At 37.7% G+C, this 72,089-nt stretch overlaps 4 protein-coding genes across 5 annotated transcripts in view; all 4 read right to left on the reverse strand.

Annotated features, from left to right (window-relative positions):
* Nucleotides 1-730: 730 nt before the first annotated feature.
* LOC139973716 (protein phosphatase 1 regulatory subunit 42-like) lies at nt 731-9,534 on the reverse strand. 2 transcript variants are annotated; one of them, XM_071980561.1, is made up of 8 exons: nt 9,394-9,534; nt 7,683-7,880; nt 7,222-7,388; nt 6,217-6,355; nt 5,240-5,474; nt 4,048-4,200; nt 3,500-3,713; nt 731-2,438 (listed from the first exon to the last, which is right to left on the reverse strand). In XM_071980561.1, the coding sequence occupies exons 2-8, from the start codon at nt 7,812-7,814 to the stop codon at nt 2,327-2,329; spliced, it is 1,152 nt and encodes a 383-aa protein (XP_071836662.1). In that variant the 5' UTR covers nt 7,815-7,880; nt 9,394-9,534; the 3' UTR covers nt 731-2,326. The 2 variants fall into 2 exon arrangements, with proteins under 2 accessions (XP_071836662.1, XP_071836661.1); XM_071980560.1 differs by having other exon boundaries at nt 7,683-7,905.
* Nucleotides 9,535-15,847: 6,313 nt separating this feature from the next.
* Nucleotides 15,848-45,639, reverse strand: LOC139973667 (zonadhesin-like). Its single transcript, XM_071980492.1, has 23 exons — nt 45,559-45,639; nt 38,031-38,061; nt 37,003-37,175; nt 36,364-36,628; nt 35,296-35,507; nt 34,635-34,844; nt 33,850-34,059; nt 30,035-30,244; nt 29,490-29,699; nt 28,698-28,907; nt 28,149-28,358; nt 27,606-27,815; nt 26,815-27,024; nt 26,266-26,475; nt 25,723-25,932; nt 24,932-25,141; nt 24,383-24,592; nt 23,840-24,049; nt 22,501-22,710; nt 21,958-22,167; nt 18,640-18,951; nt 18,113-18,374; nt 15,848-16,516 (listed from the first exon to the last, which is right to left on the reverse strand). The coding sequence occupies exons 1-23, from the start codon at nt 45,622-45,624 to the stop codon at nt 16,158-16,160; spliced, it is 4,830 nt and encodes a 1,609-aa protein (XP_071836593.1). The 5' UTR covers nt 45,625-45,639; the 3' UTR covers nt 15,848-16,157.
* A 10,873-nt stretch (nt 45,640-56,512) lies between these two features.
* LOC139973690 (ficolin-2-like) lies at nt 56,513-59,967 on the reverse strand. The gene is made up of 4 exons (XM_071980530.1): nt 59,819-59,967; nt 58,927-59,232; nt 58,414-58,675; nt 56,513-57,111 (listed from the first exon to the last, which is right to left on the reverse strand). Exons 2-4 carry the CDS (start codon nt 58,951-58,953, stop codon nt 56,939-56,941), a joined length of 462 nt encoding a protein of 153 aa, XP_071836631.1. The 5' UTR covers nt 58,954-59,232; nt 59,819-59,967; the 3' UTR covers nt 56,513-56,938.
* A 10,817-nt stretch (nt 59,968-70,784) lies between these two features.
* LOC139972965 (uncharacterized) overlaps nt 70,785-72,089 on the reverse strand; it is a 9,667-nt gene continuing 8,362 nt past the window's right edge. Inside the window, exon 10 of the mRNA XM_071979282.1 lies at nt 70,785-71,414. Coding sequence (XP_071835383.1) covers nt 71,080-71,414 — 335 coding nt within the window. The 3' untranslated portion in view covers nt 70,785-71,079. The remainder of the gene's footprint in view (nt 71,415-72,089) is intronic.

Consider the following 72,089-nt stretch of genomic DNA (forward strand, 5'->3'; position numbering starts at 1 on the left):
TGAACCCAACCAACTGAACCCAACCACCATCTGATTCTACCCACCAACTGACCCCACCCACACTGATCCTACCCACTCCACGCATCAACTGATCCTACAACCCCACTGATCCTACCCACCCACTGATCCTACCTGCAGTTTCAGAAATATGGTTTTCACAATACTCCTCTTGATATGTGTTATAATCTCAAGATGTCAAGCTTAGCTGAAGTTTAAGTGAAGTTAACAGGATTTGACTGTTCAATATCAACTTATCCTATGTATATATATATTTCATATTAATTGCAGAGCCAGCAGAGGTCAAATACTTGTTTAAATGGTGTGGGCAAAGGGGCCCCTCCCCCCCCCCCCCCCTCTATCATCACCAGTCCATGGAGTTTTGGCATTCAATTGGGAAAGATTTAGACTCTTCCCAGCACAGTCTTGGATTCAATGCATGAAAATGTATTAGCACTAATAATCTAAATATGCCTCAGTGTAAAGGTTCAATTTTGTTTTGCATGAGGGACCCCAAGATCCCTTATACAGATAGACCCCTCATTCTTAATTCCTGGATCCAACTCTAGCCCAGTCTGAAAGATTCATGCCACAACAGAAATTGTCGGGGAGGATTTAGAACTTCAGCATATTTGAAATGAAGGCTTACGATGTTTCCTTCAGATTTAACAGTCAACCATTGACAATTAAGAGAAATAAACCAGAGGTCTTTCATCCATTACAATAAACTTTGTTCAAATCCAGGTTTGAAAGTCAGAGTGACGTACAAAACAAAGGTTTCAGCAATAATTGACTAATCAGATCTTTTCTTTATTATTTCAATCAGTATCTATTGTTCAACATTTCAATACAAAGCCAGAAAGATTATCATTTTCTGGGCAAGACTCCAAAAATTTACAATCATTTCACACAAAAAAATGACCCTAAGAGATAATCTTTTCTGTAAAAATTCTTAAAAATTGTGCATACTAAGATTGTGAAAATTTATAAATAAACTCATAATTTATTCAATCTTTTGTTCTTTCATAACAACATTTCCCTTGCCAAAACCTCATTACTATTATTAACAACCAGAACATCTCATTCACATTATGGTAAAATATATAAAAACAGAACTGCTTGTATCTCTCAGTGAAATAAGTGTATTATCTTATAACAAGCAGGTCCTTTAATTTAAATCTTCAAGTAGGTCATTTCACTCAAAGCAGCAGTGATAGACAATGAAACCAAAAGCAATATCAAGCTCAAATATCTCTATTCATTGTCCTATTTAATTGTCCTAATTAATTGTCCTATTTAATTAGCTGTCTGTCTGTCCATCTGTCTTTTAAATGTGTCTTTAATCAGCTTTTATTTCAGTAAGCCCCTGAAGAAGATCCTGCTAGGATTAAAACATCACGCTCTCTAAATGATTTCCTTCATGTATAGCCTTACTAAGTATTTCTAATATCTCAGACATGCTCACATCTTGAAGAGCATCTGAAGAGCATGCTACAATCGAAATGTCAGGCTCTCTAACTTTGATAGAATACCTTACCAATTGAGCAGTTTACGGCTACCCTAACTCAATAAAGTCATCTCACTGACACATAGAAATTAGTAGCTAACTTAAGACTTCTTCTGTATGTCCGTTAGTTTTATGATGTAACTCAATAAAGTCACCTCACTGACATATAGAAATTAGTAGCTAATTTAAATCCGATAGTGTTATGATTTAATTGAAGTGACAACTTGGCAACAAACCAGCTTCAAAGAGTAGTGATTAAGTAATCTGTACAAAGAATGAGCGGTGTAGCACCTACCTACACCATAACACCACTGCAACTTCACCTGAATGAACTGCACAGGTATGTACTGTTGTTAATGACAGCTTTACTTCTCATAAATTGAACAATTTAAACCTCACATCTGTGCCAAGAGCCACTCAATGAGGGTAACAGACCTGTGCACCACACTAGAGGAGTGTAAACCACAGAGGTAAACCATGGAGGTAAATGTTTTCTGAATAACCCAGTTAGACTGGTTCTATATCTGCTTTTAACAAATGAACGCTGATACATTTAATCCAACCAACCATTTCATCAAAAAAACAGGAATGCCATGAATTTTCAAATCCCTTCAAATTGGGAAAGATGTCCAAGCAGTACTGCCCTGTTGTTAAAAAAAACTAAGCCTAACGCATAGCAACCATGGCAATGGTATCAGGAATGCCAACACAAATATTTCTTCAAATTTTTCCCATCAATGCTCAAATTCTTGGACTGACTTCAAACCTGAGATGAACCCCTGGCTTGATACAGAGTTGTATGCAGCATGGATTTCGATGGCCTCAGGAAGCAGGAATTATATGATTGACCATATCCGCATCTGGCTCTCTGCTAGGTAAATTGATCGGCGAATTGTCCATAATGGTTGAATGTTGAGGTGGCCTCGCTTGAGATCTGTGGATGATCAGATTCAATGTATTGATGACAATAAGCTTTTGTTATTATATTACGATATCGACAAAAATATATCGACTTAAGTTTCTGCCCCGAATATCTGATGCCGAAGTAGCCAGATAATACCTCGAGATTTTAACTGACAATCACAAACACAAAACGAGACAGTTTTTAAAACTCAACTCAGAGTGAATATGAGACCATGAATCGCACTGTTTTCTCACAACAACATACAAATTGGTAATTTTAGTTGGCTGACTTCTCAGTTTTGGTCGTACCAGTTTGGATGTGTTTCATGAACCAAAATCACATAGGTTTTACACAGGGTCCACTCATTGCAACTGGATTTGGCCTAGTCCAAAATGGATGTGGGTTGTTGTGCCTTATATTGCCTCATATTGTTTGTTGGAGAGAAAAAAAGTACAATATAAATATATGTTATATATATATTATCTCATAACTGAACAACCCCAATATCAGCATGCAACTTTTCATGTAATAAGTACTGCCTCTGGTAAATAATTTTGCCTTTTCATTAAATGAAAAAAAAAATGGTCTGATATAACTTGTGCCAACATCACAAGTTATCAAGCAGATATTTCTATAAAAGTTCTGCATCAGAACACATTCTCACCTGGCTCCTTTTACCACCTCACTTGCCTTTTATTACACATGTCCATACTGGACCAACTGTTATCAAATTGACCCTCTACTGCCCCTCCCCCATGCCCACTCCCCTCCCACACCTCCACTTCAAGGAATTTGATTAATGTTTCTGCATTAGTCAGATATCTTAGTGTAGTAACAGTGAGGAACCAGTTATCACAGACATGCAATCCAGGTTAAAAGTGCTATTAATGTTAGATCTAAATTTGCTAAATCATTACAAGTTGAGCTAAGGTGACTAGTCTGCCATAACTGGTTATTCAGTCTCATCGGTTATTCAGTCTCATCATGGGCCCATAGCATAGCACTGCATAGCATTGAATAGGATAGCATAACAATGCATGGCATAGCATTGAATAGGATCCTACATAGGAACAAGAGAATGAATGACGTACTTGGGCGGTCTGTCTAGATCTGTGTAGCTTCTCCTTGTCACTGCTAGAGGATTCTCTTTGGGTCTGTTTGCAGATGGCGGCAGGCTGGCAGATTTGGCTAGAATGGCATCAAATTTTGACCTCTGACCCACCATAGCTGGCATAACATATATGGAGTTTGGGTTGCGGTTCCACCTGGAACCATTCGGGGGATGGACGGGTGGTAATTCTTTACCTGCAATCACGATAATTAAAAAAATAATCAATTGTATAAAGTCAAACTCTATAGCAAAATGGACTAAGCTGCTAGGGCCAGAATTAATGAATCAAGGGTATTTTTTAAATGTGTAATTTGAATGCTCTGCTTCTTGCCATTATTGGAGAGAGAGAGACCTGATGTTTGTGAAAGATGTATGATGCTAGCTACGCAAAGGGACTGAATGAAATAGTGTACATATTCCAGCATATACAGCCTTATGTACAGTTATTAAAAGGTTAGGTCGGTTAGGACTGTAGGGAGATTACAAGGACAACTATGTCTTATGCAATACTAGCAGATTTCAACCTACCATTTTGGTTACCTCTGTCTTCCACATAAATGTCACTAACTCTATGTCTTTCCACGTCTTCCAACTTTTGTCTCTTCTTGGCTTCCTTGGCTTCTTTCCAGCTCAATAAAAATTTCTTTTCTGTGTCGTTGATCTCTTTCCCGTCTAATACCGCTGGAAAATCAAGATAGAGAACAGGGATAAACCACACCTAACAGATACATCTTAGCAAGCTACCCCCCCTTCCCCCCCCAAGGGGTTCAGTTTGTTTGATGATGATAATACATGTGGATGATCAGGGCGAGAGAGATTATGGACACCGCCAAGGCCGACACATTTGGTCTAAACAACACTATACCATTTCACTATTTTATTCTTGCCTTACCTATAAGCATTCATGACAAGTAATACTCTGTCTCTATATTTTCCCTCTGTTACTAATCTCTTTTCTTCTCTGTAAATGACTGTCTCTGTAATTGCCCATTGTTATCATTTCATTCATTCGTTCATTCCTTACCTAAGCAATGATTCATGACAATGACTCTGTAATTGCCCATTGTTTTCATTTTATTCTTTAGTTCTTTCCTTACCTAAGCTTTCTTTCATAACAATGACTGTCTCTATAATTGCCCATTGTTACCATTTCATTCTTTTGTTCTTTCCTTACCTAAACATTCATTCAATACAATGGTTGTCTCTGTAATTGCCCATTGTTATCATTTCATTCTTTTGTTCTTTCCTTATCAAGCAGTCATTCAAGACAATGACTGTCTCTGTAATTGCCTATTGTTATCATTTCGATCTTTTGTTCTTTCCTTACCTAAGCATTCATTCATTCATTCATTACAATGGTTGTCTCTGTAATTTCCCATTGTTACCATTTCATTCTTTTGTTCTTTCCTTACCTAAAGCTTTATTTCATGACAATGACTGTCTCTGTCATTGCCCATTGTTATCATTTCATTCTTTTGTTCTTTCCTTATCAAGCAGTCTTTCATGAAAGTGACTATCTCTGTAATTGCCCATTGTTTGCATTTTATTCTTTTGTTCTTTCCTTACCTAAGTGTTCATTCATTACAATGGTTGTCTCTGTCATTGCCCATTGTTATCATTTCATTCTTTTGTTCTTTCCTTACCTAAGCATTCATTCAAGACAATGACTGTCTCTGTCATTGCCCATTGTTATCATTTCATTCTTTTGTTCTTTCCTTACCTAAGCATTCATTCAAGACAATTATTCTGTCTCTATACTTGGCTTTATGACATATTGGATTGCCTGTTAGCTCCAACCGCCACAAATTCCTCCAGGACTTGATGACTGCTGCCACACCTTTCATGTCTTTCAACTTGTTGTCTGATGCCAAGAACTGCATGATATCTCGCAAGATACGTAGCTCATTGATGTCATCGAGACAGTTCCCTGACACATTCAGCACCTGAAGACATGTCTGGAAAACAAAAGTGAATATTAAAAGTGAGACAACTAATTGATCAAACAAGAAGTATCCATTTAGGCAGTTCTAAAGTTAACATTTGATTCATGGGTTAATTCAGCGTTCAAATTTTGTATACCAGTTTAGAGGGTTTATGAACTTTGTGCTACATAAAATACCAACGGCTGCATACCACAGTCAGTCTGTGAGAGGTTTCAATCTGTCCTACAGAGAAAATTCTCCCACAAACTTTCACTAATGTGGTAGGTGGCTAGAATTCAAGACAGGCATTATAATTAACAAACTTGGGTGTATAAGTATAAGACAAAAATTATAACTGGTACAGTATACAGTAAGGTCCTGAATGCAACTACATAGCTACGGATACCAGCAAGTATAGATGGACCATGATGTTTGCTTTATCTCAGTAAGAGTACAAAACCAACCATGTGCATGAGTATGACTAGAAATACAGAGAAATGTATTCAGGTACAAGCACGGAATCGAGTACCACAAGACTGATAAATCAACAATAAAAATATTATGCAGTGGTAAGGTTGTATACACGATACTCCTTCAAGATTATAATTGAGAAAAGTGTGATCACTATAAACTTGTCGTTGCACATTTAGGGAGGAGCTACGTAGGTCATCAAAATATCTTCTTTGTTTCATGCAGAGAAATTGATGGACGATATAGCAGTTTGAACAAACCATGCATAAGGGATATTCACCAACCGACAGGAGGACATACTCACTGACAATGAAGCTAACGTTCTAGGGTCAAACAGGAGTCGTTCACCAACCGGAAGCTTCTGGTTGTCCACATGTAACTCTTTTAAAGAATCCAACTTATCTAATCCCTCTATAACACTGATTTCATTTCCACCTAAATACCTGCATGAGAAAACAAGGTAAGATTCAAGAGTTAACATCTAGTGCCCTAGTTGTTAGTCACAGGTATAAAGAGAACCCTTGAGTTCACTAAATTCCCCAAAATACTCGATATACAAAAGTAAAAGAACAAAATGTCTACAAATTATGTTTAGAAAGTCACACCCCCTATCCGCAACCCTCCATCCCTGTCAAAATGTAGGATGTGTATGATCCATTTTACAGAAAAGCATAAATGAAACCAAGTTTTAACTTCATATTTACATGGATTTGTTTTGACGCTCATGGCACAGTGAAACCACAGAGAAAGGGTAGAGCAGTTAACAGACAAAGAATAAGATAACGAAAGGAAAAAGTCAATTAGCAATCATTGAGGACTTTCTAGAAACAGATCTGTCTTCAGAGTTGATTTCAAGGACACAAGAGAAGGGAGGGAGCTTGATGGTTCAGATAATTTGTTTCAATGATGTGGGGCAGCAGAAGCAAAACAGTGGGTTTCCCCAGGATCTGTTTACTAGACTTTATCGTGAGAAGACATTTATTTCAAGGGCGCAATCCACGATGTGCATCATAAGGCTGCGATAGCTCTGATAAAGGTATTGGTGATAAACTGGCTTATGAATGGTAGACATATAATAAAGCAAGTATCTTAAAAATGATTCCGAGTGAGACTAGTAGCCAGTGTAATCTGGCAGGCCATATAGAAGCAATTACTCCTGTTCAAGTGGGAAGTTAGGAAAGCATACATACAGGTCGTTCTGTAACCACCCACAAAAACACAGTTTTGTCACAGGGACTAATTATGTATTCTTCGGAGCAAGAAATCTTGACAAAGTGAAAGAGATGCCAAAACTAGCTGCCGTACTTACAACTTTGATAACTTGCGAAGTTGGTTCAGGTTTTCAATCCTGACAATGTTATTATTCTGTAGGTACAAGTGTGTTAAATTAGCTGCAAAGCCAAGATTCTGTATCCTTGAGATGTGGTTGTCATAGAGATAGAGCACCGAGAGGTTGCGACACTGTGAAAGATCATCCTGAAATAAAATGTACATGACACCACGGTACTGAGTAAATGCATGTCACTGCAGAAACAAACATAATGAAATGTAATATACAGTAGGTCCAAAGACATCATAACGCGAAATATGAATTTACTAAGCTAATGATCTCAAAAGAAACCAAACTGGTCACAACTGTAAATGATACCTGATTCATATCAAATAAATATTATTTACTACTTTAGTTCTCCCCTGCTGCCCCATTCCTTCTCCCTCCTTGAACACCCATCATTTGACCAAAAAAAGTTGGCAAAGAACATATGTACTTACAATTTGGTCAATATTTTTCTCAGAGAAGTAGAGATGAGTAAGTTTCTTCAGGTATAGAGCTAGACTCTCATCCTTCTGTTTTCTTGTCTTGATGGAAGCCCTAGCTATCAAGTCTGTATTCAGTTTAACCATTATGTAGTCATGCTTATGCCACAGGTCATGTAGGGATACAGCCACCAGAAATCAAGATTTCAATTGCTTCAGGGTAAAACAGAACCATTAGCTGATGAGAAAAATATTTTTATATACGAGTAGGTGATGAGGAATGAAGCTGTATACTTCTCGCACCCAACCTGTAACCACTCCTCCTACGTACACCGGCAATACCAAGGCAATACAATTGCAGCCAGGGGTATCAATAAGGATTGACAATTATGATGGAGAGGGGGGGGGGGCATTTTTATCTGTCAAATATCTGTTTACCACACAAAATCTCCTGAATTTCCCATAACCACCACTCCTACAGTAGCTCAAATGTCATGCTCATGCCAACGTAATTACGTAATTACAAACAATTGAATAATCAAGTGATCTGTTTTTACTCTCCTGATCCGATGAAACTACTGAAATGTTCATGCCAATGTAAAACATTTCAAATGCTGATATTAACTGTCAAAATTTTAAGAAGTTAGGCCTAGGCTAGGCCCATTGTAACTTTAATAGCAGAACTTTAGGTTACAGCCTAGTCCTTACAATAAATTTAAACTCCAGCACAAACTTCAATGCTTGCATAGTATACCTAATGTCGGTTGAATAGTGTGTGATTAGACTGATTGAGCTGGGCTCTACTTTCCGCCATGGCAGATAGCTTGAAACCTATGGCGGATAGGTACATTTTAGGAATTTATTTTACACAGGAATGTTTTAGTGAAAGTTTCTGAGATTCGTGTGGAAGGATATAGGTACACCGTCTTCAAATGTGACGGTGTGCTGGATAGACTGAATTGTATTTAAGACAAAATAGGGAATAGACACACAGTCTTTAATGTACTTGTTGATTGAATAGTTTCAATTGTAAGTTCGTAAGAGTCGATACGCTGTCTTCAAATATATAATAATTGGTTGAATAAATCAAATTAATTAAGGTTGATTGTTTATTAAAAGGACTGATTCTAATTGTCAATTTAAATGACCTATTTTGTTGATTTTGCGGGCCTAGGTAGTGTGAAGAGAAGCAATATACAGTGCATATAGCCTAGGCCTACAAAAGTGCTTTACCGCAATCGGGGTAACACGGCGGAATGGCACTTTTTCTATGGCGGAAATAGCACATTTTCTATGGCGGAATGTACCGATGGTGGAATGACACGGCCCCCAGCTAGCCTATAGGCCTACACTCTGTCCTTGCCTGGTCAGGAACAGACCAGGAGATACTACTGTACAGTCACTACGAGTTGATTGCGTTATCTTTTATAAGCGTAAGGAGCGCTTGCAGCCTAACATTAAAATGCTTTCTGCAGCCTAACTTAACAGTTAAGCATTAATAGTATTTAGACTAACGTTACCATTTCTATTACTAGTATTCTTAGCCTAGGCCTATTTTCGGCACAACTTACTGTACAGTGTAGTGTAGGTCTCACGTAACGTAGGCTACTGTAAATGTTTGCAGATCAAATTAAAAAAAAAAGCATTACTCTTTTAAACAACTCAACCGTTTCTACGAGTAAAATCGAAGTTTAACACACATTAAGTTAAAAATTCAGTAGCTTACTATCATCTCATAGTGACAATAATTGGTCCTGGCTTGACAAGTGGGCAGGTCAGCACTTTGCTTAGGCTGCGTCTATGCCGGTCGTTGCTAAGGAAGCAATAGTAAAAGATTTAGTGCTAGTGCACGAAGAGCATACGTTATTCCTAGCTTACAAACTGTACTGAAAATGGTCACCACTCACCTATCTATCGTGATATCTTGCCGTGACATAGGGCAACAATTTTTAATCCAAGTTGTAAGTTAGGAATAATAGATGCCCTTCGTGTACTAATATAATTATTTAATATTCCTTAGGAACGACCGTGTCGAACGCCATTTTAACATTTATACAATAATTCGAGATATCTACAATTAAATTGTAGATATCTGCAATTAATTTCAAATATCTCGAATTAAATTGAAGAAATCTCTAATCATTCCAGATATCTCCAGTTCAACATGAGATATCAGAAATGCATGTATTTTCGATATCTTGAATTTTATTTAAGATATCTCATATTGATTTTAAGATATTAAGACTAATAAAAGTTATTAAAATGGAACATTATTTAAAATTTCTCGAATTGAATTCGAGATATCAGAAATTGAATTCAAGATATCAAAAATTGAATTAGAGATATAAAAAAAAAAATCGAATTTGAGATATCCAAAATAGAATTCAAGATATCAAGAATTCGAATTTGAGATATTGTTAATGAAGTCTGCAAGTAAGGAGAAGAAAGCTGCTTATGTCCTATGGATAGCTTAAGGGGATTACAAAGCTGGGATTACTTAGACATGTAAAGACTTGCTAATAGGATTAAAGGATAGAGCTAGAGATGAGGAGAGAAAAGTAGGGAAGGGTTTACAAATTACAACAGTTGGGCTGTGGCTTTTGTGAGGTGAAGAGTTAAGGTAATAACAAGAGACAAGGAAAGGGAGAAGCCTAGGTTGTGTGAGACGATAGCGGTGATAGTGTTGGAAGGTAGCAGAGTTTGTTGACGAAGATGTTTTGTGATTGTGAAAGGGAGCAGTGGCATTTTGTAGAGTCCGATAATAAAAGAAGAAAAGCATCGAATAACATTGTCCTTAACTTATTAAACCAAACTACGTAATTACATGGTGGCAACGGTTTAAAAGAAGAAATGCCTCGGTGTTTGCCCACTACCATTGTGTTAAATCCGCTACCAGCTAAAAGTCAATGGGATTCAAAGGATATAACTTTAGCTAATGTGTTAGTCATGCAGACGATTTGTTAATTTAACAGAAAATAGGTAACAACACATGAAACTTGGGCGAAACGGATGGATGGTAATCGTTTCAGAAAACATCTGAAGAAGCAAGATCCCGAAGGTATGTAACGACATCATACAACCGCATAGTGGTGGAGCTGATTGTACGGTGGAGATCATACAACGCCCAATTACGGAAGCAGAGTTGTCCATTTAAAAAACACGCTGTTACATAAAAATTCATTAATCAAGGTGGAGGAAGTCATTGTTTGGTGGAAGAGAAGAAGAAACAAAAATATAGAATACAGACAGCAACCAAATATGACAGCTGAGGCACTTTTATGGATTTTTTTTTAAGGAGTTCTTCTTGGACACTTTCTCGCTGAAACTGCGGTGGAGATCGCATACAGGCCGTAGCCAGGAATTTGCCAAGGGAGGGGCGAAACTGTAGATTTGGCATTGCAAACTATCTAAGCGTAGCGCCACCATGAGTGGCGCGAAGCGTACAAAAAATTTTGGCTGAAAATGCCTCCCAGATCGCTGGAAATGGCACTTCCCAGGCCTTGTAAGTTACATCTTAGCATTTTCTCTTTTGAAAATACTAGCGATATCATAAAAACATTAAAAAAAAATATATGCTCAAGGGGGGGGGGGGTGGCGGCTGCCCCCTTCGCCCCCCCCCCCTTGGCTACGCGCCTGATCGCATATACATTAAGGTTGTAAACCGATATTTATTAATAATTGCTATTTCATATTCTCCATTTAAGGGTGCATCATGTATAATTTAGTGTCAGAGAAAAGTGAAGTGAAAATGAACACGACAGATAAAAGGGAGGACCAAACTTCTTCACCAGGGATACCTGAAGGTCTTCCAAAAGAAATGCGGATAAACTACTTACTAGATATGCGTAAGGTAGAAGCACAAATTGAAATAGAAAAATGTAAACAAAATCATGAAATAGAAAACAAAAGTCCGAACAAGACCATGAACTGAACAAGGCTAAAGTAGAGGCAGATACAGAAGTAAAACTAAAGCAACTTCAGATAGAGAACGAAACTGCCAAAGTTCAAGTGAACCCAACGTATAAGTGGCAAGTGGTGAAAGTGTAAATTTGATGAAGGTGCCTCGTCTGCATGAGAAGGAAAATGCTGATGTATATCTTAGAGGTTTTGAAATGTTAGCAGAAACAAACAAGTGGGATAAATCACAGTGGGCAATAATTTTTGGTTATTTGGTTTTCATACATTATGCTATGATGTGAAAGAAATTTAAAGCAACATGATATGCTAATTTTTCAAATATCTTGGAAAAGACTTGCAATACAGGAATTAGCCTATAGTTATCTTTCACCTTTTTCTGTTACTTTATTTTGTAGTCAGGAAAAGCACTTGTAATTTTAAGATCATTAGGCACATTATACCACTATTAAAACACCTGTTCACAAGATGGCTGAATGGACGAACAATAATGTTATTAAATGCTTTAACAACTTTACAATGAATATTATAATTGTCCTTGACTACCATTTTGAAGATCTTTGATACATTCCATAATATCGTCATCATCGGTGGAATACAAAAACATACAGTGATCATGTATACACCAGCTCTTCTTAATTTTGGAGCGACTACTTCATCCTTGAAGAGGGAAATAACGTTCATACAAGAAGATACAAATGAATGCGTTTTAAGTAGAATTAAAATCATTTACTATTAGAACATCAGTCCAAACCACCTGTGAAAGATCCTGATGAAATGAAGTTATAGCACTTTGCGTCAATTTACGGTGTAAGTTTGTAGACCTATTCCTTCTAGATGTATAAGAAGAAGAGGCGTCAATCATAGAAGGGGGAGGGGGGACAGGGTGACACGTCCCCACCTCTAAAGGGTGGGGACAGGTTTGGTAACTGATTCGCGTAGGCGCTGGAGTATCATTCAGACTCATAATGACTCGTGTATCCCACAAAGGGAGCTGAAACATTGTGCTACATGAGATTAGTATGTTATTATTTTTTTTATTCTCAACTGCTCGACCACCAGATGCTCGACCAGATCCCTCCCTCCCTCCCTCCCTCCCTCCCTCCCTCCCTCCCTCCCTCCCTCCCTCCCTCCCTCCCTCCCTCCCTCCCTCCCTCCCTCCCTCCCTCCCTCCCTCCCTCCCTCCCTCCCTCCCTCCCTCCCTCCCTCCCTCCCTCCCTCCCTCCCTCCCTCCCTCCCTCCCTCCCTCCCTCCCTCCCTCCCTCCCTCCCTCCCTCCCTCCCTCCCTCCCTCCCTCCCTCCCTCCCTCCCTCCCTCCCTCCCTCCCTCCCTCCCTCCCTCCCTCCCTCCCTCCCTCCCTCCCTCCCTCCCTCCCTCCCTCCCTCCCTCCCTCCCTCCCTCCCTCCCTCCCTCCCTCCCTCCCTCCCTCCCTCCCTCCCTCCCTCCCTCCCTCCCTCCCTCCCTCCCTCCCTCCCTCCCTCCCTCCCTCCCTCCCTCCCTCCCTCCCTCCCTCCCTCCCTCCCTCCCTCCCTCCCTCCCTCCCTCCCTCCCTCCCTCCCTCCCTCCCTCCCTCCCTCCCTCCCTCCCTCCCTCCCTCCCTCCCTCCCTCCCTCCCTCCCTCCCTCCCTCCCTCCCTCCCTCCCTCCCTCCCTCCCTCCCTCCCTCCCTCCCTCCCTCCCTCCCTCCCTCCCTCCCTCCCTCCCTCCCTCCCTCCCTCCCTCCCTCCCTCCTATTGGTGTAAAATATTGACACCTCTTATAACGGCCACTATAAAACTTGGTTGAAGGAAATGAAAAAATAGCAGATATTTCCGAAACCGAACACTACACACATAGGCGTAGGAGGCGCGGCGGCAGTGGCGGAGCTAGGGATATTGGTCAGGAGGGGCGAGAATGGTCTGTAGGGGCGCTTTCGACACTATCTAAGCGGAGCGCCACCACTGGTTGGCGCGTAGCGTACAGAAAATTTTTGAGTAAAGATGCTCCCTAGATCGCCGGAAATGACCCTTTCCGGGCCTGGCTAATTTGCAGATAAACGAAGAATAAGGTGTCATCGCCAAATTACACCAACAAAATGTGACAAATCTCAATAAGTAGATGAGAGCGCAATAAAAAAGTCAATAATCTAGAATAAGTAAAAAGTGGTAAAGAGCTGAAAAAGGCGCCAGCAGTCCATTTGAGTCCGTCAGGGGGGGGGGCATCCGCCCGCCCGCCCTCTGACCGTATGGACGCTCCGCCACTGCGCGGCGGGGGTGCAGCCCCTAATTCGCCATTACTAATGTAAAAGAGAGTTTTGACATAATTGGACCTCCATGCTTTTTCTACATCTACATGAGACATGTCGTTGTTTACATTAGCATCCCGCGGTATACTGCGCAATTTTAACGGACCGTACGGTACACGATGGCATGCGATGTAGTAACCGATGCTTGCTTATATGATATTGACTTTAACACGTTGAACGCGAGCTTTGCGCGCGAAAATTTTTGGTTATTTTTTCAGGCAAGTCGGACAGTTTTGAGGCTTTTCATCCTGGAACGCCATTTTCATGCTCACTGATATGATGTGATATCTGCTGTTTGCGTTACAAATTCCAACAGGCGCGTAGCGAGGAATTTGCCAAGGTAGGGGCGAAGCCTGTAGGCAAATTATCTAAGCGTAGCGCCACCATAGGTTGGCGCGAAGCGTACAAGCAAATTTTGGCCGAAAATGTCTCCCAGGTAGCTGGAAATGACACTTCCCAGGCCTTGTAAGTTGCATCTAAGCACTTTCTATTTTGAAATTACTTAGCGATATCATTTAAAAAAAAATGCTGAATGGGGGGGGGGGCGGGCGGTCGCCCCCATCCCAAAATGCGTCATGTTCCCCGACGACACGGTCGAGTTCGAGACCAGCCACAGTTGGTTTCATAGCACAATTCTACACACGCGTTATGATAGACCATATATAGTATATATATAGATCATTAGTGAGAGGGAAATGGAAACGTCAAAAAATGGAGTTGTCGGTGTAAAGGGTAGGGTGAGTCACACTTTTACGAAATCATTGATCCGTCACTGGCTACCCTTTAGCGCTGTAATGATGTTACTGTTCCTCTTTCTCTTCCCGGTGTCTTCGCGTTTTTCTTTTACTCCCTCCTTTCTCCTTTCTCCTTTTTCTCTCTTTCTTCTTTTTCTTTTCCCTTCCTTCCTCTCCTCCTCCTCTTTTTTCCCCTCTTTTTTCCTTTTTTCTTCTCTTTTTTTTCTCTCCTCTTTTTCTTACCCGGGGGGCGCGCGCCCCCAACGCCCCCCCTAGATACGCACCTGTATGTTTAGACAACGAAATAAGTTTGCCTTTTTAGCGTTCCATAAAACATTCTTGCTACCCTCTCGCCAACCGATGGTGGCGCTCAGATAGTGTCATGATGGTCCCTTTTAGGAATGGCCCACCCACTAAAGATTTCTTTCAAAGGCCCTGGTATAACCTCACCTCAAAGCATCACTGTGTAACATTTGGACGATACATGTTTCTCGATGTTCCGCAACTGTGTATGGAACGCTAAAAGTGAAAAGTTCAAGAATGTTTCCGTTTGGGTTTAAGTTTCAATTAACCATGATACGGCTCTAAGTCACACCCGGATGTTAAATAGCCAAGTCTTCCTTAATTTAAGTCCAATCACTTGTCAGATGTTGACTTTTGTTAAAATTTATCTATGACTGACATATAAATCCAGGGACCAAACAGAAGCAAACTTGAAGATTTATAGTTGTGAGTGCCACCCCCCCCCCCCATTCGCGCCCGCCGAAGCTTCATACTACACCCATTTAACTTTGACTATCTAACTCGAAATCATTTGTGATTCATAATTATTAATTTTCCACAAACAAATTAAACATCTCCGAAATTTAGCGATAGTACCTGTGTTTTCAACATTTCGTTATTTTAAGTTGACTATGTACATGAGATTAACAACACCACGTGCAACCACATAATACTTTGTCATTAGTTGACATGGCTGGTATTAGAAGATTTATTTAGGGATATTGTAATCTATATATATTTATAAATGTTACCCTATGTTTTGTGAGTAGTTCGACGGCAACCCTGATAATGACTTCATATAAACATATAAGTATATGAAATGTGTATGTATATGTCCTAGAACCAAGAATCGTTAAGAATCCACTTGCAATTATCCATTTCCAACCAACTAATAATACTTGGGGGTTGGGGGGAGGGTGAGGGTTGACTACGAGGGATGCAACAAATTAAGGAAAAATGCACAAGTTTACTATGTTTTATTTTTTTATTCTTTTGTGAGACTCATGCAATAATCAATTTTCAAACTATCAAACAACAGTATGCTGGTTAATATTAATAATTTGACATCAATTTCAATAAATATCTCCTCATTCCCTTTGAAAATGAATTATTTAGTCGAATCGTCCCGTTTGTAATTTGTGTTGCATTATACTTCTTCTTTCTTGTCTATGGCACGTCTAGCTGTCCGATGCTCGAAGATTTGTGTCGATCTTTTCTTATTTTTCCTTTTGTAAAACCTGCTCTTTTGTGCAATGTTATTTATACAGTGTTTTGTCTACACAGGCCGTATTTTCATATCTGTGTATTGAAGGTTGCATCCATAACTGTTCAAACTAGAACTATACCAGAACATGTGCGTTCCTCGAGTAGAGCCGTCATAGTCTCCGTTGAGGTGAGAATAAGCGCAATAAGCGCAGTTGTCGCTGCCATCGGGAAAATAATTGCAATAGTAACTATAACCGGGACAATAAGACCGACACTGAGAAGCAGAATAATAACGTCTACAGTCATAATAATCGTAGAACCACCAGGCTCCTCTGTGTTCCACAGCACAGTTGTAGCTGCTCCATCCATCGTTGTCCCGGTCTTTTGTACTGAACGGTTTATTGTTGCTACCAGACAAACGATCATAACCTGCGACAAACAAGAAAGAGTAAATAAATCGGTCATTTTATATACTTTAAACGAATCCAATATCGGATGTAAAATAGAGGGCAGTGCGTTTTTGTCCTACCAACATGAAAACGTCAGTTCCGCGAATGTTTTGTTTTTTTGTGTTCAATATTTACGATACATAAGGTGGTATTTTGTCTTTGCAAGGGAGTTTTTATATACTTTTGTTGTTGTTCCGTTTGAAATACAGCACCACAATAGGAGTAGAATACAGATGGGGAAACCACTTTAACCAAATACTAGGTTTGGGTTACTAGAGTCGCTAATATCGCTCTTTATTTATATTTATTCATCCGCAAGTATTTACAATACTATTCATTCATTTCATTATTTGATTGTTATTTCTAAGTTCACAACTGATTAGTTTCCTACTCTGTCAAAACTGTAGTTATAAAGTTCTTGTTTGTTGAATAATATAACCCTGTTCTACTGCGTACTGGGTATTCAGTGTGTTATTGTCATCGATTGTTCAATTATTTACCCTAGATATATAACACTTTGTAATTGGTGTATCTTTCAACCTGAGCTCACACGTTGGACTGTAAACGTAGATTGAAATTACACTATACACAAATCATAAAATCAATACTTTTAAATGAAGAATAGAACCGACATTGTATAAACGGAATTTACTATTAATGTAGTAGCTAATATTTTAGGTTTCGACAAAGTAACCAAAATTCGATGTATTACATTTATGAAAATCTTGAATGATATTGATTATCGTCTTTTTATTATTTAGTTCTTATCGACATGTACTTCTAGTCTCGTACGTATAACTTCTTTGAACAGACTGATTGATTGATTAAAATTTATCGAATCTATACAGACGAATATTTCAAATAAATCATTTTTGATTCCTCTATTTCAATGTTCTATGCATGATAAACCCTAAATGACTTTTCACATAACATGATTAAATTTAAATAGCGCCTCAAAGTTTTCACATATGAGAATCATCGAAATATACTTACCACTTAAAGTCACACTATACAGTAACGAGAAGGCACACGTGACATGCTTCCAGTTACTACTAATATGATATTAACCCCTTTGTAAGTTGGAAGTGATGCGAGTTTGGTAGACAACAGCGAGCGGCAAGGCAACAGACATTTACGATAATTTTCAGAATACTCGTTTAGGTTGGGGTGATAGTGATGTTGAGATTTACTTTCTCTGTGTCAGAAATACATGGACACTGGCTATTATAATATCTACTGCCAAAGTTTTATATATTGTTAGGTGCTTGTTACGTGCAAACACGGCCAAGAGACTTGTGTTTCCAATGAAAAGCGGATCTTATCGTCTGCTTCTTATGTCTGTACACATTGTATACAGTCCTGAAACCTACGTGCGTTCCAGTTGTACTTCAAACGCTTGAAAGAAAATAGCAATGTTTGGAATTGAAAATTGCTGTGAACCTTGAACTTAAATATCATTTAGCCAGGAATGCGGTAGCTATGAGATCAGGACATTAGTTGTTAGTTGCTTCTCCTAATTCACGTAATCGGTCCAGATTTATGTTTGCGTCAGTGATTAGAACCATCTATTACTCACCTGTATTTCCGCTGTGTGATCCAACTGATAGTCGATACTTGTTTGCTTGGTTATTAATCCTAAAAGTCGAATAGACGGCGTATTTTGATGATGAGCCGGAGTCCCTTAGATCAATACGAAGCTGGTAAGTTTTCTGGTTGGTCAGAGAGTAGATATATTTATTACCTAGCCAGTGGTCATCATTTTTATTACCGAAACCGTCCTTGTAGTCCCTCCAACCACGATAAAAGTCAACGGAGGCACTCGATCGTCGTTGGAAAACCTATGAAATAAAAAAGAAAAGTGAATCCAGCTGTATAATCTAGTTATCCGTAAGAGCATAACATTCAACGCCGTTAGATAGTTAACAAAGATATGGATACTGTGAAAGTGAGATAATTTGCAATAGTGTTTTGTTTCTTGATTTTGGTTCTTCCTTAAATGGTCAAGTGCATCTCAAAGAGATCTGCAGTGCATCATTTTGAGGAATTTAAAGTATAATGTGAGAAAGTTCAGAATTTAAGTCCTTAATTGTTTGCGAAGCTCACCGTCCATCCTCCTCCGTTACTTTCCATCTCACAGTAAACCTGAATACCGCGTGGCCAACCATCAGGGTAAATGGTGTAAACTCCATCACTGCGTGTACCGGAAATATAAAGCTCTTGGCAATCTTTTGGGACCACCTCGCGGGTGCACGTCACTCCGTCCCCTTCGTAGTTTGTATTGCAGTAACATTTACGGACACTCCTCCTCGTAGCACAGGTTGCGTGACTACTACACTGGTAACTTTCATCTACAAGTCGGCTGTTCCTACAAGTTGATTTTCGTGTACATCTTGAATTGATGTAAAAGTGGCCCTCCTGTTTTAAGATATTCAGCAAAAAGAAAAACAACAACTAATAAATGAATTATGCATTTGCGGTTGTCATATTGAAATGTACCGGATTTCAACAATAAGTGGCCACGTGATTCCCGACTAAACGAAATACATCCCTCGACTGAAAGGTTTTACTGTATTGGCGACAAAAAACTGGGTCTATAGCCCCTTCACAACCACGATGCGCACGCTACTCGGTTATCTGTAAATGCAATGTAATTATCGACAAGTATAAATAGTAAAGGTTTGCTTCTAATTATATGGACAATGATTTAAAAAAAACCATTACAAAATGACCTAAAAGAACCGTACTGACCCCTAATACACTTCCTTTGTCGGCAACGAAGCAGTTGTGGGTGCACGTCACTCCGTCCCCTTGGTAGTTTTGATTACAGTAGCATTTACGGACACCGTTCCTCTCAGCACAGGTTGCGTGACCACTACACTGGTAACTCGCCTCTATAATCTGGTTATTTTGGCAAGTTGATCTTCGTGTACATCCTGAATTGATGTAAAAATCGCCAACCTGATTTAAGATATTCATCAAGTAAGAAACAACAAATAAACAAATAATAAATTTGCGGTTGTCACAGTGAAATGTATATGATTTCAACGGTGGGTGGCCAATGATAAATCCCCTCGAATGATCTAGGTATGGATATGAACCTTTTCGAAAAATATATGAGGTCTTTCAAGCCAACTCCGATGAATGGACGTAGGAATCCGCCTTAAAAATTGTAGCCACAACTATTGCATTCAACCACTTATCACGACTATATATTAGCCATACAAATGAATCTAACCGCAAGACTGTGAAAAAAGTATCCATGAATTTTTGTGTCAGGCTTATAAGTGCATGCACATCCGTAGGAGTGGTCTCGTGATTCCCGAATCAACGTAATATATCCATCGACTGACAGTTTTGAGAGGACTGTCGACAAAAACAAATGGGTCAATGGCCCTGCCCAACCACGATGCGAACGCCACTCAGATATCTGTACTGTAATGTGATTATCGACAAGTATAATAAGTAAAGGTTTCCTTCTAATTATATGTACAAGATTAAGAACAAAGCATTATAAAAATGACCTGAAGGACCGTACTGACCCCTAATACACTTCCTATGTCAGCAACGAAGCAGTTGTGGCGGCACGTAACTCCGTCCCCTTGGTAGTTTTGATTACAGTAGCATTTACGGACACCGCTCCTCTCAGTACAGGTTGCGTGACTACTACACTGGTAACTTTCATGTTCAAGCCGGCTGTTCCTACAAGTTGATTTTCGTGTACATCTTGAATTGATGTAAAAGTGGCCCTCCTGTTTTAAGATATTCAGCAAAAGGAAAGCCAACAACTAATAAATGAATTATGCATTTGCGGTTGTCATATTGAAATGTACTGGATTTCAACGATGGGTGGCCACGTGATTCCCGACTAAACGTAATACATCCCTCGACTGAAAGATTTTACTGTATTGGCGACAAAAAACTGGGTCTATAGCCCCTACACAACCACGATGCGCACGCTACTCGCTAATCTGTAAATGCAATGTAATTATCGACAAGTATAAATAGTAAAGGTTTGCTTCTAATTATATGGACAATGATTAAAAAAACCCATTACAAAATGACCTAAAAGAACCGTACTGACCCCTAATACACTTCCTTTGTCGGCAACGAAGCAGTTGTGGGTGCACGTCACTCCGTCCCCTTGGTAATTTGGATTGCAGTAACATTTACGGACACCGTTAATCTCAGAACAGGTTGCGTAACTACTACACTGGTAACTCTCATCCACGAGCCGACTGTTCCTACAAGTTGATTTTTGTGTACATCTTGAATTGATGTAAAAGTGGCCCTCCTAATTTAAGATATTCAGCGAAAAGAAAAACATCAACATCAACTTATAACCGAAATAAACAGAATGTGTCAGGCTTATCAGTGCATGCACACCCGTAGGAGTGGCCTCGTGATTCCCGACTAAACGTAATATATCCCTTGACTGACAATTTTGACTGGACTGGCGACAAAAACAAATGGGTCAATGGCCCCTGCCCAACCACGACGAGCGCGTCACTCGGATAACTGTAAATGTAAAATGAATATTGACAAGTATAAAGAGTAAAGGTTTGCTTCTAATTATATGGACAATAATTAAGAACGAAGCATTATAAAAAGGGCATGAAGGAACCGAACTGACCCCTAACACACTTCCTATGTCAGCAACGAAGCAGTTGTGGGTGCACGTCACTCCGTCCCCTTGGTAGTTTTGATTACAGTAGCATTTACGGACACCGTTCCTCTCAGCACAGGTTGCGTGACCACTACACTGGTAACTCGCCTCTATAATCTGGTTATTTTGGCAAGTTGATCTTCGTGTACATCCTGAATTGATGTAAAAATCGCCAACCTGATTTAAGATATTCATCAAGTAAGAAACAACAAATAAACAAATTATAAATTTGCGGTTGTCACAGTGAAATGTATATGATTTCAACGGTGGGTGGCCAATGATAAATCCCCTCGAATGATCTAGGTATGGATATGAACCTTTTCGAAAAATATATGAGGTCTCTCAAGCCAACTCCGATGAATGGGCGTAGGAATCCGCCTTAAAATTTGTAGCCACAAATATTGCATTCAACCACTTATCACGACTATATATTAGCCATACAAATGAATCTAACCGCAAGACTGTGAAAAAAGTATCCATGAATTTTTGTGTCAGGCTTATAAGTGCATGCACACCCGTAGGAGTGGTCTCGTGATTCCCGAATCAACGTAATATATCCCTCGACTGACAGTTTTGAGAGGACTGTCGACAAAAACAAATGGGTCAATGGCCCTGCCCAACCACGATGCGAACGCCACTCAGATATCTGTACTGTAATGTGATTATCGACAAGTATAATAAGTAAAGGTTTCCTTCTAATTATATGTACAAGATTAAGAACAAAGCATTATAAAAATGACCTGAAGGACCGTACTGACCCCTAATACACTTCCTATGTCAGCAACGAAGCAGTTGTGGCGGCACGTCACTCCGTCCCCTTGGTAGTTTTGATTACAGTAGCATTTACGGACACCGCTCCTCTCAGTACAGGTTGCGTGACTACTACACTGGTAACTTTCATGTACAAGCCGGCTGTTCCTACAAGTTGATTTTCGTGTACATCTTGAATTGATGTAAAAGTGGCCCTCCTGTTTTAAGATATTCAGCAAAAAGAAAACCAACAACTAATAAATGAATTATGCATTTGCGGTTGTCATATTGAAATGTACTGGATTTCAACGATGGGTGGCCACGTGATTCCCGACTAAACGTAATACATCCCTCGACTGAAAGATTTTACTGTATTGGCGACAAAAAACTGGGTCTATAGCCCCTACACAACCACGATGCGCACGCTACTCGGTTATCTGTAAATGCAACGTAATTATCGACAAGTATAAATAGTAAAGGTTTGCTTCTAATTATATGGACAATGATTTAAAAAAAACCATTACAAAATGACCTAAAAGAACCGTACTGACCCCTAATACACTTCCTTTGTCGGCAACGAAGCAGTTGTGGGTGCACGTCACTCCGTCCCCTTGGTAATTTGGATTGCAGTAACATTTACGGACACCGTTAATCTCAGAACAGGTTGCGTAACTACTACACTGGTAACTCTCATCCACGAGCCGACTGTTCCTACAAGTTGATTTTTGTGTACATCTTGAATTGATGTAAAAGTGGCCCTCCTAATTTAAGATATTCAGCGAAAAGAAAAACATCAACATCAACTTATAACCGAAATAAACAGAATGTGTCAGGCTTATCAGTGCATGCACACCCGTAGGAGTGGCCTCGTGATTCCCGACTAAACGTAATATATCCCTTGACTGACAATTTTGACTGGACTGGCGACAAAAACAAATGGGTCAATGGCCCCTGCCCAACCACGACGAGCGCGTCACTCGGATAACTGTAAATGTAAAATGAATATTGACAAGTATAAAGAGTAAAGGTTTGCTTCTAATTATATGGACAATAATTAAGAACGAAGCATTATAAAAAGGGCATGAAAGAACCGAACTGACCCCTAACACACTTCCTATGTCAGCAACGAAGCAGTTGTGGGTGCACGTCACTCCGTCCCCTTGGTAGTTTTGATTACAGTAGCATTTACGGACACCGTTCCTCTCAGCACAGGTTGCGTGACCACTACACTGGTAACTCGCCTCTATAATCTGGTTATTTTGGCAAGTTGATCTTCGTGTACATCCTGAATTGATGTAAAAATCGCCAACCTGATTTAAGATATTCATCAAGTAAGAAACAACAAATAAACAAATTATAAATTTGCGGTTGTCACAGTGAAATGTATATGATTTCAACGGTGGGTGGCCAATGATAAATCCCCTCGAATGATCTAGGTATGGATAAGAACCTTTCGAAAAATATATGAGGTCTCTCAAGCCAACTCCGATGAATGGGCGTAGGAATCCGCCTTAAAATTTGTAGCCACAAATATTGCATTCAACCACTTATCACGACTATATATTAGCCATACAAATGAATCTAACCGCAAGACTGTGAAAAAAGTATCCATGAATTTTTGTGTCAGGCTTATAAGTGCATGCACACCCGTAGGAGTGGTCTCGTGATTCCCGAATCAACGTAATATATCCCTCGACTGACAGTTTTGAGAGGACTGTCGACAAAAACAAATGGGTCAATGGCCCTGCCCAACCACGATGCGAACGCCACTCAGATATCTGTACTGTAATGTGATTATCGACAAGTATAATAAGTAAAGGTTTCCTTCTAATTATATGTACAAGATTAAGAACAAAGCATTATAAAAATGACCTGAAGGACCGTACTGACCCCTAATACACTTCCTATGTCAGCAACGAAGCAGTTGTGGCGGCACGTAACTCCGTCCCCTTGGTAGTTTTGATTACAGTAGCATTTACGGACACCGCTCCTCTCAGTGCAGGTTGCGTGACTACTACACTGGTAACTTTCATGTACAAGCCGGCTGTTCCTACAAGTTGATTTTCGTGTACATCTTGAATTGATGTAAAAGTGGCCCTCCTGTTTTAAGATATTCAGCAAAAAGAAAACCAACAACTAATAAATGAATTATGCATTTGCGGTTGTCATATTGAAATGTACTGGATTTCAACGATGGGTGGCCACGTGATTCCCGACTAAACGTAATACATCCCTCGACTGAAAGATTTTACTGTATTGGCGACAAAAAACTGGGTCTATAGCCCCTACACAACCACGATGCGCACGCTACTCGGTTATCTGTAAATGCAACGTAATTATCGACAAGTATAAATAGTAAAGGTTTGCTTCTAATTATATGGACAATGATTTAAAAAAAACCATTACAAAATGACCTAAAAGAACCGTACTGACCCCTAATACACTTCCTTTGTCGGCAACGAAGCAGTTGTGGGTGCACGTCACTCCGTCCCCTTGGTAATTTGGATTGCAGTAACATTTACGGACACCGTTAATCTCAGAACAGGTTGCGTAACTACTACACTGGTAACTCTCATCCACGAGCCGACTGTTCCTACAAGTTGATTTTTGTGTACATCTTGAATTGATGTAAAAGTGGCCCTCCTAATTTAAGATATTCAGCGAAAAGAAAAACATCAACATCAACTCATAACCGAAATAAACAGAATGTGTCAGGCTTATCAGTGCATGCACACCCGTAGGAGTGGCCTCGTGATTCCCGACTAAACGTAATATATCCCTTGACTGACAGTTTTGACTGGACTGGCGACAAAAACAAATGGGTCAATGGCCCCTGCCCAACCACAATGCGCGCGTCACTCGGATAACTGTAAATTTAAAATGAATATTGACAAGTATAAAGAGTAAAGGTTTGCTTCTAATTATATGGACAATAATTAAGAACGAAGCATTATAAAAAGGGCATGAAAGAACCGAACTGACCCCTAACACACTTCCTATGTCAGCAACGAAGCAGTTGTGGGTGCACGTCACTCCGTCCCCTTGGTAGTTTTGATTACAGTAGCATTTACGGACACCGTTCCTCTCAGCACAGGTTGCGTGAGCACTACACTGGTAACTCGCCTCTATAATCTGGTTATTTTGGCAAGTTGATCTTCGTGTACATCCTGAATTGATGTAAAAATCGCCAACCTGATTTAAGATATTCATCAAGTAAGAAACAACAAATAAACAAATTATAAATTTGCGGTTGTCACAGTGAAATGTATATGATTTCAACGGTGGGTGGCCAATGATAAATCCCCTCGAATGATCTAGGTATGGATAAGAACCTTTTCGAAAAATATATGAGGTCTCTCAAGCCAACTCCGATGAATGGGCGTAGGAATCCGCCTTAAAATTTGTAGCCACAAATATTGCATTCAACCACTTATCACGACTATATATTAGCCATACAAATGAATCTAACCGCAAGACTGTGAAAAAAGTATCCATGAATTTTTGTGTCAGGCTTATAAGTGCATGCACACCCGTAGGAGTGGTCTCGTGATTCCCGAATCAACGTAATATATCCCTCGACTGACAGTTTTGAGAGGACTGTCGACAAAAACAAATGGGTCAATGGCCCTGCCCAACCACGATGCGAACGCCACTCAGATATCTGTACTGTAATGTGATTATCGACAAGTATAATAAGTAAAGGTTTCCTTCTAATTATATGTACAAGATTAAGAACAAAGCATTATAAAAATGACCTGAAGGACCGTACTGACCCCTAATACACTTCCTATGTCAGCAACGAAGCAGTTGTGGCGGCACGTAACTCCGTCCCCTTGGTAGTTTTGATTACAGTAGCATTTACGGACACCGCTCCTCTCAGTGCAGGTTGCGTGACTACTACACTGGTAACTTTCATGTACAAGCCGGCTGTTCCTACAAGTTGATTTTCGTGTACATCTTGAATTGATGTAAAAGTGGCCCTCCTGTTTTAAGATATTCAGCAAAAAGAAAACCAACAACTAATAAATGAATTATGCATTTGCGGTTGTCATATTGAAATGTACTGGATTTCAACGATGGGTGGCCACGTGATTCCCGACTAAACGTAATACATCCCTCGACTGAAAGATTTTACTGTATTGGCGACAAAAAACTGGGTCTATAGCCCCTACACAACCACGATGCGCACGCTACTCGGTTATCTGTAAATGCAACGTAATTATCGACAAGTATAAATAGTAAAGGTTTGCTTCTAATTATATGGACAATGATTTAAAAAAACCCATTACAAAATGACCTAAAAGAACCGTACTGACCCCTAATACACTTCCTTTGTCGGCAACGAAGCAGTTGTGGGTGCACGTCACTCCGTCCCCTTGGTAATTTGGATTGCAGTAACATTTACGGACACCGTTAATCTCAGAACAGGTTGCGTAACTACTACACTGGTAACTCTCATCCACGAGCCGACTGTTCCTACAAGTTGATTTTTGTGTACATCTTGAATTGATGTAAAAGTGGCCCTCCTAATTTAAGATATTCAGCGAAAAGAAAAACATCAACATCAACTCATAACCGAAATAAACAGAATGTGTCAGGCTTATCAGTGCATGCACACCCGTAGGAGTGGCCTCGTGATTCCCGACTAAACGTAATATATCCCTTGACTGACAGTTTTGACTGGACTGGCGACAAAAACAAATGGGTCAATGGCCCCTGCCCAACCACAATGCGCGCGTCACTCGGATAACTGTAAATTTAAAATGAATATTGACAAGTATAAAGAGTAAAGGTTTGCTTCTAATTATATGGACAATAATTAAGAACGAAGCATTATAAAAAGGGCATGAAAGAACCGAACTGACCCATAACACACTTCCTATGTCAGCAACGAAGCAGTTGTGGGTGCACGTCACTCCGTCCCCTTGGTAGTTTTGATTACAGTAGCATTTACGGACACCGTTCCTCTCAGCACAGGTTGCGTGAGCACTACACTGGTAACTCGCCTCTATAATCTGGTTATTTTGGCAAGTTGATCTTCGTGTACATCCTGAATTGATGTAAAAATCGCCAACCTGATTTAAGATATTCATCAAGTAAGAAACAACAAATAAACAAATTATAAATTTGCGGTTGTCACAGTGAAATGTATATGATTTCAACGGTGGGTGGCCAATGATAAATCCCCTCGAATGATCTAGGTATGGATAAGAACCTTTTCGAAAAATATATGAGGTCTCTCAAGCCAACTCCGATGAATGGGCGTAGGAATCCGCCTTAAAATTTGTAGCCACAAATATTGCATTCAACCACTTATCACGACTATATATTAGCCATACAAATGAATCTAACCGCAAGACTGTGAAAAAAGTATCCATGAATTTTTGTGTCAGGCTTATAAGTGCATGCACACCCGTAGGAGTGGTCTCGTGATTCCCGAATCAACGTAATATATCCCTCGACTGACAGTTTTGAGAGGACTGTCGACAAAAACAAATGGGTCAATGGCCCTGCCCAACCACGATGCGAACGCCACTCAGATATCTGTACTGTAATGTGATTATCGACAAGTATAATAAGTAAAGGTTTCCTTCTAATTATATGTACAAGATTAAGAACAAAGCATTATAAAAATGACCTGAAGGACCGTACTGACCCCTAATACACTTCCTATGTCAGCAACGAAGCAGTTGTGGCGGCACGTAACTCCGTCCCCTTGGTAGTTTTGATTACAGTAGCATTTACGGACACCGCTCCTCTCAGTGCAGGTTGCGTGACTACTACACTGGTAACTTTCATGTACAAGCCGGCTGTTCCTACAAGTTGATTTTCGTGTACATCTTGAATTGATGTAAAAGTGGCCCTCCTGTTTTAAGATATTCAGCAAAAAGAAAACCAACAACTAATAAATGAATTATGCATTTGCGGTTGTCATATTGAAATGTACTGGATTTCAACGATGGGTGGCCACGTGATTCCCGACTAAACGTAATACATCCCTCGACTGAAAGATTTTACTGTATTGGCGACAAAAAACTGGGTCTATAGCCCCTACACAACCACGATGCGCACGCTACTCGGTTATCTGTAAATGCAACGTAATTATCGACAAGTATAAATAGTAAAGGTTTGCTTCTAATTATATGGACAATGATTTAAAAAAAACCATTACAAAATGACCTAAAAGAACCGTACTGACCCCTAATACACTTCCTTTGTCGGCAACGAAGCAGTTGTGGGTGCACGTCACTCCGTCCCCTTGGTAATTTGGATTGCAGTAACATTTACGGACACCGTTAATCTCAGAACAGGTTGCGTAACTACTACACTGGTAACTCTCATCCACGAGCCGACTGTTCCTACAAGTTGATTTTTGTGTACATCTTGAATTGATGTAAAAGTGGCCCTCCTAATTTAAGATATTCAGCGAAAAGAAAAACATCAACATCAACTCATAACCGAAATAAACAGAATGTGTCAGGCTTATCAGTGCATGCACACCCGTAGGAGTGGCCTCGTGATTCCCGACTAAACGTAATATATCCCTTGACTGACAGTTTTGACTGGACTGGCGACAAAAACAAATGGGTCAATGGCCCCTGCCCAACCACAATGCGCGCGTCACTCGGATAACTGTAAATTTAAAATGAATATTGACAAGTATAAAGAGTAAAGGTTTGCTTCTAATTATATGGACAATAATTAAGAACGAAGCATTATAAAAAGGGCATGAAAGAACCGAACTGACCCCTAACACACTTCCTATGTCAGCAACGAAGCAGTTGTGGGTGCACGTCACTCCGTCCCCTTGGTAGTTTTGATTACAGTAGCATTTACGGACACCGTTCCTCTCAGCACAGGTTGCGTGAGCACTACACTGGTAACTCGCCTCTATAATCTGGTTATTTTGGCAAGTTGATCTTCGTGTACATCCTGAATTGATGTAAAACTCGCCAACCTGATTTAAGATATTCATCAAGTAAGAAACAACAAATAAACAAATTATAAATTTGCGGTTGTCACAGTGAAATGTATATGATTTCAACGGTGGGTGGCCAATGATAAATCCCCTCGAATGATCTAGGTATGGATATGAACCTTTTCGAAAAATGTATGAGGTTTTTCAAGCCAACTCCGATGAATGGGCGTAGGAATCCGCCTTAAAAATTGTAGCCACAAATATTGCATTCAACCACTTATCACGACTATATATGAGGCATACAAATGAATCTAACCGCAAGACTGTGAACAAAAGTATCCATGAATTTTTGTGTCAGGCTTATAAGTGCATGCACACCCGTAGGAGTGGTCTCGTGATTCCCAAATCAACGTAATATATCCCTCGACTGACAGTTTTGAGAGGACTGTCGACAAAAACAAATGGGTCAATGGCCCTGCCCAACCACGATGCGAACGCCACTCAGATATCTGTACTGTAATGTGATTATCGACAAGTATAATAAGAAAAGATTTCCTTCTAATTACATGTACAAGATTAAGAACAAAGCATTATAAAAATGACCTGAAGGACCGTACTGACCCCTAATACACTTCCTATGTCAGCAACGAAGCAGTTGTGGCGGCACGTAACTCCGTCCCCTTGGTAGTTTTGATTACAGTAGCATTTACGGACACCGCTCCTCTCAGTACAGGTTGCGTGACTACTACACTGGTAACTTTCATGTACAAGCCGGCTGTTCCTACAAGTTGATTTTCGTGTACATCTTGAATTGATGTAAAAGTGGCCCTCCTGTTTTAAGATATTCAGCAAAAAGAAAAACAACAACTAATAAATGAATTGTGCATTTGCGGTTGTCATATTGAAATGTACTGGATTTCAACGATGGGTGGCCACGTGATTCCCGACTAAACGTAATACATTCCTCGACTGAAAGATTTTACTGTATTGGCGACAAAAAAACTGGGTCTATAGCCCCTACACAACCACGATGCGAACGCTACTCGGTTATCTGTAAATGCAATGTAATTATCGACAAGTATAAAAATGTAAAGGTTTGCTTCTAATTATATGGACAATGATTAAAAAAAAACCATTACAAAATGACCTAAAAGAACCGTACTGACCCCTAATACACTTCCTTTGTCGGCAACGAAGCAGTTGTGGGTGCACGTCACTCCGTCCCCTTGGTAGTTTGGATTGCAGTAACATTTACGGACACCGTTAATCTCAGAACAGGTTGCGTAACTACTACACTGGTAACTCTCATCCACGAGCCGGCTGTTCCTACAAGTTGATTTTTGTGTACATCTTGAATTGATGTAAAAGTGGCCCTCCTAATTTATGATATTCAGCGAAAAGAAAAACATTAACTTATAACCGAATTATACATTTGCGATTGTCATAGTGAACTAAACAGAATTTCAACGATGGGTGGCCACGTGATTCATGACTAAACGTAATAAACATACAATAATTCCAACCGCAAGACTGTGAAAAAAGTACCCATGAAATTTTATATCACGCTTATAAGTGCATGCACACCCGTAGAAGTGGTCTCGTGATTCCCAAATCAACGTAATATATCCCTCGACTGACAGTTTTGAGAGGACTGTCGACAAAAACAAATGGGTCAATGGCCCTGCCCAACCACGATGCGAACGCCACTCAGATATCTGTACTGTAATGTGATTATCGACAAGTATAATAAGAAAAGGTTTCCTTCTAATTATATGTACAAGATTAAGAACAAAGCATTATAAAAATGACCTGAAGGACCGTACTGACCCCTAATACACTTCGTATGTCAGCAACGAAGCAGTTGTGGCGGCACGTAACTCCGTCCCCTTGGTAGTTTTGATTACAGTAGCATTTACGGACACCGCTCCTCTCAGCACAGGTTGCGTGAACACTACACTGGTAACTCGCCTCTATAATATGGTTGTTTTGGCAAGTTGATCTTCGTGTACATCCTGAATTGATGTAAAAATCGCCAACCTGATTTCAGATATTCAGCGAAAAGAAACAACAAATAAACAAATTATGAATTTGAAATGTATAGGATTTTAACGGTAGGTGGCCAAAGATTTGTTCCCCTCGAATGATCTAGGTACGGGTATGAACCTTTATGAAAGTTTTATGAGTTCTTTGAAGCCAACTCCTATATAGGGGGCGTAGGGATCCGCCTTAACAAAAAGTAGCTGCAAATATTGCATTCAACGGCCTATCGCAACTATACATTAGGCATACAAATAAATCTAACCGCAATACTGTGATAAAAAAGTATCCATAAATTTTTGTGTCAGGCTTATCAGTGCATGCACACCCGTAGGAGTGGCCTCGTGATTCCTGACTAAACGTAATATATCCCTTGACTGACAGTTTTGACTGGACTGGCGACAAAAACAAATGGGTCAATGGCCCCTGCCCAACCACGATGCGCGCGTCACTCAGATATCTGTAAATGTAAAATGAATATTGACAAGTATAAAGAGTAAAGGTTTGCTTCTAATTATATGGACAATAATTAAGAACGAAGCATTATAAAAAGGGCATGAAAGAACCGTACTGACCCCTAACACACTTCCTATGTCAGCAACGAAGCAGTTGTGGCGACACGTCACTCCGTCCCCTTGGTAGTTTTGATTACAGTAGCATTTACGGACACCGTTCCTCTCAGCACAGGTTGCGTGAACACTACACTGGTAACTCGCCTCTATAATCTGGTTATTTTGGCAAGTTGATCTTCGTGTACATCCTGAATTGATGTAAAACTCGCCAACCTGATTTAAGATATTCATCAAGTAAGAAACAACAAATAAACAAATTATAAATTTGCGGTTGTCACAGTGAAATGTATATGATTTCAACGGTGGGTGGCCAATGATAAATCCCCTCGAATGATCTAGGTATGGATATGAACCTTTTCGAAAAATGTATGAGGTTTTTCAAGCCAACTCCGATGAATGGGCGTAGGAATCCGCCTTAAAAATTGTAGCCACAAATATTGCATTCAACCACTTATCACGACTATATATGAGGCATACAAATGAATCTAACCGCAAGACTGTGAACAAAAGTATACATGAATTTTTGTGTCAGGCTTATAAGTGCATGCACACCCGTAGAAGTGGTCTCGTGATTCCCAAATCAACGTAATATATCCCTCGACTGACAGTTTTGAGAGGACTGTCGACAAAAACAAATGGGTCAATGGCCCTGCCCAACCACGATGCGAACGCCACTCAGATATCTGTACTGTAATGTGATTATCGACAAGTATAATAAGAAAAGGTTTCCTTCTAATTATATGTACAAGATTAAGAACAAAGCATTATAAAAATGACCTGAAGGACCGTACTGACCCCTAATACACTTCGTATGTCAGCAACGAAGCAGTTGTGGCGGCACGTAACTCCGTCCCCTTGGTAGTTTTGATTACAGTAGCATTTACGGACACCGCTCCTCTCAGCACAGGTTGCGTGAACACTACACTGGTAACTCGCCTCTATAATATGGTTGTTTTGGCAAGTTGATCTTCGTGTACATCCTGAATTGATGTAAAAATCGCCAACCTGATTTCAGATATTCAGCGAAAAGAAACAACAAATAAACAAATTATGAATTTGAAATGTATAGGATTTTAACGGTAGGTGGCCAAAGATTTGTTCCCCTCGAATGATCTAGGTACGGGTATGAACCTTTATGAAAGTTTTATGAGTTCTTTGAAGCCAACTCCTATATAGGGGGCGTAGGGATCCGCCTTAACAAAAAGTAGCTGCAAATATTGCATTCAACGGCCTATCGCAACTATACATTAGGCATACAAATAAATCTAACCGCAATACTGTGATAAAAAAGTATCCATAAATTTTTGTGTCAGGCTTATCAGTGCATGCACACCCGTAGGAGTGGCCTCGTGATTCCTGACTAAACGTAATATATCCCTTGACTGACAGTTTTGACTGGACTGGCGACAAAAACAAATGGGTCAATGGCCCCTGCCCAACCACGATGCGCGCGTCACTCAGATATCTGTAAATGTAAAATGAATATTGACAAGTATAAAGAGTAAAGGTTTGCTTCTAATTATATGGACAATAATTAAGAACGAAGCATTATAAAAAGGGCATGAAAGAACCGTACTGACCCCTAACACACTTCCTATGTCAGCAACGAAGCAGTTGTGGCGACACGTCACTCCGTCCCCTTGGTAGTTTTGATTACAGTAGCATTTACGGACACCGTTCCTCTCAGCACAGGTTGCGTGAACACTACACTGGTAACTCGCCTCTATAATCTGGTTATTTTGGCAAGTTGATCTTCGTGTACATCCTGAATTGATGTAAAACTCGCCAACCTGATTTAAGATATTCATCAAGTAAGAAACAACAAATAAACAAATTATAAATTTGCGGTTGTCACAGTGAAATGTATATGATTTCAACGGTGGGTGGCCAATGATAAATCCCCTCGAATGATCTAGGTATGGATATGAACCTTTTCGAAAAATGTATGAGGTTTTTCAAGCCAACTCCGATGAATGGGCGTAGGAATCCGCCTTAAAAATTGTAGCCACAAATATTGCATTCAACCACTTATCACGACTATATATGAGGCATACAAATGAATCTAACCGCAAGACTGTGAACAAAAGTATACATGAATTTTTGTGTCAGGCTTATAAGTGCATGCACACCCGTAGGAGTGGTCTCGTGATTCCCAAATCAACGTAATATATCCCTCGACTGACAGTTTTGAGAGGACTGTCGACAAAAACAAATGGGTCAATGGCCCTGCCCAACCACGATGCGAACGCCACTCAGATATCTGTACTGTAATGTGATTATCGACAAGTATAATAAGAAAAGATTTCCTTCTAATTACATGTACAAGATTAAGAACAAAGCATTATAAAAATGACCTGAAGGACCGTACTGACCCCTAATACACTTCCTATGTCAGCAACGAAGCAGTTGTGGCGGCACGTAACTCCGTCCCCTTGGTAGTTTTGATTACAGTAGCATTTACGGACACCGCTCCTCTCAGCACAGGTTGCGTGAACACTGCACTGGTAACTCGCCTCTATAATATGGTTGTTTTGGCAAATTGATCTTCGTGTACATCCTGAATTGATGTAAAAATCGCCAACCTGATTTCAGATATTCAGCGAAAAGAAACAACAAATAAACAAATTATGAATTTGAAATGTACAGGATTTTAACGGTAGGTGGCCAAAGATTTGTTCCCCTCGAATGATCTAGGTACGGGTATGAACCTTTATGAAAGTTTTATGAGTTCTTTGAAGCCAACTCCTATATAGGAGGCGTAGGGATCCGCCTTAACAAAAAGTAGCTGCAAATATTGCATTCAACGGCCTATCGCAACTATACATTAGGCATACAAATAAATCTAACCGCAATACTGTGATAAAAAAGTATCCATAAATTTTTGTGTCAGGCTTATCAGTGCATGCACACCCGTAGGAGTGGCCTCGTGATTCCTGACTAAACGTAATATATCCCTTGACTGACAGTTTTGACTGGACTGGCGACAAAAACAAATGGGTCAATGGCCCCTGCCCAACCACGATGCGCGCGTCACTCAGATATCTGTAAATGTAAAATGAATATTGACAAGTATAAAGAGTAAAGGTTTGCTTCTAATTATATAGACAATAATTAAGAACGAAACATTATAAAAAGGGCATGAAAGAACCGTACTGACCGCTAACACACTTCCTATGTCAGCAACGAAGCAGTTGTGGCGACACGTCACTCCGTCCCCTTGGTAGTTTGGATTGCAGTAACATTTACGGACACTGTTCCTCTCAGCACAGGTTGCGTGAACACTACACTGGTAACTCGCCTCTATAATCTGGTTGTTTTGACAAGTTGATCTTCGTGTACATCCTGAATTGATGTAAAAATCGCCAACCTGATTTAATATATTCAGCGAAAAGAAACATCAGATTAACAAAATGATGAAATTGCCGTTGTCACAGTGAAATGTACAGGATTGTAACGGTGGGTGGCCAATGATTTATTCCCCTGAATGATCTAGGTACGGGTATGGATCTTTATGAAAGTTTTGTGAAGTCTTTGAAGCCAACTCCGATGAGGAGGCCGCGGGGTCCGCCCTGAAAGGTAGCTGCAAATATTGCATTAAAACGGCCTATTGCGACTTTAAATTAGGCCTACAATTAGATTCTAGCCGCAAAATTATCGTTAGTTGTATCCATGCATTTTAGTGTAAGGTTTATAAGGGAATGGACATATGTGGGTATAGCCTTTTGCTTCCTGAGTATATGTAAGTAAAATATTTGATTCTTATTATATGGGAAAAATCATTAAAAGCAAAACACTTAAAATGTAAGAACCGTACTGACCATTAATACACCTCCTTTGTCAGCAACGAAGCAGTTGCATTGGTTGAGAGGGATGCATTTTTCTTGGTGTCTCAGATATTCACCGACGCAAACACATTGCTCTGATTTTGTGCGAGAGGTAGCCGAGATGCAAGTATTAGGGTGGTCACAAGTCCTCTCACATGTCTCATTGCTAAAAATCTCATTAGCTGGACACCATTCAAGGATTGTTTCTAGAGAACAGGAAAGAAAAAATGAAAATAATAGTAACCTTATACAGTCACGACATATATTACATGTGGCATAGAATAGTTTGTCGTCATTACTTAAATACGTGGTTGTCAGAAGGTTAAAGGAAAGCAACATACACTCAGAAGCTGCTCGAATAAATGTAGAACATTTTAAATAGGTAGTGGCCGTTCCGTAGTCACATTAATGTTACTATTTATTCTGATAACGAGATAAAACACCATCATTTGTTGTGCAATTAGTCTGAACCAGGTAGTCATGGTTTGTTTCTGTTTCAGAGTTCTCTAGGTGTAAGTATACTGCTTTCTGACAACAATGGTAATTAATAACAACATCAAAATTCTTCCGTTGGTTGTTCTGATCAAACTGGGAGACGAACCTGGTTTAATTGTAAACGTTATGTTGTACTAACGTTAGGAACGGTTCTTTGTTCAGAGCCATGGTCGGTGTTGAGTACGAAGCAGTCTTGTAGTGAGTGCGTAATCACACTTTAGCTAATGAAGGCATTTTGGAATTCTAGTATGGATACTAATGCAAGATTAAGTGTTTGAACTCGCACTAGAAGCTTGTACTTGCACTCATATCATATCATATTCTACTTGCTACGATATGTATTGTAGCGCCGTTGTACTCGCTGATATACTATAAGTATACTCGTACTATATATATTGTAGCAGTTTCTTCAAAACATATTTGACATGCCAAGTTTACTTCCAAAAGATCCTTTCGTTTTCAGAATAAACCTTTCATTTTCTGCGCGTTTACGTTTGACATTTAATAAATGATCACGATTTTTATGATTTTTTTGACTTTATATTTAATAATGTAAAAGACACTTACCATCTGATATTTCGAATGTTCCTAAACTAGATATATAATAATCCCCCCATTCATCTGAGATACGAAACTCGTCGTATGTTACATAGTAAGTTTCTCCAGCAACGTTCTCAAAGTCCATTCGCAGTTGGTATCGCTTTTGATTTGTTAAGACGGCAATTTTCTCATTTCCGATCCAAAAGTCACTCCCTAGAAAGCCAAAGCCATTTCTGAAGTCTTTCCAACTTCTACTAAAATTTACAGAATCCGATCTTCGTCGCTGTAATACCTTCAAAGAATATCAAAGAAGTTAACTAGGACGTGATTGAATTATTATTATTTGTTCCCTACTGCAATGCGATATGTTGCTAACAACTATTACACAGAAATACTTTTATATTTCTAACTTCAGTTTGTAGTTTGGGCTAGATGTTTACAGTTCCCTTGGAAGAAGAACTGCACTGTACCTAAATACAATCTGTACTTAAATTCCACAATATTAAAAATAATTGATTCAAACTTTCGTTTCGATAAAAAAGCGAGATTCTATTTGAAATAACGACTTTGTATTACATCGCTTTATATTGCTGCAATCAAAATCTGAAGTAAATTTGTACAAAACTATTTAAACTTGAAAAGAAAACATCAAGTAATCAGCCATACCGTCCATCCACCAGTATCAAGATCATTGTTACAGTAAGCCTCAAACGGTCCCGGATAGCCATCTGGTTTAATAAGATACACTCCAGATGTATTGTGGGTAGAGGAACATGCATTCGATACTTCTTTGCAATCTCTCGGATACGCAGGTTGTTGAAAAACAAAGTATGAAGAACCTGGATGGAAAGTAAAACAAGGTTATCATTTTATTGTAACTGAAAAAATAAGTTTAGCTAACGAAAATATCGCCTAAGATGCTTTATCTCAATTGCCTCTCTCCACCCAGGGGTTAAATGGGTACATGTGAGGTAACTTGTCATTGGACGCAGTATATAACTGCAGCCGTCTGGAGTGATTGTCTCTGGGACAGGTTATCATTGAACATGGGACGCGTTTGTAAAGCTCTTTGAAACCTATCGCTGATAAAAAGCGCTACATGAATCGAATATTATTATGATTATAAGATTCTTTAGCTAATTGTAAGAGAGCTGGTGTCGTTACTAAGACAATTAAGGCATCAGTTTAAATATCAAATAGTACTCAACTACCATATATTCGAAGATATCACGACTAAAATTAAATGAGGTAATTGTTATTTAATTCTCAGATGTAACTGTTTTGAAGCATTATATGTGACTAGTTGTCAGCCAATAATGGAAAGTCAAAGACCAAGTATCTTGAGTTTCTTTTTCATCAAGCTTCCGTAGTTATCAATCATATCCAAGTGAGATCAAAAGACTCACGTAAACAGGCCAATCCCATTTGTTGTACCTAAGAAATATCATGTAGCACGTAGGATATGAAAAGATCGAAGGTATACTACTCAGAGGAAATCAACCTCGAAATAGATATTTGGAAATAGTGACACGATTGAAATACAAAACGTCAAGAGCGACCATTTAAAGGCTAACATTTCCAGCCATTCAAGTTGTCCAACTGAGGTGTTAATGTTTATAATACATAAGTGATATACCTTACAGAAGTTACTTCTTATAATAAGAAAAATCATATGATATAAATAATACACATACCTGAAGATCTTCCCTCGGTACTGACGATTATCTGTGTAATAAAAGACATTTACTGAATACATTACAAGACATACAGAGTATTGCAGTCAACAAAAAGCAGGATCAGATTAAATCTAATGTTAATAAAACCAGTTTGAGGGAAAGAAAGAACCTTTCGCAAACTGGTCTAATATATGTTAGTTTAAGAGTAAAGTCGATTTATACTTTGGTAAAGTTTCCGGATCACCACTTTAAAGATGTTTTTCTTTTGTCTATATCCATATCTACTTTACAGGTCAATGATGACTTACAGCGTACAACTTTCTTCCAGGAAACATTAGATTACTGGCATTTTCCGGTTTTACAGCTACTCTGGCACATGATACGTACGTGAAGGACAAAGGCAATAGCCGGCTGCTTCCTTAAACACCTTTGTTGCTTAATGCAGACAGATGTTCTTTGTTCAAGTTATATTTTGACATTAGAACATTTCAGACACGAGTTGTAACGCATTTGTGTTTAACAGTCCTTAAGAACACGTAGGGATCATTAACATCGTCCCAGCTATTCTTGTTGGACTAAGATTACCGTGTCTTGATACTTACCGTGCACAATGAAACTCTGAGTTTTGAAAGGTGTCATTTTACTTTTAAGGTAAGTTCATAGCCTTAGATTTGTATATCTTACTAACCAAACAATTGTAGCAGCGCTGTAGAACCTCAGCTAAGCTTCTATTTGAAATCATTGTTTCTAGTATTGTGCCGATATCGCCAATATCGGACCTGTTTGATATCCAATATTTCAATCTCAATATCGGCCCCATACCGATACCGATTTTTTTTTAAAAGCCAGAATGGATGTCAAATCGCACTTTCAGTCATACTTTAATACATGAGGTATCAGAATTATCATCGGCTATCGTAAAATATTGCACAACTCACAAACAGTAACCAATTGATAAATCTCTTGTGCCTATTCTATAACACTAACCCTAACCTCTTTTTAACTGAATGATCATAGTCCCCAACAAGATGATATGCAAGAAACTGTGTGCTAGCATTTTGTCCTTGGAGAAACACAAGTCCATTCTTCCTGTCACTTCTGTTGAACGATTCTCTACTCTGTTTGACCCACCACTTTCACAATTTAAGCTGCAAGTCTTTAACAAATTATCGTCACATAGAGCCACGAATTTCTTAGCAAATTTTTTTAAAAGATGACATCGAGTAAAACTGACTTCATATAGAAAAGACATAAGCGTATCCTAGCTAAGAACTTTCACTACTCTTAGTGATTAACAGAACCAAAACCACAATATTTTATTTATTTATTTTAGCTTCCGTAAAAATTATATCCTACCATTTGCCGGCTATACTGACAACTAAGCCTAGCCAAAATTAGCAAGTTCCTCGTCGTAGAATTATTCGTTAAACAACCGGAAACAAATTGTGATACACAAACTTGATTCTCGAAATACGATCTTTTCAACAGTCACTTATGTTCTAACAAAATGCATCCATGCAGCTTCTTAGAAGATACACAATTTTTGGAATGATTCAGTAGAGGGTGACCACTTGTTATAACATGTATTCTCAGCTGAGGACTTAGAAGCACTGTTCAACTTAGTGTGGTAAGCTACTCCTGTAGTTATACATATAGTCACATAGACTGGTGAAATTTACTTGAAAGCGCTACAAAGACTGCTATGTACGTAACGTCCAGTGGCCCCTGACTGGTATGCTTACAGATCGTTATATCATTAAATCGGTATGTATTTTTTTCAGAACTTGTGTCATGCTTGTTTGACCAGCTAGAACAGATTAATAAATCACCGCAAGAAACAAGAAGTGGCTTTTGTTGTGGGAAAAAAATGTTCGATATTGGTTTGCCGTTATTGTCAATGAGGCTTAATCCTACGGATATGCCGCCAATATTGCAAATATCGGCCGATCCCGATATCACAAACGATTATCGGGGCAACACTAGTTTTGATTGGCACTAGATCAGTTTATCCCATTTGTTTGTTCGAATGATAAAAGTCATAGTCGGGATAACGATGTCAATTCCTTCCTCCTATCTCCTTTTCTTCTTGCCTTATGCTCCTTATTATAGCAGACATAGGGCGTTATAATGTTAGGAAGTTGAATTTCTTCAAAGCGAAAATAATGTCACGAACTTACTTTTTGCAATAGATCGTTGTACTTATTGCTAGGAATAAAATATGCTCCATTGCAAAGGCAAAGAACCAACAGCATTGCACTTCGTAGTTTATGTTCATACAATGATAGAACGAAAACAACACAAAAATGATTCCTCTGATAAACCTGCTAAATGTTGTGGATATTACGTTTGAACTGTGCTGACCCAAAATTGCTCACGAAAATGGTACACATACCATAATAGAACGTCCTAAAACTTCTTACAATCACAGCAAGACGATAAAGAGCAGAAATCGGAATTGGCTCCAACAATATAAGTCATTCTCACACGTATTACACACACACAAACTGTGAAAAGGGTCAAATTGGAAATCTGTTGTCCTTTTACAGAGAATAACATCGAACTAGATTGGACTTGATCAAGTCTCCCACTGGCGGAATTATCCCACAATGACGGAAGTTAAGATGGAAGACATTTGGCTACTCACATCAAAACGCATGCTGGTCATGAATACTGAAATATTGCGAAACAAATAACATGATCATTGCATATGATTGTGGCCCATATTTCATTATAAGTGAAATCTTTACAGAAGCCCCTGTTTTGAACGCTCACATGACGACAAAAATATTCTTCCTGTACATGTTTGGTTCACCGCCATTCAAACTGTTATCTACCATGCAAAATGTAAAACAACCTTAGTAACGCTACCTCGACAAATCTACGTGGTGCAGTAAGAAGAATCGACGTTTAGCATTAAAATTGTATCTTTTATAACATGATAATCATGATGATGATAAAAATTGCAAGAAATAAAGAATGTCAACAGAAAGGACAAAATAAAAAGAGGAAGTTAAGGAAGACACGAGGAATTTAATCTTTTTTTCTTTCAGACCAAGTCATTCATGACTCAAATTCCATAACGTGATATTGCTCTGCCATAGTGGATAATATTTTAACAAATACTCGGCTTTAAATTTGTAAAAGTATGAAAGATTGGAAGCAGCTTAAACAAACACATGTATTTTTGTTTGTTAATTCCAAATAGTAACGACATAGACATGTTAGAACAGTCGAGCATATGACAGTTCACATTTTATGAAATGACGATGTTATCTGTCAAGACAAAAACATATTGTATAGCATTCCCAGTAGTGAATTTATACAATTCTCTAAATAAACCAGAGAACAAGCTTTAGATCAATATGAATAATAGAAGAATATGGCTCTTGGATACATAAAATAGTATCACACTATCTAAAGTCATGAAAAAAATTAAAATCTACATTTTATAGTTTGCTGTTGCCAACAGAGTAAAGTGCACAGTATAATAATATCTCCACAAAAAGATTGATGCGGCCAAGGCGATTTGTTTGGGATATAGCCAAAGTTTTGTTGTCGTCGATAATGTTATTCAGGAAGCACAGACGGTGTTCGACGTCATTGTTTTATCTGTATGAAAAATTGTGTTTATTAACCAAACACTGAGTATGTTTGTTCCTTTGAATACAGTGCTCGTTCGAAAGAGCCACAAATTATGATATAAAGGAATTTAATTAGATATCCTTCAACATATAAAGCGAATTATTACCATACAGTGAGTAATGATAAATGTTATGATTATAATATTTTCTAGTTTTTGCAACGTGTTAGAAAAGAGACCTTTAAATACAGTGTAATGTATTTTATGTTGTTTAATTTCTTAAAGTCTATCATCGATGGTTTTGTTAAGTATTGGGAGAGTTTCCTTTGTATACTGAATTATATTACATGTTACGAAGCGTTACGTTTTGTACTACACCGAATAGCCACATCAGAAAGGGGGGTGTAAGTCCACTGATTGAGGGCAGCGAAGAGCGAGAGTATGGGTGGGGAGCGGTGACTACTCTCATCGCATACATATTATAGATTGAGTACATTTCAGTGGTCGTATTATAAGTAGTCTGGTCATTAAGTATGAAAGACGACATGCATGAGAATATCTTCGCGTTGGTTTTACATTAAATTACTGTTTTCAAATTGAGACTATTAAACGTTACAAGAACGTTTACATTATCGCCACGACTTAAATGAACACATTGTGTGGAAATCAAAATAAACTACGGTATTTGTGGTTAAAGAATTAAAAGATAACTTAAAGGATCATGAATATCTGTCTTTCTCGTAGTAGTCTATTTCCAGATAATACGCTAACACCTAATACACTATTTCGCATAGTTTTAGTTAATATATGAATTAGATATTTAGTTCTTTGCATGGTGAACTAGCCTTAAATATTCCAATATTTGACAGAAAACATCACTTTGGATTGTCATTAGAATGTTGGTGAACTGGATTGTGTCAAAAGGCTTTTTTTTTTAATAAAGATGAAATGTAATTTAAATTTGGTGATAATTTTCTCACTCCAATTATGTTGTATTACTTGTTCTCTGTTTTTTTTTACTGTTATAGATTATTTCTAAGTAAATAAAGAAAGACAAACAAAAAACAACAAAGCTATAAATTGAAAAGTATAAATATTTAAAAGACAATCAACTAGAATAAGAATCAGTTTATTTTTAAAAGTTATAGAAACGTTCTCTGCATCTGCACTGAGTTATACCGCTAGTAATATCGGCCTTTAGTGTTATTCGTATGATCGGGTGAAATTTTAGATTTGCCTGTCACACCTTGTCCAGAATGCAGCCTAAATTTGGAGCTATAATGTCAAAAAAACTGAATAAATGGAAGAAAAAAATACAATTCCTTCGTGCATTTGTCTTTATTTAATAAGGCATTTATGCAGCTTTTGATTTTTCTTATTTTTAGTCTGGATTGATTACACAAAGACTAATGAAACATTACTACGATTTTATTTTGAGTATGATTTTATAACGTCTTTTCCATTGGAAAGAGACTTTCAATCCTTTTAATCTTCTAGTTTATTCAAAATACAGATTTTGTAATAACAATATTAATTTTAAATACTACTCTCACAATAATATTGGTTGAAATTATTATCACTAAATCGCTAATGATTGCTAGACGTCAACGTCGTTGCACATTTTTAATTACATTTTACATTTTTCGTTGCACGTTAATTAGAAATACACAGTGAAACAAGTCGCACACATTCGACAAACAATGCAATAATTTATAAGTGTTTCATTTTAACTCACAAGAATAAAAAAGAAGTAAAAACAGCTCATTGTTCATAGAAGTACGTTAAACGAAAAGGTATTTTATCGTTTCTTAAATATATGTATTGAATGCCATATGAGCATATCAGGGATGTGGACATTTTCTGTTACTGTTTTAGTTAGCTAACGATATCTAAATATATCTCAATTAAGTTTCCCATTCGGAATCATAATCTTCTTTTTTCCTTTTAATTTCCCTCTTATGTTGGCAATGTGATATGACATTAGGTATGAGTCGGTATCAAGGAGTTACCTTTGGTCAAGTTATATTATTTCTCGACATAATCATTAAGGAATCAGCCTCATTTAACTGTCACTTTAAGAAAAAATCGACAAAGTTTTTCTTTACAAACTTTATCATTTCAAATAAAATAAAGGAACATGTCTTACATTTGTTCTGCTCTAATATCCTTCATATTTAAAATAACGGAATATTGGGATTATATTTCTTTGGAATCTCTTACAATATATAGCGCAACTGTAGGAAATGAGAAACATAAAAAGAGAGAAAAATGAGAAGCTAGCCACTTAAACCGCCGGAGACATTTTCATGATCGCGTATCATACCATGCTTTAATGTAAGCAATTTAAAACCAGAACGTACTGCATGAAAAATAACAAATGTTATGTTTGTGGAAGTATTTTATCTTTGATAATTCGTTCTGCGATAAATCCGTGTAACCTAAGTTTTCTATTTTCAGCATTACTTTAAGTTTCCATAAATTAGTTTTAAATTATATTGACGTGTACACCAGTTGGATTTATTGTTATTCAACTTTGTTCCATGAATAATATGATATTTTCAAAATACATTTCAAAGTACCTTTATTTTTGTTGAAGATTGTTTTTTCAAACTTTGACACACATATAACGATATCTATTAAAGAGATCTCTATGAGCATGTAAAGGAAGTAAATATTTACGTGCTCTTTAGAAATTTATATCTGAAACTTTCGTGTTTGGATGATAGTTCAAACAATATAATCAAACGTACAACTGAGCATTTCTTCTAATTTGATTAAACCTGAACAACAGTTTAAAGTTATAGATTTCTAATTTAAAGGATGTACCTTGTCATTATAGTTTTGTTCACTGTAGTTACCCAATTAAGCATCTTTGTGATTGGATTATCACATAGAAATTGTTTTGTTTTAGATTAGTTAACGCACATGTTGCTTTAATGTATTCATCAGGATAACTTGGACAAAGACGAGCAATAAAATGTCTGTTCGGAAATCATATCAAAATAACAGAGCTGACAAAGGAAGTTGCCTTTACGCAGATGAAAACCAAGTTATTCGTATGTAGTTTATATCGAAAAAATAAAAGCAAGGCATTATAATAAATATAAAAAAAAACATTGAAAACATTTAACTATACAAAGCTTACCGAATAACGCTCTGTTTCAAAAGGGAATCTCATGATTGGATTTTTAACAAGAAAAACTGTTTTTTTTTAAGTTATTGTATAGTGTTTTAGTTATCGCTGAAATAAATGAATTTCTTGTTTTTAGTTATCGTACTCGTAGCCAATATTATGGAGTATACATTTATGAACTAGAATGATTTACATTTGAATTTAAGCTCACTAATTTTTAATATCAATTCAGTGTTGTAACGTGTTGGTATGGATCTGTGAGAGGTAGGGTTGGCTATTGGAGGGAAACCTTGTGAACAGATGTGCTGTAAAGGATATGTTTGGAACGATATACTCATAAGTTTGAAAAAAGGATTACTTTTTCCTGGCCATATCACGAAACTTGATTGACTTTGAAAAATTGGTGTGTAACGAAAACACGTTTGAGATGTATGAATGAGCTTTTCTTCTAAGTATTTTACATGTGAGCAAATTTTAAAGAATACTGTATATAAGCAAAGAAGAACCGATTAGAGCTAATCTTTTGTTTTTATTCCAATATATGTGGTTAAATTAAAAGACGTTTCGTTATTTTGATCGAAACACTGCTGTCTTTTCGCGAAGTTAAAAATTCTGAGTATTTCTAATTGAAGGCCTTCAAACTGTAATTTATCAGGAATTTTTATCGATATTTTACTATTATTTCGAAGACGCTAACTCTTCACTTTTCACATAATTTAATATTAACAGAGTTAGCTCAACAACACATTGATGCAACTTATGTTATTTTTTCGAAACAGAAAATATTTCAATGGAGTAAAATATAAAATATATTAAACAATGGAAAGACTTACCATTTCTGTTCCAAACGAGTTCCATATCGTCAAAACAGTCAAACAAACTTTGAAACAATTCTCCATGATTTCGAGTTTGTATAAATGACATGCAAAAATATATTCGATGAAGTGCAAGATGGCAAATGACACAGGGTCTCTATTTAGGGGTTACCAACACCCTATTGAAATGACCGTAGTAGTATGGATGTCCATTAATGCCATCATTTTATTTGAAATATGATTTGGTGAAGAGCTTATACAAATGTGCTGCACATCTATAGTATTATTGGCTTGTGTGTAAAGAAGACCATTCGACATGCGCAATCCAATTTAATAAAATTTACAGCTATATATATCTTGAACTTCAGTCAATAGTCCAGTAAGCTTCATTTGCATAATTTTGGATTGTCCTTGTTCCGATAAATACAGCATACCACCTACTGTATGCTTATTGACTATCGTGCCTCTAGTTCCAACGACAGCAACGGTATTGCAATTCAATCAATGTAAATGTATTTGGTTTTAAACGAATATTAATAATAATGATCACTTTTAATCTACAATACATTTAGTGTGGTTTATGTTAAAGTTATGTAGTTGTGTGCCAAACGACGTCAATGCTAGTAGGAATGTTGATTTACTTGTTCTGGTTAAGCTGCTTTTACCGATATTTTAAGAAACATGTATGAGTAATTATTTTAGCTAAGTTACTTCGCTTTTGGTTGGAAGGCAAAATTAAAGCAGTATCGAAAGGACAGGAAGTGATACTACTAATAAGCACTATATAACATGCATGAACTAGTACAATACATCTTATATACCGTGAAATTTACGGTATGATCCATTCTACACTATCAATATGTATGTACAAATATCTAATTAACACAGTTTGGAACATTCGAAGTTGGTCAGTGGTACGCTATATGAACAATACTTCCTTGTTTTATGATGCCTGCATCACATCCTGTTTGCGGAATCGAGTATTCTCACATCTGATTGAATAAACATTTTAGCTGTTACACTGGGCTTTGACTAATTTGTTTATAGACTGTAAGAATTACATCAATAATGACTGTAAATTATAAGGAAAAATATTTTTCATTTATATAAGATATTTAATCAAGGAGCATGTTTTGACCTATGGAAAGGTAGGTTGGATATTAGATTTTTTCTTTGATACAAATTTTTAAATGAGATGTATATCTGTTAACCAGCAGAGGTGTAGCTAGAGATTATTTGGAGGCGTAGAGCTACTTTATAAGCGTAGCTATAAGTGGTTCTTTTAACAGTGGCCCCCATTTCTCAGGGGGCCCGAGGGTTGGCTACCAACGGAGACAACTGTCAGTGATGATTTTGCATGAATAATTATATGAGTACCAGCACGCCCACGCAATTCTATTATTTAGCTGACAGTGGCGTAGCCAGATGTAGAGGAAAAGCTGCCCCTCCCACACACAAAAACATTTTCATGGACGAAAACTGGGAAGGCAAGGAAAATTAACCAAGAAAAATAAATAGCTATCATATATGATACTGGATAGGTTACTCTATGTTACAGCACGGCGTTAAGTGCTTCTCAGAAGGCTTCTCTCTTAAGCTATATGCCCACTAAGCACATTAATAGGTTTGTATTAACAAATTCACTTCGAGTCAGTTATAATCATTTCTAGACAAAATTCCGTGAGTCGCACGGCACTGGATTGTCATCTTTAATAAAAGGTCACTGAGAAAGGAGATAAATGCGTTTACCTACCCTCATGTTCTATTATGTATTTTAAATGTATTATGTATTCAATATATACAAGGCCGTAGACACAGGGACCATGGGAACACGAACCTAACCACCCCCCCCCCATCCCGAGAGTTTCTAGCAAGTGGTTAACAAATGTTATAACACCCGAACGCAAATGTATTTAATATAAAATGAAAATGATAGCATCATGCTTCTCAACACCCTTACTGAGACAAAATTTTCAGAAAGGTGAGGGTACACTACTCCCATTAAGCCCCACCCTGTCTTAAGATCCCTCCCTAGTACGGACGTCCACCTAAAATTTGAATTAAATTTCGTAACAGGGTGTACAGACTGTACATTTTCATGCAATTGCATATCGGTACAGGCGTTAAGTCAACCTTAGTAGATATCGGTAGTTCAAGCAGATTCTGTGAACCGTCTGAAATAGTACAGTATTACTTAATTGAAACTTGTTTTGCCAATGCCAGACATGCCAGGCATATTAAATATACAATATAAAATTGATACACTTTTCAACTATAGCGATGCATTTCACGGCAGAACTAAATCTTTAAGCTAACCCTTTTTATTAGTTCAGAAAACAAATACTTTGTTATGTAAACCAGTTGAGTCTAGATACAATACGTCAAACCTTCGAAGTATTCCGCGTACTGCCGAGGTGACTATTGTTGCACGAAAAAAGAACCGGGTATCCCATTGACGTTGCGCGAAAGAGAAACTAAATATTGGATGTTGTGCCTGGTTTACTCACTCTTCAATATATGAATTCTCGTAGGCCTTGACTTTGAATGCCATAACAAATTGTGACAAATAAAGATGGAAACACATTTGGCAATTTCTGTGGGTGAAATTGGATCCCGTATTAAATCAATCATTGCATGGCTAATCAAATGATTTCTTCTCTGGAATTTGTTTGTCCATGATAAAAATCTGTTCAGGTGATGCAGAATTTATTCAGCAGGTGGTTCAAGTCCACCAACAGATAACATTAAGCCACTCACTTTCCAAGAAGAATATCAAACTTTTGAGCACTTAATGTTACTTGATATAGAAAAAAGGCTAATCCTATGATAGAAATTTTGTATGACAATTGGCAAAGCGATCAATGTGTAAATTAGTAAAGGCATCATAATTGACGCACCTTCGTAATTGACGAATATTCAAATTTTGCTAAACGAATCAGCAGGCAACAAAGCAGAGTTACATATTTTATGAGTTTGAATCCACTTCAGGTATATGCTGATCAAATTGTGTTTTTTTTTTTTTAAATCTTTTGACATCCTCTCCCAATTTTTGCACGTATTTTTGGCATTCAGAAATCTTACTTCCTACAAATAACCAAACTTACCTAAACATGAAACCACTACTCCCAGGGACCTGGTCTGTCTGAGTTGAGAGGCTCAATATCGGGGTATAAAATACTTGACACGGCAGACATTTTGTGGTCAAATTCTGCTCACTATATACTTGAAGGGGCAATGCCAGTACAAAAAGATCTCTTAATGTACAGTTAGCTTGTTACAACAATGTGACAGTATATGTGTACAATTGGTAAACATTTCATAATTTTTCAACAACACATACATTAACACTTAAATGAGACAGTGCCCCCCCCCCCCTTGTAAATAAAGAATAGGAGCTGGTGTTGTTAAAGCTCATTGCCAGCTTTGTATGGTTAAAACACAAACAAACCCACTGGTGGGACTATGAGAGTTGGGAGAGGGGCAGATTATGTCTCCTTCCACATTTTCCCAGAACTTGAGCAAATTTTCAAATACACAACTAGAAACCCAAATTTCTCAAGAGGGGTAGGGGCACCCCCTTGTTCCCTCTCTCAGGTTTGCCTCAAAACTAGTACTTGGTGTGACCTGTTTTTTTCTTAAACTAAGTAATTTGTTTGTCTTGTCCTTTTTTCTAGGAATACATGTGCTGGCTCCAAAAGAGTCTATCTCTTTTTAGCACTGTGGGTGAAATAGACAGTTTAATAGCTATTTTTGGCTAAGTAGGAATATTCTTGGTGATAGATGTTTCATTTAATATGTGCCTTTGGACACCGAAACCCATTTATATGTTAAGTAATGTGTCTGGTAATTTATTAATTAAGCATTAATTGACAGCTGGTAGGTCACTGGACCCTAGATTCTAGGGAGTGAAGGGCATAGGGTTGGAGGGGGAAGTTGAGACAAAGGCTAAATTATGAATATCCAATGAACCAACCTTTGTGTTTGATTGGTTTAAGGTGTGTGAACAATTATAATAGAATGTATTCTTATTATTATGGGATGTATTCTTATTATTATTATTATTATTATTATGGGATGTATTAAGAATTATGTGATGGAATAAATAGGGTATGATGGTAGGGGGACAAAGTTAAGAATAGTTACTGAAGCTGAGTTGCTTATAGGTAGAGTAGAAGAGAGGAAGGATTAAGTTTGAGATGGTTGGGCACGAGGTCATAATTATTTTCTAAGACTAACTTCACCAGTATTAGAATAGAGGATTAGTATAAAATTAATTTAAAGTTAAGTGGACACTTGAAGCGTTTTCATAGATGTTTTGTGAATACCTGGAGCTTGTTCTTTAAATGGATATTTTATTTAAGTAAACACCTAGAACTGTTTTACATGGAGATTTTATATTCAATAAAAGTTTATCACCCGAAGTTGTAGCCATGGAGGCAGACCTACATTTCATCCTGTTCTAATATCTGGCAACCATACTATTTGTTGTGCTAATTTTCTGTTGTGACGGAACTATAAATCCCCTTTTTAATTCTACGTCCTTGTTTGGCACCGGACATGAAGCCCTGCGACGACCCAACCCCAGTGATGAACAGCGCCTTCTGGAGACCGAGACGCCCCAAGGGGTTATTTTTCCCCGAGTAGCGAGCTACCCAGAGAGCCACCCTACTCCAAAGACGTCACCAACTAAGGGAACCGCCCTCGAGGTTTCCTGATGAGACAACTTCATTTTCAATAACGTTAGGTCTACTCGCGCCGCGATTTTGTTTTTATTTCGTTGGGACCGATAAGTATTTTATTTTCCAAAAAGTTCAGTGGAGTCGTTATAACATGTAAGAGCTCCAAAATATGTAAGTTTACACCCCTGAATATAATTATACATTTTACTTTAAGTTCAAGTAACCCCTTTGAGTTTAATGCAACGTTCATGTGCATAGTAACATTTCTATTTCAAACCAAGTTGTATCGTCCAGAATAAAGGATACAAAAGTATTGATGTGGTTAATGATTGCTGCAGTAAAGATTACATGGTACATGAAGCTGGTAACAAAAATTTACGATATTAATATAACAACTAATCGAACATCGCGATAACTAATAACGGCATTATAATTAGTTTGATAGTCTGAGCTTAGAGGGTTATTAACAAATTATGTATGTATAGTTTTATTTAATGTCACTCAATTTGTCAAAAATCAAGTCTTTGGATTGCTTAACAAAATGGGGTTTATTATCATTCTTTCAGAAACTCAGGCGATGTTAAGAATACATTTGGCTAACATTTCTTTTTAAACCGAGTTTTATCGTCCAGAGTAAAGGATTATTTACAATGATAAAGGCGGTTAATTATTGCTACGGTAAATATGCCATAGTTTTTGAAGCTGATAACAAAGATTTCCATCTTCATGAAAAAAAAAAATCAAATATCACGAAAACTAAAACGGCATTAGGCCTACTAAGAGATTAGACCGGCTATTATGAAGATTAATATACCAAGGTTACAATACTGGTTGTGAGGAGGCTGACAAATATTTGGAAGCTTAGAGCAGATAAAGGCAAAATAATGAGTGTTCTTCTTCAATCATGGGTTATGGGATCAAGTGGATTATGTCTTTCTTTTCCGTAAAGGATGAATTTAGGCAGAATTTCAACAACAACAAAAGTTTTCAAAACCCTAATAACTCGAAGAAAAACATGTTTTGTGTTTTTAATATCATGTAAATAATACCTTCAGATGACATTCAGAAATTGCTAATGTATTTTAAACATGATGTCATTTGAGATTAGAAACTTCTTACGTCTAATCTTGCATCTGAGGAATTGAACTAATGTATTAGATAATACAGTCTTGAAATTGTTATTGATGAACTTCGGTTAAGTCCTGTTTAAGGTTCTTGGTAAAGTCTTAAAATGATAACAACAAATCTGGGCTAATAATTTAATTATGCAAGTTACGACCAAGCGATTAAAAATGATAATGTTATGTAACAGTTACAGACCTAAAGTGTTCTAGCGGTGAGGGGATGGTTGGGGGGAGGGGTTGAAAACCATTAATGAAATGATAGAGATTTGTGACATTGACCATCAAATTACATTCGTTACTCATTTTATTTTAATAATGTAATTATCAATAGTGTAGCAATCATTACTCAATGTAATTAGTCAGTTAGATGACGTTATTAATTTATGACTTCCATGAACAGATCAATGCCCAGTGTCTATAGAACAATCGGATCATTTGCTTAATTGGTTTAAATTGTCTCCAATTATCTCTACAACTTATATTGACTCAATTTGGAAATCTCTATGGAAAACGTTTATTCATTGAAACCAACGGCAGCAATCAATAATTTTCCTAGATATTTAGATGATGATATGTGTTACTTCTTCAATGTTTGCTTATAGCTTAGGTGCATGGTTACAGTTACAACGATCGTCAATAACAAGTCCGCCATCAACAGATACATAAACAACAAGTCGGTACTTTTAAGAACAGTCCACCTCAACCCAAGTCCCCTTACATCGAGACTACAACAGTGTGTGGTTTTGGTTTAACTCCACAATAGAACACACCGCCGAAGATTAAGAAATAGGTCATGTTGCCATATAGTTGGAAATAGAGGGCGGAATCACAATATATGTATAACCACTAAGAAGAGACCATTAAAGATTACTAAAGCGAGGAAGAGATGTACACTCGAATACATGCATGCCCGTGTAAGCTAATCTTTGGGTGTCATTTATTTCAATTGTGCTAAAGCATTGCGAAATAAACAGGCAGAAATATATATATATAGGCCTATATATAAAGTCACTAACTTATATAATTATAGTTGTGCAGCGGAATACTATATGAACAATACTTCCTTATGTATTGTACTATGGCACATCCTGTTTGGGGAATGGAGTATTCTCACATCTGATTTTATAACAATGTCAGCTGTTTCATTGGACGAGGAATATGTATGAACTATAATATTTACATCCATACTGTTTATCTTATATACGTGATATTGAAACTTACGACCTGTATTGACAAATTAAAAGGTACATCGTATCATATTTTGCTTTGGCCTAAACCTCTTTTATATTGAACGGCTTAGCTATAGACGGTTCAAGCACTTCGTGTTACCCTTGCCCGCAGTTCTCAGGTGGTAGTGAGGTTTGGTTCCTAACAGTTTTAGCCAACGGATGACAACTGTCAGTCATGTTTTTGAATGAATAAATAAATGAGTGTTAGCATGACTACAATAAGTATTATTTTGCTGACAGTGGCGTAGTCAGAGTTAGAGGGAAAGTGCCCTCCCCCCTCCCCTTAGACACTGGATTTTCGGGGCAGAAACTGGGGTGGCATCAAACATTGGCAAAATAATAAACAGCTATGATGTATGATGTTGGGATATGCTACTTGATTTTACAGCACGGTGTGATCTGCTTCTCAGAAGGTATCCTTCTTTAGCTATAGTCCTCCTTAGCATAGAAAGAGATTTCTCTCAACAAGTTAACTTTGAGTCAGTAATTGATACTTCTAGTCAAAGTTCCGTGAGTCGTATGGTAATGGATTGTCGTCTTATTAAGAGATCACTGAGAAATCAGATAAATGTGAATACCTACCCACGAGTATTACTATTTTTTTTATAAACGTTTCATATCGTTTTAAAGTTTTATATCATTAATATATCGTAGTATAGCGGTTGAATTGGACGAAGTTTTCCGTCGTATTTATTTCAGGTTGGATGTAGTTTCGCTGGGAACAGGCAGCGTTTATGAAACTTAACAGTTCGTCTAGTTAGATTTTTTTACTATGACCAATCTCAATGCGAAATAATTGTGTAAAACGGTCTTAGTTTGGCAGTGAGTTCACGAGCTTTTGTCTGGATCGGCTGTTGATATCAATTTGTGTAGTCTCTTCCACCAGTTTCAGCATAGATAGGCCTTAAAAGGAGCGTTCGACATTCGTCACGTTTATGATTATGGGACGAGCAAATCTGGCTAGGCCTGTGAGCAATTTTATGTTGTCTAGGCCAGCAACGGTTGGGTAGAATAGGGTTCGCTAACACAACAATATCAAGAATACCAGTCAGAATACCAATACACTTAAGATGGCAAAACATCTCCTTAATTATTTCTTAAGGCAGTTTGCTTTCTGGCTATCAGTCATAATTCGCAAAGTAAAGAACAATTTCAGGAGTTTTGAGACAAGTTTGCTGTTGTTGCCGCTAAGATTTTTGGAAGATGCTCTTACAACCTCAGATTTGCAATTGCGTAAAAGATCGCTTTAGGCAGTGTAATGGAGTAAAAGATCGCTTTAGGCAGTGTAATGGAGTAAATTACTCTTCCCGGTGACTTGGCGTTTTTATTCTACTGCCTCCTTTCCTCTTTTTTCTCTCTTTCTTTTTCCTTCCTTCCTTCCTCTCCTTCCTCGCTTCCTCGCGCCCAACGCCCTCTGGATACGCGCCTGGTTACAGCGATAATTTGTTCGCGCATCAATCTGCAGCTAAAAGACAAGATAAATAACGGGGAAAATGTACGAAGTCGCGCTAATCGAGTAGCGGTTAAAAGTAGCAGTAAGGTACTGTTTAGGCTTACGACTCGCGCACACCTTGCTACAGTGTATTGTATATACCTAGTAATATTAGAGCCATAATGCAACAGAGGCCAAGCAATCTTAGTAGGTGTTTTTACAGACGTTTCATTTCAATTGTTTAAGACTTAAAGTAGGCCTAGCTGCTTATTTATGATTATGCGACATGTTTTACTTTGTTCAACACATACTTTTGGTGCAACATTTCTTACTGCAAAGAAACATGACTTTCCAATTCGCAATTACGTAGCACCATGTATCTGCCTAACTGCCAAACCTTTGTTCATAGAAAGTATTGATGTTGCGGATCTGTACTTTGAAGACTCGAACAACAATCATAGACCTACTGGTAAGTGAAATTTGGCAAATAGAGTTTTGGTCACGGTCGCCAAATAGCGAGTACTTTTAACAATATTTGTCGAGGCCTGAAAACCTTCAAAACATAAATTCCCATGGTAGAAACCATGGATACTGTTCATACATGGTATATGGATTTGCCATATTGAGTACAAGAACCCTATTGCTTGTGAGGTCAAATCTCTTATATATAATATATATTATAATAGGTAACCAGAGGTCTAACTCTGAAAAACCTTTTACATGATATCTAACGATGGAAATCGTGGATACCTCTAATACTTGGTGTGTGGATTCATAGCATTGATTAAAATTCCCCTATTGTTTATGGTGGAGGTGTATATAGCCACACACAACAGACTGACCTGTGTTTATCATGCAATAGTCTTATTGTAAAAGCTAGTTCTGGTTATACTAACAATCAGAAGTCTAGTGCATTGAAGTCATCGAAACCTCAATGCATTCTGCATTCTGGTTTTTAATGTGACAGACCTGTCAGCAGTAAAGAAGAAATTCAGGATTTGATAAGATCATTGTCTATTTAAAATGTTTAATTGGGTTGCTTTTTGAAGTAGAAATGTTATTTTGTCATTTTGTTTTTAATTACGTCAGTATTTAACTATTAAGTTTTGGTTATAATGGGGGCAGCGGAGCTGACAAAGGAAGCAGAAGACGAAGCAGGGAAAGCTTAAGAGGCTTTAAAACAAGCCAAAGATACAGAAAAGAGACGAGTGGCCGAGGAAGCTGAAAAAGCGACAAAAGAGAGAGACCCTAATTTGTTCCCATTTTATCAAACCAAATGTGATCAAAGAAGAGAAATTAATTAGCTTTTAATTAGTTTTTGAATATTATATATTTTATTTGTTGCCAAATGTAAAATTGGCCATGACCCCCCCCCCCCCCAAATAGAAGAAGCAATGGATGGAATTATACTTTTGCTGTTAATTCATAAGGCTAAGCACAATGTTGTCGGTAGATGGGGAGAGTAGGAGGTGGGTTGAAGAGGTTATGGGAGAGAGTGGGGTAATGGGTAAAGAATTAAAGTAAAATATATAGAAGAAGATAAATATAACTTCACAAATTATCCTTTTGAAACTAAACCCATCGAGTGATCTGGAGAACTGACACACCTTCTTTAACTGTAAATGTAGGTATGTACAATATTGTGTTCAAATATGTGTGGGAAACTGAAAAAAAAGAGCTTCAAGTTTTGTTTTCTTACCTCATAATGAAAAGTTATCTCATATTTGAAATATTGTTGCAGAATGTTACAATAATATTCTTGTTATCACTCTATGGTCATCTACTTCACAATATTACAAACAGAATAAAAGTCAAAATGTTCGTTACAGAATAAATATTAGGTTTTAAACAACTATTTTCTTCCACATGTTTGTTATTGAATTGAGTGGTTTTGACGTGACTGTATTGTGCAGTCCACATGTGCATTAGGTGAGTATTTCAAGCATTACATTATATTATGTGTGGTTTCTTAATTCGGTTTCTCTCCACTGTTAGATAAGGTACTCAATGACGTTATAGGATTGTTTACTTCCTACATTATTAATTTTTCACAAAAAAATTAAACATCTCCCAAATTTAGCGATAGTACATCTGCTTTCAACATTGCGTTATTTTAAGTTGACTATGTACATGAGATTAACAACACCACGTGCAACCACAGAATACTTTGTCATCAGTTGACATGGCCGGTATTAGACGATTTATTTAGGGATATTGTAATATATATATATTTATAAATATTACCCTATGTTTTGTGAGTAGTTCGACGGCAACCCTGATAATGACTTCATATAAACATATAAGTATTTGAAATGTGTGTGTATATGTCCTAGAAACCAAGAATCGTTAAGAATCCACTTGCAATTGTCCATTTCCAACCAACTATTAATACTTGGGGGGGGGGGGGGTTGGGAGGGTGAGGGTTGATCTACGAGGGATGCGACAAATTAAGGAAAATGCACAAGTTTACTTTATTTTATTTTTTATTCTTTTGTGAGACTCAACTATCAAACAACAGTAAGCGGGTAATATTAATAATTTGACATAAATTTCAATAAATATCTTCTCATTCCCTTAGAAAATTAATTATGTATCGAATCGTCCCGATTGTAATTTATGTTGCATTTTCTTCTTCTTTCTTGTCTATGGCACCTCCAGCTGTCCGATGATCAAACATATGTATCGATTTTTTCTTACTTTGTAAGTAAAACCTGCTCTTTTGGGCGATGTGTTATTTATACAGTATTTTGTCTACACAGGCCGTATTTTCATATCTGTGTATTGCAGGCTACATCCGTGACCGTTCAAACTAGAACTAGACCAGAACATGAACGATCCTCGAGTAGAGCCGTCGTAGTCTCTGTTGAGGTGAGAAAGAACGCATTTTACGCAGTTGTCGCTGCCATCGGGAAACACTGCACAATAATAACTATACTAGCAGATTGATCGACAATCAGAAGCAGAATTCTTTCTTCTACAGTGATAAATTTCATAGAACCACCAGGCTCCTCGGTGTCCCTCCGCACAGTCGTAGCTGCTCCATCCATCGTTGTCTCGGTCTTTTGTACTGAACTGTTTATTGTTGCTACCAGACAAACGATCATAACCTGCAACAAACGAGAAAGAGTAAATAAACCGATATATTGATTATCCGTCACATGCAGATGGGGAAAACTACTTTAAACGAATACTAGATTTGAGTAACTAGAGTCGCTAATATCGCCCTTTATTTTATATTTATTTATCGTCATTTATTTACAATACTCTTCATTCATTCATTCATTTATTTGACTCTTATTCATAAGTTCACTACTGAGTAGTTTCCTACTCTGTAAAAACTCTTGTTATAAATTTAATGTGTGTGTCGGTGTTATATCTTATAATTTGTTGAATTATATTTGAATTATTTGTTGAATTATTGAATAATTGTTGAATTATTAATATATTAGAATAATTTAATTTGGATAACCATTTTTTTTATATTTCTCTACGTATTCAACCCAGTGCTTACGTTTTTCTTTTACCACATAGGCTAACTTAGGCTCTTTTCGAACCTGGACAAGGAGGGTGGAGAGGGGGAGGGGCTGTGTGATGTAGCTTCATATATCATTCAAGTTAGGAAAACAAAGGTATCATTGTAAGATATAGTCCTGAGTAATCTAACATGTTATAATTACATACAAAGTAATAATTGCATTTTGCAGAAAAGCCATCTCCCCATAAAACAAAAATCAAATAGACGGCATCATCTGCATGTCAATATTATGGTTGTGATATAATATCTGGCCGGCTCCAAGTTCCCTGTTCTACTGTAAACAGGGTACACAGGGTGTTATTGCCATCGATTGTTCAATTCCTTACCCTATATCTATAGCACTTTTTAATATTTGTATCTTTTAACTTGAGCTGATACGTTGGACTATAAACGTAGATTGAAATTTACACTATACACAAATCATGAAATAAATACGTTTAAATGAACAATAGAACCGACATTGTATAAGGTGAATTTACTATTGATTTAGTAGCTAATATTTTAGGTTTCCACAAGGTAACCAAAATTCGATGTATTACATTTATGAAAATCTTGAATGATATTAATTATCGGCATTTTATTATTTAGTTCTTATCGACATGTACAATCTAGTCTCGTACGTATATCTTCTTCGAACAGACTGAATGATTGATTGATTCTATTTCTCGAAACTATATAGACGAATATTTAAAAATAAAACATTTCTGATTCCTCTGTTTCAATGTTCTATGAATGATAAACCCTAGATTATTTTATATATAACATGATTATATTAACATAGCGCCTCAACGTTTGCACATATGAAAATCATCGAACATACATACCACTTGAAGTCTCACTATACAGTAACGAGAAGAGACATGTGACTACTCACCTGTATTTCCACTGTGTGATCCAACTGATAGTCGATACTTGTCTGCCTCGTTATTAATGCGAAAAGTCGAATAGACGGCATAAAACGATGATGAGCCAGAGTCCCGTAGATCAATACGTAGCTGGTACCTTTTCTGGTTGGTCAGAGAGTGAATAAATTTGTTACCTAGCCAGTGGTCGTGATTTTTATTACCAAAACCGTTCTTGTAGTCCGACCAACCACGATAAAAGTCAGCAGAGGAACTCGATCGTCGCTGGAAAACCTATGAAATGAAGAAAAAAAGGTTAATACAACTATAGAATCTACCAATCCTTAAGAGCATGACATTCAAAGCCGAAAAATAGTTAATAAAGATATAAATATTGTGAAAGTGAGATAATTCGCAAGAGTACTTTGTTACTTGATTTGCTTTCCTAAAATGGTCAAGTTCATCTCAACGGGACCTGCAGTGCATCATTTTGAGTAAAGTGAGGAAGTTAAGAATTTAAGTCCTTCATTGTTTGCATTACTCACCGTCCATCCTCCTCCGTTACTTTCCATCTCACAGTAAACCTGAATGCCGCTTGACCAACAATCAGGGTAAATGGTGTAAACACCATCACTGCGTGTACCGGAAACATAAAGCTCGTAGCAATCTTTTGGGAGGCTTGTGCACGTCACTCCGTCCCCTTCGTAGCCATCATTACAGTAACATTTACGGACACTGCTCCTCGTATCACAGGTTGCGTGACTACCACACTGGTAACTCTCATCTACACGCCGGTTGTTCCTACAAGTCGATTTCCGTGTACATCGTGAATTGATGTAAAAGTGGCCCTCCTAATTTAAGATATTCAGCGAAAATAAAAACGACTAATAAATAAATTATTAATTTGCGGTTGTCACAGTGAAATGTACAGAATTTCAACGGTAAGTGGCGATTGATAAATCCCCTCGAATGATATAGGTATGAGTATCAACCTTTATGAAAGTTTTATGAAGTATTTGAAGCCAATTCCGAAGTAGGAGGCGAAAGGATCCGCCATAAAAAAGTAGCTGCAAATATTGCATTCAACGGCTTACCGCGACTATACATTAGGCCTACAAATAGTTCTAACCGTAAGACTGAAAAAAAAGTATCTATGGAATTTTGTGTCAGGCTTATAAGTGGATGCACACTCGAAGGGAGTGGTCTCGTGATTCCCGACTAAACGTAATACTTCCCTCGACTGACAGTTTTGACTGGACTGGAGACAAAAAAATGGGTCAATGGCCCCTCCCCAACCTCGATGCGCACGCCACTGAATTATCTGTAAATGTAATGATTTTATCGACAAGTATAAATACTAAAGGTTTCCTTCTAATTAAATGGACAATGATTAAGAACAAAGCATTATATAACATTTCCTGAATGAACCGTACTGACCCCTAATACACTTCCAATGTTAGCAACGAAGCAGTTGTGGATGCACGTCTCTCCGTCCCCTTGGTAGTTTGGATTGCAGTAACATTTACGGACACCGTTCCTCTCAGCACAGGTTGCGTGATCACTACACTGGTAACTCGCTTGTATAATCTGGTTGTTTCGGCAAGTTGATTTTCGTGTACACCGTTGTACCGCGAAATACACTGGTCCTCGACGAAGTTTCTCGCGATCCCAGAAACAGCAGTCACCTTCTTTCCGGCGATGCTCCAAAATAGAAGACGGACTTCCAGCCGCAATCGAGTGAAGCACAAGTCGAACTTCTCGCCGACTAAATATTACCAGAGTCAGTCCAAAATCAGCTTTATAGCCACCAACTCCTGGCGTAACGAACTTCCTCAACGGAGACAGAAATTCTTCACCTTCTCCGAAATAAAGACTGGAAAACTGTACTTTCACAGCAAAGTCCTCTTCAAACTTCTGAATGGAAGTGTAGAATCAATCTTGTTATCGATATCTCAATCTTTCAGAAACTACTGGCAGTTGAGCACTGACGATATATAGTAGAATGGTATAATATGTGTCGTCGCTTGTATTCGTTCAGAAACTGAGAAACTCTTCGATCTGGGCGGTTTTTATACGATTCGCCATGTCAAGAATCATCTAGATCTTTCTCGATACACTTGACCCAGTTTCTCTATTCTTGGAAGTCCTTTGCATATCTCGCGAACGTTCCGGAGAATCCACGAAGATGCCGTGCACAGCTTACACGCGATTCCACGTAAACCGACGTTAACCCGAGACCAGCGTGTCATCATAAGGAATATACCAGAACAATCGTGTATTATAACATTCTGACGCGGTAACCCGACCTAATTTCTCAAATACTGATTTATCACGTAGGCAATTTTAAAGACTTTCTATATAATAACATTAGGTTCCTCACTAGCAGTAACTAGCGTTAGGCTACAATGGGCCCTCGTAACAATGTATACACCAGCTCTTCTTAATTTTAGAGCAACTAATACACCCTTGAAGAGGGAAATAACGGTCATATAAGAAGATACAAAGATTACGTAATTAGTAGAATTAGAATAATTTAATAGAACATAAGTCCAAACCACCTGTGAAAGATCCTGATTAAATAAGTTATAGCACCTTGCGTCAATTTACGGTGTAACTTTGTAGACCGATACCTTCTATAGATGTATAAGCAGTAGAGGCGTCAATCATATAGAGGGGGGGGGGGAGGGGGACACGTCCCCACTTCTAAAGGGTGGGGACACAATATAAAATGTTACTCCACCCACAGGTTTTGTAACTGATTCGCGTAGGCGCTGGAGTATCATCCAGACTCATAATGACTCGTGTATCCCACAAAGGGAGCTTAAACATTGTGCTACATGAGATTAGTATGTTATTAATTTTAAATTCTCATCTGCTCGACCACCAGATGAAAAATAGAGCTTTGCAACTGGGTTGAAATAAGAATTATGGATTTCATTGATAGCGTAAATTAAATGAGGAACCGCGCTCATATATCTCTGAGGCTATCTGCACAGGCCACTTGATAATGAAAGCCCGAATCATTCGCTAATCTCCTTCCATAATATATAAATATATTTTTATCATAGTATATCGAATTTCACGTACAAGCATAACACTATATGTGTAAATAATATTGTGGAATCAGTTTAGTTAGCAAAGTCACCCAGGATAGTTTTGAAGTGTTTTGAGAAAATTACATATATCAAACGAGATTTGAGACAGATAGTCATGTTGTTGTTATAACCATGTTAGTCATTATACCTCAAGTTCTAGTTTAGTAGTTCTGTATATTTGTTCAAAAAATATTTTATTTCAAGTTCACTGGTGCCAACTACAGGGCCTTAGCCAGCGGGGTAGGGGGGGGGGGGGTGCGGGGCAGCTGCCCTTTTAAAATTTCACTTCCTAAATGAAAGTAAGCCTACGATAATATGAACGTCTGGACAGTTTGCGAAATGTTCATATCATTTCTTCTGATATCATTAGTCAGTTGTGTGCAACCTCAAGATTCTAGGCACGTGTTGTATGAATGGCGTTCAAAAAGAACACAAGGTTGGGTTTAACCGCTCATCACGTATATGCACAATAAATGCACAATACATGTAGAGAGTTCCTAAGATTTAACCTGCGTGAACAGTGTAGCAGTCTAATATGAAACTACGGTACATAAATATATTTATTACGTCTATATGTCCGACAATGACGGCCTATCAGTTTTATTGTTAGCCCTTATATCAGTGCCCCAATGTTTTTACTAAGAATATTGAGGCACTCAGTTCCCCTTCACAGCCCAGTAACTGAGTCCAAATGCCATTCCCCTCCCTCCCCAGTAGGTCCCTTTTTGGCATGTAAAACAAATAATGATAACAAAAAACTAACAATTAATTTACACCAAACTCCCCATATAGATCCCCTTCAGCATATATAGGCTACGGATACCATCAGAATGCCCTACAGCACACAGCGTGCTTTTATTTCTTCACTTACCTGTGTAAAACAATGAATAACGCAGAGTTTACAAAGAAACGTAAAGCCTTCATTTTTCCTCTACGAAGTGATTTTATTCCCATTAACCTTTTCTGAAGTGTAATTTAAAAAAATGAGATCTCAAAATGTTTAGATGCAATTGACAAGGCCTGGGAAGTGCCATTTCCGGCAACCTGGGAGGCATATTTGGCAAAGCATTATGGAACGCGAAAAGGGAAAACATATTTCGTTGTCTAGACTAAACTTCCGTTGTCTTAACTTACGTTGTTGTCATCCGCGCTGTTCAACATTATTGCTCAACCCAGTAATGTAAAAAATAGGCGTTTCGCACGAAATTAAACAAACATCACCAGCGCAGGAGAATGCATGATATGTACCACTACAACTACTAGGCCTACTACTGTTACACCAGGGAATTCCATAAAAACTCACTGGTTACACCTAGAGCCATATTAGAACTCCAACTACTGCTACTAGTAGACTCAACAATGAAAATAATTCTAAACAGTCTGCACTTTACCCACATATCCTAATTAACGACGTGCTTATAGTAAGCATATGCAGCGCAAACTGAATTTAGTTTGAGAAGAGCTATTCTTTTTAGTTTTTACATAACGTGGTCGAGCAATTGTTGAACAGCGCCGATGGCAACAACTTAAGTTTAGACAAAGTAATAAGTTTTCCCTTTTCGCGTTCTATAAAACATTCTTGCTACACTCTCGCCAACCGATGGTGGCGCTCAGATAGTGTCATGATCAGAGCCGTATATAGAGAGAGTTTGGCCAACTGGCGATTTGTGACGTCACACGCAAACCATGGGCATCAAAATAGGTCCAGTTGTCGTTACCAGTTGCGCGAAACACGAAAAACACCACACACAATATATAGCAGCTTTGCACACTGTGCTCGTTGCGAACAAACGAAGCGACTCAGAATGTCAGATTTTGACAGGCATACGAGGAACAAAATGGATATCATGTAATGAATTAGAGTATGCGTTAGTTAATGACATTTACGTTTATCTTCACACCTGAAATGCATAGAAAACTGGCTGAAAACCTGTCATTACACTTGTTTTATTTTACGCCTCATACTACTAGTCCTACTTTAGTCATACAAACGAAAAGCACACATCACAGTCCTGGCTAGGCTATATTACAGACGCAGAACTATAGCATCAGGCCTACAGTAATAGATCCTTCAATTAAATAAAGTAGGCCTACACATAAAATGACAATTTATGATTCACTGATCTTTTCAGGTTTGCCAAAAGTAGTTGTACCAGAGGTCATTGTATTAAACTCCAGAAGTTACATAGTAGGATTAATATTCGGCATAACTTTTTCTCTAAAGTCTAATACAACTTATACAAGGGTTGTGAATGGATGGAATGGTTTGCCTGAGAAGGTTGAATTGCAATTAGTGTGAATGGGTATAAGAATACTTTGGATGAGTACATTAAGCATTGTAATTGGGCATGACATTTGATGTCCTCGGTTTTATTCCTCTCATATAGCCTTAGGGTCCTTAATGGGGACTTAATGTCTCTCCTGGTCTTTTTTTCTACTAAACTTTATACTTGAGTGTAGGAGTTAGCAATAGTTGGGAGTCTGTGGGCAAACCTAAAACTGATATTGTGGTGTTAATTTCTCAGGAATGTAGTACTAGGCTATAGTAGGTGCAACAGATTGAATGGGTCTGTCGAGAAAAAAAAAACCTGCAACAACTGAATCCTGGTGTATGTTGTAGCTTATGTATTTTCCATTAACATATACACTATACGGTCATGTCCTTAATAGGGTTTCATGGATCACACTGACATAGTGTGCCTACTTGTCAGTGTTGTCAACTGAGCACAGGGCTGATGACATCATTCAGTTTGTTATTATGCAGACAGCAAATGGCCATAATGATAACTATTAATTGTTACTTATTCTTCATACTGCCCTTACTGGCCTTACCTGAACAGTGATGTATAAAAATGGAAGAAGTTGTTAAGCTTTTCATTTAAGAATCGTTTCAGCCTGTCCTATTTCAAACATATGATTGGCAGGTTTCCACGTTACATAGCTTATCAAAATGGAGCTGTTCTGTAAAGCAAGAAAATCACACATATGCATGCATACAAACACACTCATATAACAATTTCTGAATATCTTTTCAGCTGCCCAAAGGTACTGGAATGCAAGCTCTGTTGGGTGAATTAAAAAACCCTCATTGTACTCTTTTATTATGGTCGGCGTAGCTGGAACCAGCAATGATGGTGATGTGGATTTGACAGTACCTAGACAAGAATTCAATAGCTGCTTTGTATTGAAGTGGGTTCAACTTGCTCAAGGCCATGACAGGATGACGACTACACATCAGGATGAATTATCTGTTGCAGAGCTTTATAAACCAGGCAGTTGTTGAAACATCCATTGGGTGACCCTCACAGTCTACCAGGCACTGCATCACAGAAGCAAAACGAAGTGTGTGTGATACCTTCATCTTATGAGAGTGGAATGGTATCAGTGTGGCCTCTGTCAATTTGGCTTCAAGTCTTTGTTTTCTTGAAAGCTGAGAAGATCTTTCAGTGGTTTCACACTGACCTCTGTACTTGACAATTCATGTGTACTTGCCAGCTCAGGAGGAAGCCAGATTTTAATTACATTAGCCAATGCTGACTTTTTTTTGGACATGTGGTACATCTGCAAGGAGGTGAAGGAAGCAGTTGGAGTTGCATGGATGTGGAATCTTGTTGATAGTCTGGCAGTCTTATCCACAGATTATCCCAAAGCTTCTCCACATTGCCACATTCAGAACTTATTCGATGATAAACTTGAAAATTGCAGGAATCTAACGAAGCACCGATCAAGGGAATTTGTTTGTATAATTATTGAAAGCTGTGACCTTCTGATGTTACAGACTAATGTGAAATAAAGGGCAGTAGATTACCTTGTAAATGAACCTTGTTATTGTTTGATTGTATCTAATGTTTGCAAAATTTTAAGTTGCATGCTACCAATTGAAACATAATTCTTTCTCTATTAATGGGATGTAAATACTTCTCCTTAAAGGGTGTGAAGACTCCTGCACAAAGAAACGTCTCATGCTGGTTATCTGACCTAGTTTCGAATGCGGTGTAACAGAAGTGTTAGACACCACCATTGATCCCAGAAAATACACACACAGCTTGCTACCATCTGTAAATAGACATTAGTGTAAAGTCAATACAAACATCACAGTCAATACCCACAACACAGTGCACATAGCAGCGTGGACATCTCAGGTCTAGATAAAAGATAAAAAGGTATCAGGTTTCATTACTGTCTACATTTTGCAGCGACACAAAAAAAATTTCACTTGCAAGCAACGGAAAGTAAACTTTTTCAGAGCGCGGCATGCGGTTTAGGGCGAGTCTTCAATACCTTTAAATATACTGCATCGGTTGTTGTCACTTGATCATTTGCTTGTGTGTGAGCTAAACAGCTTAAATAATATGTAAAAAAATAATACAAACTTTCAAATTGCCAGATATTTACTTGCTCAAAATCATTATGCCATCATGATTTGTTGCTATCCTTGAGTCCATTATTCAGATGATGAGGCAGATTCCCTTCAACTCTCCATGATGAAGGTAAAACCTTATATCTTAACCAACTGCCATTGAGTGTCCATTTGAAAGTTTCAAACACACAAGTGCATTGATTAAAACAAAGACTTTATTGCTGTGGTTGCAGGAACTGGATTTCAGCCTAGTAGTCACTCACCAGGTTCGTCTTTATCAGTCTGCTAACTGTGGCTTTTTATGTTAGGAGTTTTTCTTCAAAGCACATGTCACCTTTGATTTGTAAAAAAAGTCCTGAAATTCAGGGAGTTAAAATTTACTGTCTAAAGATAATGTTAAAAGATTTTTTTTTTAACTTCAGTCGTCAATGTGGGTGTCAATTAAGGGAATAAGGAGTTACTGATGCAATGACTTTCTGGCATAAGTGCATTTATAATGTGTTAAAACTTGAAAGGTGTATCATACTGCATCCCCCCTCCCCCTCTTAATTTGCACTCCGTTGGAATGCACAGACAGTTTTGCTTATTAATGAAATACCAGTTAACACTAAATTTTCAAGTCTTCCTTTAAAACAGTCAAACGAAACCGTGCATTGCCTAAGCTAGGCCTACGCAATAGTTTGAACATTTCTTTATCAACATGTGGTGACAGGGCTCTTAAGATAATTCAGTGACCAAGACAAGAGTGTAGGGTAGTCTTTGCAATAAGCATGACTAAGGTTAGGCTACCAGTACCATAATTAGCCTTGGCCTAGTGGTCTTTGAAATGTAGCCTAGGCCCCAGCTACTTTGATAAATGAACTTTGACTGCATCCAAATTAAACCAAGTCCTAGGCTATACTTTTGAAGAAGAAAAAATTAGGCTGAATTCATGTTAGCCTAAACAGGCTAGGCCAATGCTGACAATTAACACAAACCAAGATCATTTAACCATTTGGGCACTTGTTTATGGCATACTAAAAGGGTCTATATAATTAGGCCTGATTGTGTACACAAGTTGCCAATGAGTATAGACCTAGCCTAACTAGTTTAGGCCTAGGCTACTTTGTTTTCCTTAGGCCTAGTTTAATTGGGCCTTATACTGTGCCATATTATGTAATGTGCTATAACAGTTGTAGTAATAGCAAGAATGGTCCAGGTCTAAATAAGCCAAGGCTTAACTTATGCTTCGGGCTTAACTAAGGATTAGGGCTTTACGTGATGCCTAGAGGCTAGCCCACCCTTTTACATTAACTAAAAGTGATACTTTTTTAGGCTAGGCATAGCCTAGGCATACATGTGCGACTGAAACTGCCATGCCTATGATTAGGAGAGCTGGCATAATGAAATCGAATTTGTGGATCGTAAAACGAGAGAGAATAGCCATGAATGTAATTACAGAAACCAGTCTGAACGTAAAATTCTCGCATTGCTTATACATTACTCGTATTACACTAGGGCCTATGACTAGTATGGGCCTAGGCTACACAGACTTTTTTTCATTAGATCTCCATCTTGTTCTTTCTACTTCCAAAAATTCCTTTTCTTTTATGGTCAGCCGGACAATCAAACAACAATATCCGTTCTGACCGATTGCAGCATCCCCAGCACCATTTCTTTCATAATTTCGTACTTTTTTCGTGTACACAAACGATAGTCTATACACTGTGAGTATGCGTGTCGTCTGCTATAAAGTTTTCAAGTGGACCTATTTTACCACCCTGTGTGGGCGTTTTCCCTCTCGACCAATCCAAATCGGTTACATGGTTGGCCAAACTCTCTCTATATACGGCTCTGGTCATGATGGTCCCTTTTAGGAAATGGCTCACCTACTAAAATTTTCTTTAAAACCCCCTGGTATAACGCACCTCAAAGCATTACTGTGTAATATTTGGACGATACATAATGTTTCTCGATGTTCCTCAACTGTGTATGGAACGCGAAAAGTGAAAAGTTTAAGAATGTTTCCGTTTGGGTTTAAGTTTCAATTAACCATGATACGGCTCTAAGTCACACCCGGATGTTAAATAGACAAGTCTTCCTTAATTTAAGTAAAATCACTTGTCAGCTGTTGACTTTTGTTTAAATTTATCTATGACTGACATATCAATCCAGGGACAAGCAAAAGTGAAGCTTTTAATGTCTCAAATTAAGAAATTAAGAAATCGGCTGGTTTCGATAATTTCTGCCCGAACATTATAAAATTGATAATACCTTACATTGTAAAACCACTGACTTATATTTTCAACCTCTCATTTACCTCGGGTATTTTTCCTGATATTCTTAAAATTGCCAAAGTCATACCGATATTTAAAAAGGGTGACGTTCATTTATTTAGTAATTATCGTCCCATTTCTATACTACCTTGTATATCTAAAATCTTGGAAAGGTTGATTTTTAACCGTCTCAATGCTTTCTTTGATAAGTTTCATATTCTCAATGAAAACCAATTTGGTTTTCGTCCTGGCCACTCTACAGAACTTGCTTTGGTCAATGCAGTGGATAAAATTCATAGTGCTCTTGATTCGGGTGATAATTGTATTGGTGTTTTTTTAGACCTTTCCAAGCATTCGATACCATCGATCATGGAATTCTTCTGAGGAAATTATCACATTACGGTATTAGAGGTCTAGCTCTTTCTCTCATTTCAAGTTATTTGTTTAACAGGCAACGGTACGTTTCTTTTTCTGGAATCAATTCTGATAATCGTTCAGTTAAGTGCGGAGTTCCTCAAGGGTCTATATTAGGTCCACTTCTTTTTATAATTTATATAAATGATATTTGCAACGTCTCTACAAATTGCTCGATTGTCCTTTTTGCTGATGACACTAATATTTTTTTTCTCTGACAGCAATGTAGAAACTCTTAAAGTAACCATATGTAATGAATTAAATGCGTTTTATGATTGGTTTTCTGCTAACAAACTGTCTTTGAATATTGATAAAACAAATTATGTGGTATTTGGAAACTCCTCTAGAACATTAAATGCTGATTTATATATGCATGGTATTTGCCTTAAAAGAGTCGATAATATTAAATTTCTTGGTGTGTATATTGACTCTCAGCTCTCTTGGAAAGTCCATATCAATCATGTTTGTAAACAAGTTTCTAGAGGTGTAGGTATTTTATATAAGTTAAAATATACTTTTCCAAGGAAAATTCTGAGATCTATTTACTATAGTATTATATTTCCTCATCTATCGTACTGCTCTTCAGTTTGGTCTGGTACCTTAAATACTAACCTTAATAAGCTTGTCATTCTCCAAAAACGGGCTGTGAGGCACATGACGTCTTCAGCTCCACGTGATAATACCAGTCATTTATTCTCCTCCTTAAACGTGCTCAAGTTCACTGATCTCATTTCTATAAATGTTCTGACGTTTACTTATCGTGCTATGAACAATCTGCTTCCAAGTTGTTTTGCTACCTTTTATACAATTGGTCACTCTATTCACAATTATAATACAAGACAAGCTGGTCATTTACGTGCTTCTTTTTTTCGTAATTCAAAGAGCATGCAAAGCCTCTGTTATCGATCTATTTCTTTGTGGAACAATCTTCCGATCAACTTGAAATCATATACTTCCGTGGCTTCATTCAGGCGACATCTGAAAAATTACTATGAAAGCCTTTATTGATTGTATCCGTTGTAAGGGGTGGGAGTAGGTGGTGGTGGCTGGGGGGGGGGTTAGTGTTATTTGTCTTATTTGTTAAGGTTATCTGTTTTTTTTTGGGGGGGGGGGGGTTCTTTTATAGGTGTTAAGGTTTTCTATTTTCTTTGATGGGAGTACTCTATTCGATTAAGCCCACAAGGGTTCTTAGTTTACTTCCTTTCATATATTTTACTTATTTGCAGTTATATTGTTTTGTTCACCTTGTATTACTATGTGTTGAAACAAATCATCATCATCATCATCATCATCATCATCATCATCATCATCATCATCATCATCATCATCATCATCATCATCATCATCATCATCATCATCATCATCATCATCATCATCATCATCATCATCATCATCATCATCATCATCATCATCATCATCATCATCATCATCATCATCATCATCATCATCATCATCATCATCATCATCATCATCATCATCATCATCATCATCATCATCATCATCATCATCATCATCATCATCATCATCATCATCATCATCATCATCATCATCATCATCATCATCATCATCATCATCATCATCATCATCATCATCATCATCATCATCATCATCATCATCATCATCATCATCATCATCATCATCATCATCATCATCATCATCATCATCATCATCATCATCATCAACTTGAAGATTTATAGATGTGAGTGCCACCCCCCCCCCCCCTTCGCGCCCGCCGAAGCTTCATACTACACACATTTAACCATGACTATCTAACTCGAAATCATTTGTGATTCGTAATTATTAATTTTCCACAAACAAATTAAACATCTCCCAAATTTAGCGATAGTTCCTCTGTTTTCAACATTGCGTTATTTTAAGTTGAATATGTACACGAGATTAACAACACCATGTGCAACCACAGGATACTTTGTCATCAGTTGACATGGCTGGTATTAGATGATTTATTTAGGGATGTTGTAATATATATATATATATATATATATATATATATATATATATATATATATATATATATATATATATATATATATATATTTATAAATGTTACCCTATGTTTTGTGAGTAGTTCAACGGCAACCCTGATAATGACTTCATATCCATATATAAGTATTTGAAATGTGTGTGTATATGTCCTAGAAACCAAGAATCGTTAAGAATCCACTTGCAATTGTCCATTTCCAACCAACTAATAATACTTGGGGGGGGGGTGGGAGGGTGAGGGTTGACTACGAGGGATGCAACAAATTAAGGAAAAATACTAAGTTTACTTATTTTATTCTTTTGTGAGACTCATACAATAATCAATTTTCAAACTAACAAACAACAGTAAGCTGTTTAATATTAATAATTTGACATCAATTTCAATTAATATCCTCATTCCCTTAGAAAATTAATTATTTAGTCGAATCGTCCCGTTTGTAATATTTGTTGCTTTTATTCTTCTTCTTTCTTGTCTATGGCACGTCAAGCTGTCCGACGCTCGAAGATCTGTATGGATATTTTCTAAGTAAAACCTGCTCTTTTGGGCAATGTGTTATTTATACAGTGTTTTGTCTACACAGGTCGTATTTTCATTTCTGTGTATTGCAGGCTGCATCCGTAACCGTTCAAACTATAACTATACCAGAACATGTACGTTCCTCGAGTAGAGCCGTCGTAGTCTCCGTTGAGATTTGAATAAGTGCAATAGTCACAGCAGTTGCCATCAGGGAAATAATAGCAATAGTAATCACTAGTACGGCAATAACTATAACAATAATAATAATAATAATCACCGTACCACCAGGCTCCTCTGTGTCTTTCCGCACAGTCGTAACTACTCGATCCATCGTTGTCCTGGTCTTTTGTACTGAATTGTTTATTGTTGTTATAAGACAAAGCATTATAACCTGCAAGAAACGAGAAAGAGTACATAAACCGGTCAATTTATATACTTTGAACGAATCCAACATCGGGTGCAAAATAGAGGGCAGTGCGTTTTTGTCCTACCAATATGAAAACGTCAGTTCCGCGATTTTGTTGTTTTCTGTTTTCAATATTTAGGATACATAAGGTGGTAGTTTGTCTTTGCAAGGACGTTTTTATATTTCTTTTGTTTTGTTCCGTTTGGAATACAGTGCCACAACAGGAGTAAAATACGGATGGGGAAACTACTTTAACCAAATACTACGTTTGGGTTACTAGAGTCGCTAATATCGCTCTTTATTTTATCGGCATTTATTATTACTATTCATTCTTTTATTTATTTGATTGTTATTTTAAAGTTCACAAATGAGCTTCCTAACTCTGTCAAACTCTAGTTATAAATTTCTTGTTTGTGTCGGTGTTTAATGTTGTAATTTGTTGAATAATAATATGTTTAATTTAATTTGCATAACCAACTTTTCATTTATCCCCTTATTCAACAAAGTGCTTATTTTTCTTGTACCACATAGGCTAACTTAGGCTCTCTTCGAACTTGGATAAGGCGGTTGTGGGGGGAGGGGGGAGTAGGGGGCTGTGTGATGTAGCTTCCTATATTATTCAATTTAGGAAAACAAGGGTATCATTGAAAGATCTAGTCC

The sequence above is a fragment of the Apostichopus japonicus genome, chromosome 9, assembly GCF_037975245.1.
Source record: "Apostichopus japonicus isolate 1M-3 chromosome 9, ASM3797524v1, whole genome shotgun sequence".
Taxonomy (NCBI): domain Eukaryota; kingdom Metazoa; phylum Echinodermata; class Holothuroidea; order Aspidochirotida; family Stichopodidae; genus Apostichopus; species Apostichopus japonicus.

What these genes read in the sequence shown, in the direction of transcription:
- LOC139973690 (XM_071980530.1), bottom strand. Translation starts at nt 58,953, where the DNA reads ATGGAAAGTAACGGAGGAGGATGGACG. An exon ending in GTAACGGAGGAGGATGGACG is followed by an intron (nt 58,676 to 58,926) that starts GTGAGTAATGCA and finishes TTCATTTCATAG; the next exon opens with GTTTTCCAGCGACGATCGAG. An exon ending in ATCACACAGTGGAAATACAG is followed by an intron (nt 57,112 to 58,413) that starts GTGAGTAGTCAC and finishes CGTTTGTTGCAG; the next exon opens with GTTATGATCGTTTGTCTGGT.
- LOC139973667 (XM_071980492.1), bottom strand. Translation starts at nt 45,624, where the DNA reads ATGGAGAATTGTTTCAAAGTTTGTTTGACTGTTTTGACGATATGGAAC. An exon ending in ACATAGGAAGTGTATTAGGG is followed by an intron (nt 30,245 to 33,849) that starts GTCAGTACGGTC and finishes ATCATAAATTAG; the next exon opens with GAGGGCCACTTTTACATCAA. An exon ending in ACATAGGAAGTGTATTAGGG is followed by an intron (nt 22,711 to 23,839) that starts GTCAGTACGGTC and finishes ATCTTAAATTAG; the next exon opens with GAGGGCCACTTTTACATCAA.
- LOC139973716 (XM_071980561.1), bottom strand. Translation starts at nt 7,814, where the DNA reads ATGGTTAAACTGAATACAGACTTGATAGCTAGGGCTTCCATCAAGACA. An exon ending in CTTCGCAAGTTATCAAAGTT is followed by an intron (nt 6,356 to 7,221) that starts GTAAGTACGGCA and finishes TTTCTCATGCAG; the next exon opens with GTATTTAGGTGGAAATGAAA. An exon ending in GAACGTTAGCTTCATTGTCA is followed by an intron (nt 5,475 to 6,216) that starts GTGAGTATGTCC and finishes TTTGTTTTCCAG; the next exon opens with ACATGTCTTCAGGTGCTGAA.